This window comes from Silene latifolia, chromosome X (genome assembly GCF_048544455.1).
Source record: "Silene latifolia isolate original U9 population chromosome X, ASM4854445v1, whole genome shotgun sequence".
NCBI classification, from domain to species: Eukaryota; Viridiplantae; Streptophyta; class Magnoliopsida; order Caryophyllales; family Caryophyllaceae; genus Silene; species Silene latifolia.
In genome coordinates this window covers 336,214,783-336,265,769 of record NC_133537.1, presented here as the reverse complement: position 1 = coordinate 336,265,769, position 50,987 = coordinate 336,214,783, and the positions used below count along the sequence as shown (strand labels likewise).

The 50,987-nt window shown below is 37.2% G+C and overlaps 3 protein-coding genes and 4 long non-coding RNA genes across 8 annotated transcripts in view; 4 read left to right on the top strand and 3 right to left on the bottom strand.

Moving 5' to 3' along the window:
• The window catches only part of LOC141619037 (L-gulonolactone oxidase 5-like), a 7,460-nt gene extending 4,619 nt beyond the window's left edge, over positions 1-2,841 (bottom strand). Inside the window, exon 1 of the mRNA XM_074436073.1 lies at positions 2,474-2,841. Coding sequence (XP_074292174.1) covers positions 2,474-2,773 — 300 coding nt within the window. The 5' untranslated portion in view covers positions 2,774-2,841. The remainder of the gene's footprint in view (positions 1-2,473) is intronic.
• Positions 2,842-5,663: 2,822 nt separating this feature from the next.
• On the bottom strand, positions 5,664-11,414 carry LOC141619035 (PTI1-like tyrosine-protein kinase 3). Of its 2 annotated transcripts, none has more exons than XM_074436072.1 (8): positions 11,198-11,414; positions 10,033-10,174; positions 8,078-8,328; positions 7,848-7,974; positions 7,487-7,760; positions 6,887-7,019; positions 6,714-6,797; positions 5,664-6,165 (listed from the first exon to the last, which is right to left on the bottom strand). In XM_074436072.1, exons 2-8 carry the CDS (start codon positions 10,121-10,123, stop codon positions 6,046-6,048), a joined length of 1,080 nt encoding a protein of 359 aa, XP_074292173.1. In that variant the 5' UTR covers positions 10,124-10,174; positions 11,198-11,414; the 3' UTR covers positions 5,664-6,045. The 2 variants fall into 2 exon arrangements, with proteins under 2 accessions (XP_074292173.1, XP_074292172.1); XM_074436071.1 differs by lacking the exon at positions 11,198-11,414 and adding an exon at positions 10,703-11,192.
• An 8,928-nt stretch (positions 11,415-20,342) lies between these two features.
• Positions 20,343-21,130, top strand: LOC141622485 (uncharacterized). Its single transcript, XR_012532982.1, has 3 exons — positions 20,343-20,422; positions 20,708-20,800; positions 20,893-21,130. It is a non-coding gene; the product is annotated as an uncharacterized LOC141622485 (long non-coding RNA).
• A 2,847-nt stretch (positions 21,131-23,977) lies between these two features.
• LOC141622484 (uncharacterized) lies at positions 23,978-24,923 on the top strand. Its single transcript, XR_012532981.1, has 3 exons — positions 23,978-24,106; positions 24,294-24,385; positions 24,477-24,923. It is a non-coding gene; the product is annotated as an uncharacterized LOC141622484 (long non-coding RNA).
• A 2,824-nt stretch (positions 24,924-27,747) lies between these two features.
• On the top strand, positions 27,748-28,749 carry LOC141622483 (uncharacterized). Its single transcript, XR_012532980.1, has 3 exons — positions 27,748-27,832; positions 28,014-28,084; positions 28,176-28,749. It is a non-coding gene; the product is annotated as an uncharacterized LOC141622483 (long non-coding RNA).
• Positions 28,750-32,831: 4,082 nt separating this feature from the next.
• Positions 32,832-33,592, top strand: LOC141622482 (uncharacterized). Its single transcript, XR_012532979.1, has 3 exons — positions 32,832-32,893; positions 33,078-33,148; positions 33,236-33,592. It is a non-coding gene; the product is annotated as an uncharacterized LOC141622482 (long non-coding RNA).
• A 10,546-nt stretch (positions 33,593-44,138) lies between these two features.
• Positions 44,139-47,284, bottom strand: LOC141622480 (putative L-gulonolactone oxidase 4). The gene is made up of 5 exons (XM_074438521.1): positions 47,014-47,284; positions 46,112-46,534; positions 45,771-46,026; positions 45,387-45,488; positions 44,139-45,005 (listed from the first exon to the last, which is right to left on the bottom strand). Exons 1-5 carry the CDS (start codon positions 47,260-47,262, stop codon positions 44,287-44,289), a joined length of 1,749 nt encoding a protein of 582 aa, XP_074294622.1. The 5' UTR covers positions 47,263-47,284; the 3' UTR covers positions 44,139-44,286.
• Between the last annotated feature and the right edge of the window lie 3,703 nt (positions 47,285-50,987).

Sequence of the window (50,987 nt, the reverse complement as noted above, 5' to 3'; positions counted from 1 at the left end):
TTAGTGGCCCACATAGTTTCTTTGTCACTTACTTTAATCCCATTTCTTTCTTTTCTAGCAAGTCAAAGAAATATGCTCCGTTAAAATCAATTTCATACGTTCGATTATTTTACGTATAAACAAAGATATCCAACAATGCAATAATACTTCAATTATTTGCCCCCAATAAATATTTTCGTGACATAATATGGAGCTCCTTAATGTTTATGTCAAATAAACTTTTGTAGGGCACAATAAATTAAGCAAGGAGCCATCATCAATAAATTGGAGCAGGATAAGCAAAGTTAGTACCCACCCGTCTCAATCAATAATTATCTATTTATTTTGGCATAAAGATCAATAAAAAAAAAGAGATTTTGTACCACATAAAGTTATACTGTAATATATCTTTATTTAGGAGATGACATACAATAAATTACTCAAAATAAAAATAGATAACTACTCCCTCTATTTTTTTATATATGATTTTCTCACATTTCAAGACACTCCATTCTCTCTTCAATATCTCTTAAAATATAAGACTAAATATTATGATATGTATACTCATATGAAAGAGTTTTTCGTAAGGAATTTAATGGTACCATTTTTATATTTTTTTAATAAATATATTTTTATAAATATTAAAGTCAAAGGCTTACCTCATAAATCCAAAACGTCATATATAAAAAAGTGGAGAGAATATTAATTAATATACCCTAGAAAAAAAAAAATATTGACCGAGTTTTAAGGAGTACACACTATTTTTAACATGGAAAAGGAGAGTAAATAATTCACTACATTCCTGATTCCTCATTGAATGTTACCTAAATCAGGACGAAGGAGTTATCATATACCACACTGACAACCCAATAATAATAGAAGTAAATCAATGCCTTATGCGTGTTGATAATAGCAAATACTTTTTGGACGGAAGTATTCGTTTTACTGAAATTTGGGAGAGACGGTCTTTCACTAAGTTATTGAGAGATCACTTTTTTTTTTTATCCCATTACACGTGTTTCGTATCCCCTTTATTATTGATTGTGATCCAATGTAACACTTTAATTTTGTACATACCAATTTTATTCTTAATCATGATTTGTACCTATTTTTTTGCCTAGAGTACCATTTTTTTCTTTGAATTCTAAACTCATTGAGAAACCGTTTCTCAAAAGACTTATTCCGTTCATTTTATTGTTAAAAAAATCTAGTAAACTCATTGAGAGTCTCATGCTAGCAAAAGAATAATATACTACGGAGTAATATTTAGGGAATAACCAAAGTTTGCTTATCTATTTAAATGGTGTAATACATGACTTGTTTTAGGTATAAAACGAATATCTCAGTTTTGAAAAAGAGTACATAAAAATTTCAGAGAGTCGATCTCTCAATAGCGTTACTGAGAGACCTCTCACCACTGCATTTCTTTTTTCCCTATTATGTCTCCCACTAAATTAGTGAGAGACGGTCTCTCATGAGATCTACTGGATTACACAAATGGATAAATAATACTCTCTCCATTTCTTTAGAATTGTACCAATTTCCTTATTTTACGTATTTATATATCGCAACATTTGGACTTTTGTCATGTTTTGAGTAAGCCAAACTACCTCTTAAAATCCTTAATAGTCATTCTAGAAACTAAATATTGTAATTTCAAAGAAGTAGAGGGAGTAATTATTTTTTAAAATAAAAAATTAACAGAAAGTTGACAATTTTAATTTTGAGACTACAATCTTAAGAAGACACGCATAAAGTTTAGGGTTATTTCGAATTATACAAACTTGAGATTATTTTAAAGCAAATTCTTTTTAAAGAACAAAATTAAAATAGCCAACACAAATAAACTCTCCTATTACATTTCACCGTTTATTCTTTATAAGACTAACTAAATTTAATCTAACTAAACTGAATTAAGAATTTGTGAAGAGATAAGCAAAATTAAACTGAATTAAATAAAACTAAACTAAAACTAAACTGAAAAACAGAGCTAAAATTAAGTTTAAAAAATAAGGCTAATGTATATGTCCAAGGAAACTCATGTAAGTTTGAGGCCAAGTCTTGGGATTGTGTGCATTTACTATTACAAAGTTTTAAGTTGGTTCTTAAAAATATAAGACTCAACTTAAAGACTTATGACTTAAGAATAGTACAATGTTAGCGGTAGTCACTTAATAGATCCTACAACCAGTTGTATCCAGTTGTATGCTCTAGAACTCGAGCTATATAATAAAGTTTTCGAGTTTTGTTTTAAAGAAGTCGAGTTATACCATAAAATATCTGAACTCACTCACAAATATAAAAAAAATTAACTTTAAGGAAAGCTCAAAAAAATTACACATAAGCTCGATAAGATATAACTTGGTTGTATGATGCTATTGTACCACTGGAGGTATAATGTTATTTGTGGGAACGGTGTCCCGTATATGATAAATATTTTTCATTTGAATTGAGTTTTAAAAATAAATTACATATTCGTAAATGAAAAACAAACCTTGATTTTTCTCTGAATCTTGGTAGCATCTCTAACGTAAGAAATGAGTTGATCTTCATTTTCAGGGTACACGATATCGGCCGCCCGACAGGAACTACTCCGGTCGGGGAACGAGCCAACGGCATTGGTGACGGTACAATTGGAGTTTCCATTAAAACATTTAACAGGCTCTTCTGGCGCGACACAAAAAACGACTTGACATCGCAATAGTATGAAGTATGTAGTTACGACAGTTAACCAAAAAAGAGATGACATTTTGTGACAGTTTCTGTGAATCCAACAAATATTTTCTGACGACATATTTTTTTTATTTTTTGGTTTAAGCACAAGTGTAAGGTGGAGACGTTATATAGAGAACGACCGTATTTGTAAATTGTGAGTTCCGTTTTTTGTTTTTGTAATTTAGATGAAAGGGGTAGTTGCTGGTGTAGTGGTGCATGAACCCATGATTTACATCATGGTATTTATGGGGTCGTATTTTTATTTTAAAATATTAATTTCGAAAAATTCATTTAAATAAACACAAATTCTCATTTAAAACTGCGATTTTTGTAAATTGTGTTATAAGAGCACACACTATTAATAGCTTAAATTTTTAAAGATTGACAAAATATTATCTTTAATTATGGTCAAAATGCGTTTATACGGAGTACTTAATTATCTTATGAAAATACCTTGTAAATTTTTTCATTAACACACGCGTTAGAAAAGTCGTTATTAACTTACAACATGAGTATAAACCTAGTAATCGTTTATTTGCTTGAGTCTCATAAAAATGTGATCATAGTAACAATCAGAAAAATTCATTAATCGAAACTTGTATTATTTGTGATTGATTAGGAATTTCATCCGAGTCCTTGACCAGTAAATGTACACGAACAACAACAAAAAAATATAATTTCGTGTTTATTTTGTTGCATTGGAAAAGTGACAATGATCGGGCATTGTCGGGTGGTACATACTAAAAAAACAAAAAAAATCACAGTCATAAATCAGTAATTAGTTTTTTTTTTATGCAAAATAATTATTTGGTCGTTGACAACTCTATTATAAGATGGGCCGGGGAATCGTCAAGTAATCAACTAGGGTAAATCAATTACGAAATGTACGATGTTTATCGCCTCCTACGTCGTAGTACATGAAAATTAATTTGCGATATCCATGATAATACTATAACTTGAATGTCTTCATCAAGTTCACATTTTCTAAGTCAAATAAACCAGTTTTAGAAATACTCGTCGCCTCGTCGGTAGTATTTTAGTGTTTATTTGGGAAACAAGTTACTCTCAAGTGACGGAAAACAAGGAACAAAACAAATTAAGCTTCAGAATTATAACTACGAGACGCAATTGAATTCTAGTGACTAAACCTATTTTATACGAAGTACTCTCGTAGTCGTATACTCATCTGTCACATACTTGATTTTATAATGAAAATAGATAAAAGGGTTACGTAAAATGGTGTCTTGTAATTTAGAAAGATCGTGAGCCGTGACTCACAATTATGTGTTTTTACAAAAGAGAGAGACGGTCTCACAATAATATTCCGGTTATTTATTAAGTTAAGGATACAACAACAATAACAACAACATCATCGAAGCCTTAATCCCAAAATGATTTGGGGTGGTGACATGAATCATCCTTTCGAACCGTCCATGGGTAAAGCGCACGCCTCAAAATGCGAATAAAAAGGAAGATAAAAAACAAAAGGGAGAACGAAAATGTAATGGAAAGTTAAGGTGAGCTTAGGGGTTTTAAAAATCGAATTCCGTCTTTCTTTTATAAAAACTTAAAATTTAAATCGAGAGAAAAGGTTAAAACGATTTTTAAAAACCGAAATAGAGTTAAGGATCCGGAATAAATCCGGTAAAATCTATAAGAAAGTGGTTGTTGAAAAAGTGTGTAATAAAGGAGAGAAAAATAAATAAATTAATTTCTTTAAATTAAATAAATAAAAAACACTAAATGGCCAAAAAACATCAAAAGGTTAAGGATAAATTAGTAGTTTTTATTATGAAAATAAATATAAAATTCAAGAGTCACTTTTGGTCACGACAACAAAAAGGCTATAGAAACGGAAAAAAAAAAAAGATTATATATCGGATGTATTACATCAAACCCCATATGGAGTATAATTGAGTTTTTCTGTATTTTTTTTAGTTTTATAAAGTTTATAAGTTAAATGTTAGTTTTTTGACGTCAAAACTCAATCAAATTTTTCCGATCTTATAAGTAAATGTTTTTTAGTTATATTGTAATTTTTTTTACCTTAATGTTTAAATGAATGAACTCAAAAACTTTATACATAAAACTCATAATTTTTACAAAAAAATTCAAAAATTTTATCTTCTTGCTCAAAAACTACACCATATATACACACAAGATGTATAGTCCCCTCTTACTTTATAGAAACACATACGAAACTAGAAATGATCTTTTAATAACTTTGTAAAAGACCGCCACCTATAAGTTATACTCGAAGAATTACAAGTCTTTGCCGCGTACGGCATATACCAGTAGAACGGGTAAAACTAAGAATAGAAAAAAATGTTAGGTAAAATCTTGATTAACGACATGGACAGAAATACAGAATGGCAATGTGTTTTCTTTTGAAACAACCGTTAACTTGTTTGCATTTCCGCATTTGCATGTACGTAAATGGTATAGCCAACAGGATTGACACTTGACACTAGTATTTGTATTTTCATACCATTATTCTCTCTGTTCTATCTCTTTGACGGAGTATTTAATGTATAAATCTTATCAGACATTCTAAACATCATTGTGCACGCAATTTGAGAACAAGAGTTAGTTCAACTGCTAAGATATCTCTCATATCAACCGTATATCTTATCAGACATTCTCACAATCGTTTGAACTAGAGTTAGTTCAAACGATTTTTTACGACGACTGTTGTAAGTTTATTATAAGAAATCTTACTTGTGATGGTTACAACTTTATGACGTCTTAGGGCTCCCTTTACCATTTCGATTAATGGGGTCATTTAGTTGGAATCAAAAACAAAATACGTCTGGCTGATTTACGCTGCTCCCTTCAACCCTTAACCATGAGATTGCAGATTTACAGGTTCAATTGTTGACAAATTATTTTTTGTGATCGTTATTTGAGGCAAGTTCGATGTTATTGATTTGTATACGATCAATTCAAATATCGTTCATAGATGCCTCATATGATCGACCTACTTCGAATGAAATTAATCTTTTCCTCGAAAATAAATCACATACACGATACACCCGCTCTTTTGTGGCTTTACAGAGTGACTAAGAATTTAATGTGTGAAACCAAATATCCGGATTCTGCCCGGGCTAAAACACGCCAAGACAAAGCGGAGGAGGTGCTGCCACCAACAAAATAATGAGTCGACATTATCAAACATACGTTCCTGATACAAATAATAGTCGAAAGCATTCCAAAACCCAACTCGTTCACATCCAATCCAACCCACAATTTTGCGAGGACCAATATGCGGATTGGAAGATATATGGCAGTAACAGAAGCCTATCATATGGACATGGGGCACTCCATCCAAGAAATTAGACAAGTCTCACTTCATCAACTCTCGGGTGTCGGAGCTGGTGGCCTTAACAATGGCTGTAGCGCTTTGACGACAATACTCATATTCGGCCTAAACTCTGACTCATACTGTACACAAAGTGCTGCAACTGCTGCCAACTGCACCACACAGTAAGTTCCACATTATGTTACCAAGCAACAATAACAACATCAGAGCCTTAATCACAAAATGATTTGGGGTCGGCTGACATGAATCATCCTTTAAAACCGTTCATGGGTGAACGCACACCTTAAAATGCGAAAAAAAATAGAAAAGGCAAAAATGAAAAACAAAAGGGAGAGCGAAACATTATGTTACCAAGCAATTCGATTAAAGCAGTAGTAAAAACTGGGTTAAGTTTTCTACTTGTGACTTCAAAAGAATTCCCGCTGCACGTTTGGATTTCACATCGTCTTACCATTGTTTAGTGTAGGACGGTTTTACCTTACCCAGAAATATCGATGAAATTGGGAAAAGAAGAGCGAGCAAGTTTTGAGTTAGACAGTCCCAGATAATTTACAGTAAAAAGTGGTGAAATTTAAAGGTTTTGGCGCGAGTTTTAACTTGAAAGTGTCAATGTGGACATCATACAGCGACCAAAGACGAATTTACCCAAGACTTGGTCGAAGGATAATCGTCTTGTGAAAGGTAGGAGTTAGAAAGAAACCTTAGCGACTCCTTTTGCAGGGTAGTCCTTCAATCTGGGGTCAACACACTGCTTGACTTTGTCCTCACTCAGTCGTGGAGTTGCCTAATAGCATAAACAAAGTTTGCATTAGGTTAAAGCAGGAGCGTACTAGGGGAATTTGATGGGGAGACGAAACTACCGAAGCTACTCACCCAAGTCACGAGACTTTGTTGCCCACGAGGCATAGTGTGATCCACGGGTTTGCGACCGGTGAGAAGCTCTAGAAGAACGACACCAAAGCTGTACACGTCACTCTTTTGCATCAACTGTCCAGTCATGGCATACCTGGCATGATCATACACAATTTGGTAGATGTTTAGGATATCATTCATAAAATTATGCATTCGAGTAAGAAGCTGTTCGTCTTAAATATAGGTGTCTAAAATCACTAAAGCACCACAAGTCCACAACACACATTCAAGATTAAAACACTCTGCATTCATTTGGACTCGGTGATTTACTACATTTTCAAATAACGCAAACTCTAAGAAAGAGGGCACGTGGCAGGGGGTATACATGTCAAGTGAATGACACCATGTAAGTGGATGGGAAATTGGATAACGGAGAACACAAACTTTGAAAGGGTACTTTGGTCTTGTTACTGTCACTTTTTACCTAAAAGCGAACTGGTTTTAGAGGCCAAAAGAGAGAACGTAGAGAATCCAAATCAATACTTTAGTCTTCTGCACATTGAGTTTATTGGATTTAGGTTAAGCTAAAAACATTGAAGATAGTAGTGTAAAAGAAATTACTCAGGTGCATGATAGCCAAAGGTGCCCAACACCCTGGTAGAATGAAGACGAGCAGCCATATCAGGAGCCTGATTTGAAAGGTTGAAATCAGCAATCTTGGCCCTGAAGTCTTCGAATAAGAGCACATTACTCGATCGAATGTCTCTGTGGATTATAGGAGGTTGAACCTTCTCATGAAGGTATTCCAATCCCCTTGCAGCATCAACTGCAATCTTCACCCGCTGCATCCAATCAAGTACTGGACCGGGCTGTGCACCTTGCACACCTTTCCTACCTGCAACCATGATTTCAAAGCAGTTAAGAAAACAAGAAAAAACTCATGTCATCCTTATAATGTCTCGCATCAAGAAAATGAGCATACCGTGCAAAATGTCATGCAAGGATCCCATGGTAGCAAATTCGTAAGCTAATACTCGCATATTTCCCTCCACACAATAACCATGCAGCTCAACAAAATTTTCGTGCTTCAAAGTTGAGACTCTAGAAACCTGTATTGAGCAATCAGAGCAAGAAAATATATTAGACAAACAACCATATAGTGAATGCGGTAAAATATTATTACAAACATAATTGGTTATAGCTAATGTCTACCTGTGTCAAAAATTCAACATTGGACTCTGGCTCCTGAGAAATATCAAGCTTTTTTACAGCCACTGCCTTGCCACATTCCAAAGTAGCATAATACACTCTTCCATAGGAACCTTCCCCAATTAACGCCTTGGAACCGAAGTTATCAGTCTTTTCCTTGAGCTCTTCCAAAGATAAAGCAGGTACTTCAATCGCTGGTGCTGTCTTTTGTACTTCTTCCTTGACAGGAGCTGCTACTTTCGCATTTGGGTGCCCTAAATTTCGATACCAAAAGCAAACAGATTGAAACACATCATTTGTAGGGATTTTTGGTATGAGCCACTCACACAATAATAAAGATAATAAGAATCGGAAAAATAACAAGGACACAATATTTAAGAGGTTCACCAACTTGGCTACGTCCTCACTATAGTCGCACTAGGAATTTTATTGATCACTCAATATGAGGATACAAATTACATAGCATTTCACTTCTTTTATAGCTAATCACAAGCTATAACTTCACACCTAATAAGTACATGAAACTCTCTTATTAATTTCATGCGATCAATGAAAATAAGTTAGTTTAAGTTGAAACTTCATTCTCATATGTTTCTCATGAAACATATTGTGAAGAAAACCACCCATATATTCTCACATGTGAGTGTCCCACATTGATAAAAGAGGAGAGGAGTTACCACTTTATAAGGCAAGGGGCTACTCCCTCTATTGCCAATTGGTTTTAGAGTGGAACCTCCTTGACCTTATGAAGCGGACTCTTTCTCCCCCATTTGGGTGCGGCCCAGGCCCGTTGCATGATTTAACACATATCACTCCATAATGGAGGGAATTAATCCTAACATCATTTATATCAGGCAAGCTTCTCAATAAACAATAAGGTTTATGGTCTAAAAGGCTTGCACATACGGCAAGGTAAGGCAATCATCTTCTTGTATTCTTACCATTAGTTTATGGAGTAAAAGAGAAGCGTTTTAAATGAAACGCGATGAAAATTGTGTCTAGAAATGTATCGACCGACTACTACTTAACACTCGACAAATTAGTCTGCTATTTTTTTTTTTCATAATATTTCATTTTTAAAAAATAGGGTGTCCTTGGCTCAATGGAAATGGAAAAGATAACAGGTTGTTCTGCTACAAGAACAGAAAATGGTTTCAAGGGTTGAGCCTATGCGTCCTCAGCAAATCGTCAGTCCATTACCTAGCCCTTATTTGTAAAAAAAAAAAAAAAAAAAAAAAAACATCTAACATGGTTTGCAAAAGATTAAGACACGGTCTCAGAGAATATTCAAGAGGATGTCTATGAGCATCAATGTTCCACAGAGATGCAAAATGTCGTGCTGAGATCAACAATGCTAATTCAAGTTGAAGTGCCAAGATTATAAAGACAAGAGTCCAAGGGATCAAGCATCATATGAAGGTGCGTTTTCAGAAGCCAAAGAAAATACCAACAACCGTCTCGAGGAATTGTCACACTCAACAATATACAAGGCATTACCCAACTGCTCACTAGTAATGCTCGCTAGTACCTATCAGACTGTAGCTGGTAAGCAAAGACAAAATATGATAGCCGGCAACTAAAGCAGTGAAATTCAATCAGAACTCAGAAGCTGAAGTTTGAAACGCCATAGACTCTATTTTCCTATTTCCACTGTGCTCATAAAAACCATGTCAAAATTAGATCATGCCCGGAAGCTACAATTTTGACTCGCACTGACAATGCAGTAATGCACATAGAAAACAAGAGCTGAGTTTTAAAACCCAATGGAAGTCAGCAACTAAACGGAATCATATATTCAACCTCCATACTTTGTCAATTACAAATGGCCGGTCACCTCAAAAATTCACACAGAGATAATTCACCACGGAAAAGTTAATTTATGAGAGATAGTAGACCTCAGTCGACAACATATCAGTAAAAGCAACCAACATGCTTTAAAAACGCGTAAAGAAACATACTTTCTGCATTGTTCTTCGGGCTTTTAAGAAGCTCCTCATTTGATGGATAGGACTCTTCGACATGGGAAGTGCAACATAGCCACTTCCTCATCCTTGAAGTCGGCTTTTTCGAATGCAGATCGTCTTCAGATTCTCCGTTTAGCTGTCGTCATCAAGCAAAAATCAAATCAAATTACTGGCAAGTGTAGTTTATTGGACATGATAACCACCACAATGCCATAACTAACGAAAATGACCAAGAGTGCCAAGAATTTTATCCAACAAAGGTTACATCTTTTCTAAGGTCACTACAGAATTACCACACCAGACCGGAATGTCACAAACATCAGAACATACCTCAATCGACGACAATGAAAAAACCAAACGAAAATCGATCAAAATACAACTACTCCCTAGTCATAAACTTCCACAAGCCTCTCCAGTGACTAATCTATCAAGAAAGCTACAGATGCAATGATCAATTAACATATGATCTCATCCTTTACCCTAAATACTAAAATGTACACCCTTAGTCTCGTTCATTTGTTTACCTCTTTTGTTCCTTGTGAGACGTATTTTAATCACAGATAAACAAATGATTCCGACGGAGGGAGTACCCAACTAATTCCTATGCAATACCAACACAAATTCAATCAAATTCACAAACCCATAAATTAAATACAATCCTCACCATATAATCATGGGCATGATACTTCTCATCCATCAAAAACACAATTGAGGGATTATCAATTACAACAACAAAAAGATTAAAAATTGAGAAAATTCAAAAAGCCAACAATAATTATAACAACTCAAAGAAAATGGGCAATTTCTGGAATGATTTTTTTGCCTAAAAACCTTAAAATTGATTGAAATTAATCGAAAAGATACAAACTTTGGAACAACCCCACAAAAATAATGAATACCCAGTAACAAACAATTGATTAAAAACCAAAAAAACAGTCCTACCCTCAAAAAAAAAAAAAAACAGTCCTAATCAAGAAAACGGCTGAAATTACAGGCAATATGAGCTGTATGATTGCATTAATGATATATTGATAACAACAACAATAATACAATATAAAAGGGGTGATTTTATTTCGTTAAAATATGGTATAATTAAGGAATTTTATGAATTCAATGGAAATTAAAGCATTAAATTAAATGATTAATGATTAATTAGTACCTGGAATGCCAAACAGAGAGAGAAGGAAAGACAGCGAGTTCGGAATTGGAATTGGAATTTGAAATGTTTTGTAAATGTAATGATTATTTTAACAATAATGTGTGTTGGATTTTAGTCATGTCTTGGTGGATAATTGAGAGGGAGACAGATGGGCAAGAAATAAGAAGGTTTTTATTACTCCGTATTAGAGATTTTTATTGGCAAAAATAGTGGAGACAAATTACTAAAATAGAAAGTTTGTGTTGTTTTTCTTCTCAAGTTTTACATTTTTAGGAATTACTCTATCGGTTTCGGTTGTTTATTATCCTATTCTGTTTCACTTAATTGTTGTCTTTTTTATTTTAAAAATAAATTTAACGAGCAATTTGATCATTCAACCATCAATTTATTTCACTTGTCATTTAGTAATTGACTCCCTCCTCTTTTCTTAGTCTTTATGCAAAAATCAAAGGACAACAATTGAACGGCATGGAGGAGGTATATACTTTGTCAGTAGGTGGATTATACATCTGATGTATTACCCCCAATTCATTAGTTTCTGAGCATTATAACAAAAATTTTGAGTTTTGTTTTAAAAATTCTGAGTTTTACTATAAAGTTTCTGAGTTTATTCATTTAAACATTAAGCTCTAAAAAATTACAATAAATTAAAAACATTACATATAAATTTAGTAAAATTTGAGTTTTGACGAAAATAAAATAAAATCTAACTTACAAATTTTAATAAACTCAAAAAAAATATACATATGCTCAAAAACAAATAAAGTTTAAGGTAATAAGCTCAAAAAATATACATATATGCTTAAAAATAAAAATGTTGGAGGTAGTACATCCGATGTATGTCCCTTTTCTCATACTTTGTTGGGGTTTGTTAAGTTTGTTTTTGTTTTATACGGAGAAATGGTTGATTGTAAAATGGCTCGATATAATTGCGGTTCTTTCATTTGTGAAGTATCAGTCATTCGATATAGTTTTCGAGCAATTTTATCTTAAAACATTCGAAAACAGTCACTTTGTGTTGCTAGCATAAGGATAAGACGGTGTATATACAACCCTCTTACCCACAATTTGCGAGAGTCATTAAAATACTGGGATAACGTTATTGTTGTTGTTGTAATGGTTGATTAAGGAACTAAAACAATAGTTCGGAAATTATAATTTCAAAGTGTCGTTTGACTCATACATTCAATCCCCTCATTGTTGCTGGAGCCATTGAAGTATTGAGGCAATGTTTTAATGTCTCGTATTATTAAAGTATCGTGTTAAAGACCGTAAAAGTCAAGTAAAAAGATCATAGAGAAATGGAAAGATTATTATTAGTGGTTCGAATCAACTCATGGATCTCTTAAGTGATACTCATCATCAATTCAACTAGACCATAGTTGGTGACTTTTTTTCCCTATGGTTTGGTTCCATTGATGATTTGGGAGTAAATCCCAAATCATCAACATTGAGTGTAATCATAACAACTTGTAGCTAAATCATAATTATAAAAGTTGTTAGTAGAAAAATGGGGACTATTTACATTATCATAATCACCGAGTCGGCTTCATTCACCCACTGCCGCTGTTGAGGAACCATCTGACGTCATGACCTTCGCTGTCCGCGGTGGGTCTGCCTCTTCTTCAACTCCGTATGTTGACTATGTTCTAATTTCCCTCTCAAAGTTAATTTACAATTCTTATTTCGTATAGTCGATTATAATCTTGTATTTGGTTGTATAATCATATATCATCATATCATCATATATCATATATTATATTAAAGCAACAACAGGCTACCTCTTTAATCACCATGTGTCACACCTCAATTTCTTGCCACATGTCATCCAAATATTTGGAAGCCCAATACAGTTTACAAAACATTCACGGTCCAATCATGGAAACAATTTTGACGTGATTTTAGGAAATATATTTATGGAGCCATTTTATATTTTAGGAGAAATTTAGTTTACAAAACATTAACGGCCCAATCATGGAAACAATTTTGATTTTGACATAATTTTAGGAGATATTTATAGAATCAATTTATATTTTATGAGAAATTTATGGAATGAATTTATATTTTTAGTTAGTTTGAAAACAACAATCATATTTTAGAAGATATATTTATGCGTAAAATTAAGATATGAAAACATCAATCATCTCTCACATACTCCATATTTTAGTCCGTTTGAAAGATATTAATGCAACTAAATACAGAAGTAAATCATACGGTATAATAATGGGCCACAACCCACAACCATGCAAAATGTCTATTTAGGAGCCAAAAAAGGAAACATTTGATTGACTTTTTATATTCTCATGCGTGACTTTAGCAATTGATGATTTTCAGTAAATTTTTTAAAATTTCTTAATCTTTGTACCTACCTAACACAAAAGTACAATGGCCGAATTTATTTGATACAATAACAAAAACAAAAATATTTCAAAATTGATTATAATTATAAAACAGAAATTGTATCAATATAATTATAATTGATTAGAGTTGCTTGATTTTAGGACTATATTATATTACCTTGAAATCCGGGTTTTATTTCATAAAAAAAACTATAAAAACAATTGAAATTTTACTTTCTTGAATAATCTAATACGAAGTATATAGTATTCTAATCAGAATAATCCATAAAAATCGTCTATTTTAGTTAGTAGCGAATATCGTCATATGATCTTGATTGAAGGAAATGATACTCCGTATATGATATGATATGATATTTAGACATTATAAGTCAAACTCAAAATAATATTATGATCTTCATTCACTTTAATACCTTACAATTAACATTTTGTAAAGTATCATCTTTATCCGCTTCAGTGGCATTAATATGGACTCTCGATAGATCAATATTTTTAATTTTTAATTATTTATCAATCAATGCATAAAAAGGCAACAACTCATTAATTTTGCGCCAAATAAGGAAGCCTTTTAGGAAAATATATGAAATGATACCACTTTGTCAATACCATATGTATCTCAATATTATTCTGCGTAAAATCACGCATCAGTTATATACACTTATAGGAGATTCGGGGGACTACTTACTTCAGCCTAAAATTTCGGTCAAATCATCTAATTTACCATATTAGAATAAGTCTCACCCTTATTCTCCACCATAAACCCTCATCAACAATGTTGTCAGGATCGGGATTCTACTTTGAATCGATAGGGAGGGTAGGATCGAATCGGTAGAATCGGATCGTAGAATCGTAAGATTCTACAAACTCACCAATTATAGAGTTTTATTTGGTAAAAACATATCATTGAAGATCAAAATACTTCTTTATTAATATTTATTCATAAAATATTGATAATTAAGATTTTAATATTATTATTATATGAACATGTTTCTACAACTTACCCGAAATTTGAGTTTTACGATGTCATTATATAAATATATATATTAATTTTTTACTATGAAATCGGATCGTAGGATCGTAAGATCGTAGGATCGTATTATGATTCTAACTTTAGAAATTTTCAAATGATTAGGATCGTAAGATTCTACAACCATGATAGAATCGTAAGATCTAGGATCGGTCAAGCATTTTTAGATCGTAAAATCGTAGAATCGTAGGATCGAATCGGGATTCTGACAACAATGCTCATCAATAAATTTCACAGACTTCCAACGAAGAAAGAAAAAAAAATCATCAACTTAAGTATTGTAAAGCATAAATGTGGCATACATGAAAAACGAGTAAGGAATGATCGAAGGTAAAGTGAAGAGGAAACAATTCTCTCTTACCGTATGTTTTGCAATGCCTATGTTTAAGAGTTAGCGGCACTCTATTACATGTTGGGTTATAAACCCGTACTTGGCCATGAACAACTATACTTGGCTATGTCAAGGATAACAAGCAAAAAAAGGGGCTCAAAATCCTTATTTGTCACAAAGAGGTGACTTCAATGCTACTACTAATGTAGTGTATTATAACGAATTCTTTCGGAACTTATAACTGCAAATAATTTACATCTTCTTAAAACTCTACTAAGTTTATTATTCCATTTGTAATTCTCTTATTTAATTTCATACGCAAACAATTGGAACACAACAATTCTTCATATGTTTTCATTTAAGGTACCTATTGGCTGTTGCGGTGTGAATGCATAGAATACTTGATTAAGGAACCTTACTTTCAACTATTAATTGAGAATTTCAATTTTTCTATAAAAAGTTGCAACTTGCTATTACTATTGAACTATTAAGTTTTCTTTATGTAAAGTTTCAAAATTCCATAATATGTATGAGATCATACACAATCAATGACATAGAATTATCAAAAATATTAATTTAGATACTTCGTATTATATAAGCTGAAGTGACTTTAAAACTTATCAAACAACTAAATAACATTATGACTTTCAAAAAATAATGTGTAAAGAGTTAATATGACTTAATAAAAAAAATTAGTATTTGGCGATTTAAAAGGCGAATGAACGGGCGGTGTTAAGGGTGGGAGGTCGTGATAGGGAGGGGTCGCAAATGAATGGGTAATGATGAGGTGAGAATTTATGGGTTAGGGGTCACACATAGGGTGGGCCGGAATGGTGGTTATGTTAGAAGTATGGGTCGTAGGGGACGGTGGAGGCAACAAGGGGTCGCATGGTAGTTGGAGGACGTAGGAAATGAATGGTTGTGGGGGTTGCTGAGAAGGTTAAGATGGACGTCGTGTTCCGATGTGTTAGGTGCGGTTGAGTAATAAAGTATGATTAAAAAATGTACGTTATGAGTAAAATTAAATGTATATTTTGTAATAATTAGGTTATGAAATCTACAATAATTTTATATCCACTTTTCAGATTTACCCCTCATAAGTTAGTCGTAATACATGTATCAAAAAGTGTACGGGTAGACATAATAAAATTTATTTATTTACTAAATTTAAAAAATATGTAAGTTTTACTTCATTTGATTTTTGACGTCATAAAACTAAAATACAATTTATACTCTATAAAACTCAAAAAAAATACACAGAGATTCAAAAACTCATTAAGTGCGAGGTAGTACATCTGATTTACAATCTTTTTTCACATATAATAGGGAGTATTTTGAATAATAATTGAACTTATGGTAAATGAATTTAAAATATAAAAAGTATGAGCGTATTTCTTCCAACATAATTCCTGTTACTGTATTACATGAAATAAAATTCGACAAATGAAGTATATAAAGGTAAACTAATTAGTTCGCTTGTTCATTTTATCCAAAAAAAAAAAAGTTCGCTTGTTCATGTCTTACGTAGCCATGCTCAGCTCCAGACCAGTTCATCCTCGCGTTCACGCTCACGTTCACGTTCATGATCCAAGGAAGGCTTGACGAGCATGTAAGAAGATATGATGGTAAGGGCAAAGAGACACAAGAAAGCAGCGTATGAGAATCCGACTGAAATTCCGACGTTTATGCAAAACTTTTCGACGTTATTGCAAATCTTGGTCCAAAACGTTTGTTGTTGTCCATACATCCCCACATATCCAATCGACGTTGCTCCTCCACATGCCAATATCATCCCCGTCATCACAATCTACATAGGTCGATATAATGTATTTATAAATTAGTAACACATAAAAAAAACACGGAATTTTGAAAAAATAATGGTCGTAAAATTTACAAAATAAAATAAGTATTGAATTTTAGGCTTACCAAGTCATGCAAGAACAAGTAGTACCAATAACTACGGCTATTTCGAGTTAGTCAAAACGCTCTCTCTCTCTCTCAAAAACCCTCTCTAAAAACCTAGCCTCCATTATTTTTCGGGGGCTTCCATCGATCATCCATCGATGGTAAGCCCCACAAAGCTTTCTTAAACAACTAATATTATGCAGATCTATCTTATTTTCAATAATAGTCTCCCTTTTGGTGAGATCTGTTGTTCCGTCCCTTCTTTCGGGGTTTTTCCATTTTTTCGTGGGATCGTTATCAATATAATAAGTTTTAATCGACGGGGAGATTATCAGATTTGTTTCGTGGATGAATACATCAAGACGGCTACACTGTTTCCCTCCATCAAGAAGGATGCAAAGACATCGATTATTCATAGATTCAAGAAATTTATGATTTTGGAGCGGCAGCGCCATTACCAGTATTTAGATAGTTATTTTGAATGTATTTTTTACGTTAGCAATCTTGATTTTTCTTTGTCTATTTGTTATCTTCATTGTAACCTACGCCTAGTTGATTATTAATGAGATGACAATTTCAAAAAAAAAAATAACTACGGCTATTTCGTTTCTTGTAGATGACATATAGAGCAGCAAGTAGTGACAATAAAACTAGAGCGCATACGGCCACGTCTACACCCAGTAAAAACCTACAAATTTTATACATAATATTATGAAGGTAATTAACAAAATATTAATATTAGCTAATTAAATTAAAGGAAAATTTCAACTTTGGCGTCCTGAGGTTTAGGTTAATTCCACTTTGGTGCTCTAATGTTTGCATAATTCAAATTTAGTGTCCTGAGGTAGGACCTCAGTACCTCTCACTTTGATGACCTAAGTTTTAAATAAAATTTTATTTTGGTAATCTAAAACATGTAAATAGTCAACTATTTTATTTTAATTAATTATATTTTTAGTAAATTAAAGTGCAAATTAGATATTATATTACATATAAAATAGAATAATCAACATAATATTGCGAAAAAAAACTTGATTAATTATATTCAAAATAGTATTTTTATCATATAATATTAAGAATGTTATGTATAGATCATCAAAGTGGGAAGTAATGCAAACCTCAGGGCTCAGGTCACCAAAATAAAATTATGCAAACCTCAAGACACCAAAATGAAATTAGACGAAACCTCAGAATATCAAAGTGGAAATAATCCTAAATTAAATACAAGGAATAAGAAATAATACTTGAACGCAGCAGAATAGTAATAACGAGCCTTCATCCTCATTAACCCGTAAAGCAAGACTGAAGTATCGCTAGTAACCATCACTACCATTGAAACAACGGTGCATAAAATGGCTAGGACTCGAAGCACGATTTGGGTAACCATGAACCAACGAGGAAGTGGTTTTGGTTCGATTGCATGTAGGAGAACACCTACGGCCCTCATCTCAATCGATTATCTTGCGACGTTCTTATTATTATTAAGATGAAAGTAATTTTGTATAGATTAATTTGCGTTATGTTTGTGGTTTTATGACTATATATAGAGGTTGCATGCAATGTAATATTCCTATTCCTAATCCTTATAGAAGTTTCCTAGAAGTTCATAATTCTACTTTGAACATGAGTTAGTTTGTAAAACCATGCCAAATTTGTAGGAGGTTTAACAGATTTTTTGTCGATTTATCCCTAAATAAGCTTCTTAATTTGAATTTTTATGGTTAAAGTTTAAGAATTTGACCATAAAATTTGTAACACGATACTCTGTAATAAAATGTGTATATTCATCATAAATATGTGTTTTAAAAAAAAGTTGAAAAAAGGAATATATATAAAATGAACAACAATTCTTATATAAAACCGTTTTACATAAGCATTATTGTAAAATCAAGTGATTATTTACTAAAAAATCCACTAAATTTTTTTTTCATCAATCACCACTTTTCATAATAAGGGCATTAAAATCTTTTATTATATATTGAAATACGTTATAATTATTATTAATTTCATTATTTAGTGATTCACTTAAATTACTAATAGTTTCCTTACTTAAAAATATGTTTTTTTGGAGAGAAAATTTTGGGAGTTGTAAAACGGTGGCATTATAAACAAAGCGGCCATAAATACACGGGAGAAACTTAGGACACTGGAATTACGTGCAACCTGACGTTTTTGCCCTTTAATTCCCCAACACTCATTTACGTGTAGCGCATCCATGTACTTGCAGCCTTGCAGGACCCCACACTTCCAACATTTCATTTTCCCTTTTCCAATTTTCCCGTTTTCTATTTATTAAGTCTGTTTATCAGTCACAAGCTTATAACGGGATAAATATCACTCATATATAAAGATGGTAACGGGCCATGTCATGTCGCCCGGGTCCCGGCCTGTCGTGCCTAGCCACAATTTTGGCACGTTCCATCGTGCTTTCAAGCTGTGCCGTGCTGACCCGCTTTTCCTACCCCCACTGTGGCCCGCCGCTTGACTTGTCTCTACCTACACATGACTGACATAAGTTTTATTTGACTTGTCACAAGTTTGTGATGGATATTGTCCGTCACAAATGAGAATTTGTGTTTTTAATTTTACGAATTCTAGAAAAAGACGGTTTCACACTGTAAGACGGTCTTATTTAGTAAAAAATCATGCATTTATTGATATCAATAAACGAGTGACTTTTATAAAAATATAAATCGTTGTAAAACCGTCTCGCACAATAACTATTGTCCTGTTTTCACTCTTTCAGTTAGAATGAGTGGGTTTAGATGACTCATAATATACTAAAAATTTATTTACCAAGCGGATCTATATTAAAATATTTTTGTGTAAAATCGTCTTATACAAAAATAAATATATCTACAAAGTATTGTACAAAGTACTATTTATTCTTTCATTTTTTTCCCTTTTTAGTGAAAATTTAATCCCACATCCTCACTATTTTGTATGCAATTCACTTAGAAAATTTTAGCTCTTATCGTGTTTATTAATTAACGCGACTTAGGGTAATTAGTTCACTTATAAAATAGCTATAGTGCACTATTTAATCCAACAATGAGTCAATTAAAATACGGCAAAACCACTCAGTTAATAATTAGGGTGTGAGACGGTTTTACGGTGTAAGACGATCTATTTATATAATAGTCACTTTTTTTATTGATATCAACAAACACAAATTCTCATTGAAGACAAGACATATCCGTCACAAGCTGAAGACGGATACCATTTTACCTCACAATGTACCCACTTTTTCTCTCTCTGCAACACTATTCATGTGGTCCCCTTTCTCCACTAACCCATTTTGTTACCATTTTATCTCACAAAATATCCGTCACAAATGGTAACCCGTCACAAGGGAGACCAATTGATCAACAAAATACAAATGACTGATTTAAAAAAAAAAAGTAGATGGATGTGCTACAGCTACACGTAGTATCACTGGTATGCGACTAATGCGAGTGTTGGGAAATTAAAGGGCAAAAACGTCAAGTTGCGTATAAATTCCCAGTGAGTTTCTCCCGTGTATTTATTTATGCCTGCCCTATAAATAACCCGTGTTGGCTCGTAATCTGGCATACCACACATCTGCTCAAACCCTAAATTATCGGGTAACATCTCTCTCTCTCTCTCCTTCCGCCGTCTCTTTTATCTTATTATTTGGGTTAAATTAATTTGATTGTTTCTACTTATATTGATTGATTAATTAATTACTTAATTAATTTTACTCTTTTGTTTCCGAATTAATTAATTTCATCCCTATAAGATGTGGGTTTGTATGTTGTGGGCTGTGTGATGATTTTGTGGTTAATTAGTTTAATTCATCCCTTATTTTTCTAGTTATATTATTGATTAATAATTCCGGCTTGTATTCCGTGATGTTGTTGGCTTTTCAGGATGGCTGACACATATTTTGGCCCAAGGTTTTATCCTCGCTTCAGGTTTTTTTGTATCAGTTTCGCCATTTGTTATACTATTGGAGCATTTGGGTGAGTATCTTTCCCCCCTATAATAATAATAATAATAATAATAATAATAATAATAATAATAATAATGTACTCCGCTATATTTTTCATTGCAGTCGATGGAAAGAGTGGTCAGATCATGGCGCCCGTAATGTGAGGATCAGGCCAACTCCCAAGTCTCCAACTAACTAACTAACTAACCCATAGTCTCGACTCGATCTAGTACTTCTGTTTGTCCTTGTATTAAGTTTGCTCGACTACTACTCATTGAGTATCGATCTTAATCTTTTTAAGACATGTTTCATGGAAAAATCTTAGTTTTTATCAATTGATAAATGAATGATGATTATTGAATTTCTTCTCGTAATTATATCTATTGGAAGTCTACTGCTGCTGCCATTGGAAATTTGAACTCAAATACGTGTTATAGTAGCTACATTGATGGTGCGTATGGTTTGGTTCAGTCGTCGCCTGATGGTGGTGCGCTGTAGAGGCAGATGTCTTAGTTAGGTGATTTGATTAATGGGTTTTTGCTAAAATTTGAGGCTATGGTGTTTTTGGTTGGGTTTCAATTAGTATGGAATTGCAGTAATCGAATTAGGGGAAAATTAATATAGTGTTGTTGAATTTTGATTAATATATTGTGGCTTGGGTTTTGATTAAGATGTTTTCAAGGCTGTGCAACGTCTTCAAAATTTATGGGTTTTATTTTTTTGGGGAATTATAGATTTTGGGTGAAGAAAAAAGAATGGGCCCCACAATTTTATGACCAGTTGTTTAGGTAACCCTTCCATTAGTTTACTGTAAGTTAAATGACGTTAAAGATCAGATTATTCTCAGTTAAATGCAAGAATAGATTAATATGAGAAGAGGGGACATATGATAGATTATTCATATGAAATAACCCAAAGTTTTAAGTTGATTTCATTTGAAGGTTGGTTAAGACTTACCAAAAGTCTTCTACGTTTAGTTTTGGAATTACTAAGACAGTGGTAGATTATTGATAGTTTTAAGAAAATCTTGTCTTTAAACTTACCAAAATCTTGTGTAAAGACTACTACTCCCTCCGATTCACTATGATCTTCCACGTTATCTTTTGGGAAGTTTTTAAGAAGGAGATTTGTGGTGGAAAATGGAAGAAAATGAAAATAAGAGAGAGAATGTGGGGTCACAAGTCATAAAAATCACAAATAATAGACTAATAAGAAAAGTGGAAGAATTTAGTTAATTTGCCATTTTCTGAATTGTGGAACATCTTAGTGAATAGGAGGGAGTAATAATCTTATACTTAGATTCGGCAATAATTACTACCTTTTAGATACCACATTTCTAAAAAAAAACTTTCTTTTATACTCCCTCTTATTCACTATATTTTTCCCTATTTACTTATTCGGATTATTCGAATTTTCTTCCCTATTTCCTTTTTTGGGTTGATTTGTGTGGTCTAAATTAAATTGCATATGGGGAAGTGTGTTTTGTGTGGTCCAAATTCACTTTCTTATTTCTTATGCAAAAAGGAAAGGGGAAGAATATAGTGAATAAGAGAGAGTAATTTTTTTATTAAATTAAGGTTAAATTTTGCACCTATTTGCATTTTTAGGTGAAAAATCTTACAGAAAATTCACGTGGTACCCTCGAACTTTGCCATTTTGTAAGTGGTACCCAACTTTTTAAGTTTTTGTACATAATAGCTTCCATGTTTAATTTTCATGCACAACATACTCTTTTTGTCGCTATAAAAAACTTAATTGCGCATAACTTCTATACCGGAATTCAGAATAGGTCAATTTTTTTTTTCTAAAATAACTATCTCATCATATCTACGATTTGAGGAAAAAAAAATTGTCGGTTGACATTTTATAGGTTTTTTTAACGAAAATCTCAAATCAACCATATCTTCGATCTTAAATTTCTAAATGACAATTTTCGTTTTATCAATTTATAGATCTCGAAAAGGTAATCAATCTGGAAAAAAAAATAGTCAATTTCGATTTTTGGTTTATGATTTATGCTCTTTTAAAAATTTTAAAAACGATAAAAAAAGGCACGTTGTGCTTGAAAATCAAATCTCAAGGATATTATGTGAACAAACTTTAAAAGTTGGATACCATATGCAAAATGGCAAAGTTCAAGTGTACCACGTGAATTTTCCGAAAATCTTATTTTCTGATGATTTTGCACTTATTCGCATTTTCAGGTGAAAAATCTTATTTTCTGATGAAATTACCCCAGGTGTATTCTTTTTTTCTTCTTTGGTCCTTTTGTTCTGTCATCCTCTATTCATCGGACCACCATTACCGTCTCCTACATCATCCTCATCTCAACATCACCTCCCTCAACACACCAACATCACGACCATTTACTCTCCCCTACAACACCACCCTTGACATCAACAACTACCATCACCATGGCTGCCATTCACTTAATCAACTCCGATTCGATGCCAACATTCTGTCCTCTACCACTCAATCATTCTTCTTCATCATCTTCTTCTACTCTTACACTACATCATCTTACAACAATCTTGTTCACATAACTCTATTCTTCCTCTCCTTAAATCCACTCATTTATTACTCTTTCTCCCTTTTAAAATCCACCAAATCTCACAAGTTTGTGACGGATACCGTTTTCTCTCACAAAATACACATTGAGAGGTGAGTGGGAAACACATGAGGGGTGCCCCACCTTGTCCCCTCTCCCTTTTTAAAAGAGGTCACAAGCTTGTGATGAGATTAGTTCGTCACAAGCAAGACTAGCTGCTTAAAATCCCCATTTTTCGTAACTTCCTATTTCAAAACTTAATATGAATTCGTATTGCGAAAATAAACTCCGTATTGTTTTATATAGCATGTCTTTTAGCTACGAATTATCCTAGAAAGAACGAATTTTTTAAAGGCAAATCCTAAATATGAAATTACATCAAAATAGGAAAGTAAATAAAAGATTATATCAAAATAGGAATAAGAGAAGTGTTTTACGCGGAAAACTTTAAATTTTTTCTATTCATTTAGTATATAGGAGCGGTTTTTCTAACCTATGCCCCACTAGGCATAGGATAAGAAAACAAAAAGGAAAGAAATAAATGTATTTATTGTAAAGAAAAGTAAAATTAATAAAATATTTCAATTTCCCATAAAAACACCAATTAATTCTTTCTTTTTTTTAATTTTCTTATCCTATGCCTAGTGGGCATAGGTTAGAAAAACCCATATAGGAGATGTGGTGGACCGGTGGCATTATAAATAACCCCTGTGGGGATCGTAATCTGGCACACACAACGCACATCGTTTGCCGTTTTTCTACGCATCTGCTCAAACCCTAAATCATCCGGTAACATCTCTCTCTCCCCTTCGGCCGTCTCTTTATAATATTTGGGTTAAATTAATTTGATTGTTTGTACTTATATTGATTGATTAATTAATTATTTAATTAATTTTACTTTTGTTTTCGATTAATTTCCTTGGTTACAATTTCCTTGTATTTATTTGAATCAAGTTGTATGCATGCATGCATGCAGGACCAACCTACGTCGGTCGTTATGACTGCACTCGGGTTCGCAGAGACAATTCCACTTTTTTTGGCCGCAGTTCTTACTACAGAATTTGTTTTGTAAGTATTTCTCCCTGTATTTGCCGTTGGATTAATACTCTAATTATGGTGAGGCTCTTGAACTCATTAGCAGCTTTTCATTAATTTGCAGAAATCGTTTTCATCCACACCCGAATGTTGCTTATCAGAAGTATGTCGCGGATCATTATGAGGAGAATCTGGAGTGGTTCAGAAGAACTCATTTTCCAGAAGAAGCAAAAAAGGATACCAATGAGGCGAACCCTAATACAACTAAATAACTCGTTGTATCCCTCACTCTAGTACTCGTCTTTGTCCTCGTTTCAAGCATACTTGACTACTTATATCGTGCTTAGTTATTATTACAACTTGTCTGGTTTGTTTAATTTTAACTTTGGTTTCTCGTTGTCGACTCACCGCTCAGTTACTTATTGTGCTTAGTTATTACAACTTGTCTGGTTTGTTTAATTTTAACTCTGGTTTGTCCTCGTTTCAAGCATACTTGACCACAGGTGTGTAAGACGACTAATTGTATTACAATTATTGTTTGTCGCACTTTGAAATTTATCCTCCGAAAGCTTGCCTGGTTAGATGATGCTATGTATAGACATAATACTTTGTTTTCTACTTGGGCTAATGTTGCTAATAAGTTGCAAATATTGGGAAAGTGTTTTGATTCTTTCTTATTTTGTGCTGGAGTTGCATCTTTTTCTTTTCACTGATGCCAACCTTTTTTTTTAAACATTTGTAGCATTTGGTCCGCCATGCTTATGATGTCGAAACACAATGTAGGACGCCCTTATTTTACTTATCACACTCCTGAAAACACTTTGTTTGTAAGCTCATGAAATTTCTTATAGAGCTCATGAAATTTCTTATGATTTTTTCGTAAAATGGATTTCAAAAATCATAATTCATAGTCAAACCACGAAGTCATGCTCATGTTAACTTAATTTATTAATAATTCATAACATTGCTCTTCGATACATACGAAACTCGAAAACTTTGTTTGTAAGCTCATGAAATTTCTTATAGAGCTCGTAAAGTTTCTTACACAGCTCAAAAAAATTACTCGCAAGCTCGGAATATATCTTCAAAAGCTCGAAACCAACTCAGAAAGAATTATACAACTCGAGATCTTAGAAAATGCCCAAAAAATACATGTCAATATAAAAAATACATGTCAATATACGAATTAATGTCGAAATTTACCTAAAAATACTGTTAGAAACTTTTTTTCTTCTTGATGTTATTATCAATTGCTTATATTTTTCCATGATAAATAGAAGAGTAATGAATAATTTTTCCATGATAAATAGAAGAGTAATGAATATTTTTTTAAGAAAAGCGTGAGAAGTTTAACGTTTGATGTTGGTTGGTTTAGGATTTTTTTTTTCAAATATTGACTTGGTTTGACCAGTTGTATAATACTAGTATACAATTGGTTGTAGGATAGTATTTGTATATAAGCGTAGTATAAAATAACGACAGTTCCAAGACTATACAACTGGATGTATAATGCTATTGTACATCCAATGATCCAAAAAAAAGAGGAGTAAAGTAATCCAATTTTCAATCCAATCCCCTTTGTCTCTGTGACTACTATTTTTCTAACTCCTCTCCATATTCCTCCATCATCCAATTAATTAATCATATTCTCTCTTTAATTATTATAATTAATTAACTATGCAGAACAAATCATATGACATGACTCGTGAGGAAGGAAATTTTTTTATCCAAAATTTCTAATGCATGAAAATAGTTGAAGCTCGTATTATTTTTACATTAGCTCGTCTTCTTGTCTTAGTAGCTCGTATTCTTATGTGCTCGTATTTTAAATCTCGTGATTCTTTTAAGCTCGTATTCTTTTTACAAGCTCGTATTCTTTTTACATTAGCTCGTATTCTTATCTTAATAGCTCGTATTCTTATGTGCTCGTATTTTTAATCCCGTGATCCTTTTATAAGCTCGTATTCTTTTTACATTAGCTCGTATTTTAATCTTAATAACTCATATTCTTACGTGCTCGTATTTTTAAGTTCGTGATTATTTTCAGCTCATATTCTATGTACATTAACTCGTATTTTTATCTTAATATCTCGTATTCGTATGTGCTCGTATTTTTTAACTCATATTCTACTAATAATAATTCGTATGATTTGTGTAGAAATTTACCTCAAAATATTGTTAGATCCATTTTTTCTTCTCGATGATGATGTAAATTGCTTCTCGTTCACCAAAATATTGTTAGATGCGTTTTTCCTCTTTGATTATGATGTCAATTGCTTCTTTTTCACCATATTAGAATTAGAATTACGGAGAAGGATCCTATTTGTGAAATAATAATATGAAAAAAAGAGATAAACCGACTTATTATATAATGTGGTGGCATTATAAAAGACAATTAGAATCCTCTCCATTTCTTTCTCTCCATTTCCTCTCACAAACCTATTTAATAATATTTCCCATTTACACCCTATTAAACCTTTATTTCTTTACATAAATCTTGAACCGTTCAATATTAGCAGAATGTAATCCGATCCGTTGATAGGAAATGACCTCTCTATTTCTTTTGGTAGTGCTCATTCATGTACGTGTTTTACTCAATCATGGACGTACATGACCATAATACCCCTTATATTTTAAGGAATTCATATTAATACCCTTACACACTCTCTCTTCCTCATTCATTTTTATCGTAACTAAGAGCATCCAACCACCACCCGTTTGCCACCATCCACCACCCTCACTGCCGCCTCGCGCCACTGGCCATTAGTCGAACTCACAGATCCGGTATCTATCATTTTTGTAGGAAATTTCTCATACTCATCCGACTCTGAGTCCTGAAATACAAATAACGAAATAATAAAAATTAATAAAATAAATACAAAATATTTATTAAAAAAATAAAAAATAAAAAATTGTACGTGAAACATTCATAGAACCAACATGTGCTAACTATGAGTAACATGGGATTTCAGAGTAAATTGCGATTTGGTGGTGTGATGTTCATGCACAACAATTGTGAACGAAGTTGATTTCGCGGTTGTACTGACGAGTTTAATTACTTGATCGATACAAACCCTAATTTAATTAGTCCTAATTTAATTAGTGTAAACAAATCCTAATATAATTAATAAAAATAAGAATTAAAATTATTACCTGATCGATACGAGAATTAACATCCATAATTGTGTAATTTAACGAATTAATTTTGTTGATTTGATTAATTTTGTGAGGGAGAGAATTAGGGAGAATTAGAGAGAGAAGTGAAGAGAATTAGGTAAAGGGCATACTATGGAAAAATAATGAAAAAAAGTCCATAAAAAAGTAAAACTCGTAGATAAATAAGCAACTACGTTTCTTTTTAGGAAATAGAAAGGATTTCGACTCTTATAAATAACCCCGATGTGGCCCGTAATCTGGCATACACACAACACACATAGTTTGCCGTTTTTCTACGCATCTGCTCAAACCCTAAATCATCCGGTAACATCTCTCTCCCCTTCCGCCGTCTCTTTGTATTATTTGGGTTAAATTAATTTGATTGTTTGTACTTATATTGATTGATTAATTAATTACTTAATTAATTTTACTTTTGTTTTCGATTAATTTCCTTGGTTACAATTTCCTTGTATTTATTTGAATCAAGTTGTATGCATGCATGCAGATGACTGCACTCGGGTTCGCAGAGACAATTCCACTATTTTTGGCCGCAATTGTTTCTTCAAGATTTGTTTTGTGAGTATTTCTCCCTGTTTTTACCGTTGGATAAAAACTGTAATTATGGTGAGGCTCTTGAACTCATTAGCAGCTTTTCATTAATTTGCAGAAATCGTTTTCATCCAGACCAAAATGTTGCTTATGAGAAGTATGTCGCGGATCATTATGAGGAGAATCTGGAGAGGTTCAGAAGAAGACATTTTCCAGAATATAAGAATGAGGCGAACCCTAATACAACTAACTAACTAACTTGTTGTATCCATCACTCTAGTACTCGTCTTTGTCCTCGTTTCAAGCATACTTGACTACTTATATCGTGCTTAGTTATTATTACAACTTGTCTGGTTTGTTTAATTTTAACTTTGGTTTCTCGTTGTCGACTCACCGCTCAGTTACTTATTGTGCTTAGTTATTATGTAGTTGTAAGCTAAGTCATCTTTCAGCAGCTTGGTCGTTTGATGCTGCTCTTCTGTTTTAGGGTCGAAATGGTCATTATATAGTCAACTTTATGACGAATAATATTTTTAAATCTCAAATTGTGGACCTCTCATTGATTTGGCATTTTGGCTATCTTCTAAAAAATCTATTATGTGTCTTTGATTTGGCATTTTGGCTATCTTCTAAGTTAATCAAAATCAATTATGCGTTTCGTCCGAATGAAGTAGTAATGTGTTTCTGGAAGTTCGAGTGAACCAACTTTTAAGTTTTAACCTTTCAAATTTACCCTTCTGATTTTCTGACGCCGGCGTTTGTTTTTATGGGTTTTATCTTGTCAACTGTAAGACAAATACTTCACATTTCAACTGGTTAATGATGGTGCTGAGACCAAAATTGATAATGCGCATCATCGGTTGGGGTGGCACCGTGGCACAGTCCTAATGCAATATGAGTGAATTTTGGGTAGTTTCGGGTAGAGAACAACTTTTAACCTTGCTAATTTACCCTTTCTATAACGCTCAATGGAAGGCCTGCAGGTAACCATTATTTCCTTTTAATTTTTGATCATCAAACTTTTGCGTGACCTTGAATAACGACGTGTTTTTTTATGGGTTTTTATCACGTCAACTGTGTGGAAGACAAATACTCCATGGGTGTGTAAGACGACCTATTGTATTACACTATTACGATTATTGTTTGTCGCACTTTGAAATTTATCCTCCGAAAGCTTGTCTGGTTAGATGCTCTATATAGACACAGGAATAGAGGCTGGCAAAAGGAGACGTAGCCGGTTACTATCCGTATACTTTGTTTTCTACTTGTTAACCATAACTTGAGCTATTGTTGCTAAGTTGCAAATATTGAGAAAGTGTTATGATTCTTTCTTATTTTCTGCTGGAGTTGCATCTTATTTGTGTTCTTTTCACTGATGCCAACTTTTTTTTTTTAAACATTTGTAGCATTATTCATAGAGGTATGATGAGGTTCTAAATCTATTCTTTCATAAACTTGTTTAGTTCATCCTAGAACTGTAGAAGGTAGCAATGGAGTTTGATATCGGGGGAGCTGGGTATATATATGATTTAAAGGAGGAGTTCGAATGGAGTTGAGATCCATTGAGTATCTAACCACATTCTAAAATACTTTAACCAAACATTGGAATGGAGTGCATTCCAAAAGATACTTTAGTTTATGATGTACTACTACTCCCTCCGTTCAATTCCACTTCGCAAGTATGCTTTTTGCACGGATATTAAGGGGCGGATTAAAAAAACTATAAAAAGTACATAGGAAAAGAGAATGGTGGGGTTAAAAATGTTAAAAAAATATAAAGGTGGGGTTTTATGGTGGATTAGTGTGGGGTATGGATGACATTTTTTTTAAATATGAAGTGTGAATAAGGATAACATGGTCATTTTCTTGGCCTAAAAAGGAAACATATAAAGTGGAGTTGAATGGACGAAAAAGGAATACATGTAAAGTGGAGTTGAATGGAGGGAGTACTATTTATAAACTTAAAATTGACACATTATTAATTTTTTATATTTTAATAATGATAAGAAAATTAAAATGAAAAACTAATCAAGAAAATTAAGTAAAGTCATAAAATGTGTGTCTTAATGAAATTTTTAAGGATCTGCCAAAGCTTGTGCAACACACCTCGTACAAGATTATTACTAAGATAATTGTGAATAGACTCAAACCTTTTATGCATTCCATCATCTTGCCCTATCAAGACAGCTCCATCCCTGGAAGAGGCACCGACACTAATTTTATCATTACCTCCGAGATCCTCCACTCCATGATACTGTCGAAATCAGGTCCGGATGGTTTGCTATCAAGTTGGACCTTGAAAAGGCTTTTGACTGGATTGAGTGGAGCTTTATCCATAAGTGCCTCATAAAGAGCCGTATTGATAACGACACTATTGATCTCATCATGAACTATGTCACTTCCACATCTGCCCAAGTTCTCATCAACGGCTCCCTATCTCATTCTTTCTCACTCTCAAGTAGAGCTGGCAAACAATGAGACGACACGAAAACACGACACGAACCCGACACGAATTTAACGGGTTTGGGTTGAGGCTTAATGACCCATTTATGTAAGTGGGTCGACACGAACACGACACGATATTTAATTGGGTTGGGTTTGGGTTGAGCTCTCTAAACACGAACCCGACACGAAAGATCTGTTTACTAAATTAATCCTAATTTTTCTTGATCTTTCATCACATAAATATACTTAAACTTTCCAAATATGGACAAGACACAAAAACACGACCCGAACCCGACACGAAATTAATGGGTTAGGGTTGAGGCTTGATGACCCATTTATGTAAGTGGGTCGACACGAACACGACACGAAATTTAATTGGGTCGGGTTTGGGTTGGAGGGTCTGTGACCCGTTTACATGTGACACGAACCCGAACCCGACACGATCCGATCTGTTTGCCAGGTCTACTCTCAAGATGCATTCGCCAAGGCGATCCCCTCTCCCCTTACCTGTTCATAATCTGCATATGGATGCCCTTTCATCTCTTATCCACCAATCTTGCCTTGATCTTGAGTGGACCCCCTTTCCTTTCGGGAGAGGTGGTGCCCCTTTCTCGCACCTCCTTTTTGCTGACGACATCTTGCTCTTCGGTAGTGCCACTGAAAGGAATCTGTGTGCACTCCAAAATACTCTCTTTGACTTTTATTTATCATCTGGGTAGAAGATCAACTTCAACAAAAGCAAGCTTCACTTTTCTCCTTCCACCCCTGATGATTCCCGTCTTCTGTTTGAAACCACCCTGGACATGAAACATTCCGCTTCTCTAGGTACTTATCTTGGTTTCCTTCTTACTACTAGAAAACCCTCTAGAGCCGACGTCCAACCTACCCTTGATAAAATCCAAGCCAAACTTGCTAGTTGGAAAAGCATGTTCCTCTCTTGAGCAGGTAGGATTGGCCTCATTCAGTATAATTTCAATGCAATCCCTGCCCATCTTATGCAATGCATTGCTCTCCCTTCACACTCTCTTCGGAGTATTGATAAAATTGTTAGAGGATTCTTTTGGTCGGGGGATGCGTCTGTTAAAAACCTTCACCTTGTCAGCTAGAAGGTTTTGTTAATTAGAAGGTTCCAACATCAACCTATGGTTTGATTCCTCGTGCCCGCTTGGCCTTCTAAGATCTCAAGTCCAAAGTCCAAGGTCCTCTCTCTGAGTCCGTCCCTTTGGCCTATCTAAGCAACTAAATTTCTGATGGGTGTTGGGACGTACGTCAAGTTGACTACCCCCCCCGAAATAGTTACATCTATCCTCTTTACCCCTCTCCCCTCCTTGCCTAGACCTAATCTAGCAACCTCTACCTTTACCAACAATAATTCCTTTTCCCTCCATCTTGCTTATAACCCATTTTTGGTGATAACCCCCTGACATTCATCCCCCTTCCCCTTCTTTCGACTTGAGTTGGATTTGGAAGATCCCCTCTCAACCTAAGATTAGATTTTTTCTGTGGTTGGCTTGGTGGGATAAGCTTCCCTACCGATATACTCTCTTTTGTCGATCGATTATTCATTCTCCTTTGTGTGATACTTGCCCTCTTGAGACTGAAAATTCTCTTCACATTCTTCGCGATTACTCCTTTTCGCGTGTAATCTGGAACTCTTTGTCAACTCCCCCTGACTTTTTCGTTTCCAACCTCCGTGATTGGCTTAGCACCAACCTTAAACCCCCTTGCGTCTTTTGGCCCACCCTTTTCTCCTTCATTTTGTGGAACATTTGGACCAGGTGCAATGCGCGCCTCTTTGGTGACCATTCCCCTTACCCCATAATCTATGGCTTGACCGTGTGTTGCACCAAGCCCATCCCAAATTTGCCCCTCCTGGTTTGCTTTCCCCTGACCCCAATTATAGCCTTACTTTAGGCCCCTGACTCCCTCCCCCTTTCCCGGTCACAAGATTAATATTGATGCTTTTTTCAGCCCTACCTCCTTTTCGTGTGGGATTGGGTGTTGTTTGGGATTGGAATGGCAGGTGGGTTATAGGATTAATAAAAATAAGAATTAGAATTATTACCTGATCGATACGAGAATTAACATCCATAATTGTGTAATTTAACGAATTAATTTTGTTGATTTGATTAATTTTGTGAGGGAGAGAATTAGGGAGAATTAGAGAGAGAAGTGAAGAGAATTAGGTAAAGGGCATACTATGGAAAAATAATGAAAAAAGTCCAGAAAAAAGTAAAACTCGTACATAAATGAGCAACTACGTTTCTTTTTAGGAAATAGAAAGGATTTCGACTCTTATAAATAACCCCGGTGTGGCCCGTAATCTGGCATACACACAACACACATAGTTTGCCGTTTTTCTACGCATCTGCTCAAACCCTAAATCATCCGGTAACATCTCTCTCCCCTTCCGCCGTCTCTTTATAGTATTATTTGGGTTAAATTAATTTGATTGTTTGTACTTATATTGATTGATTAATTAATTACATAATTAATTTTACTTTTGTTTTCGATTAATTTCCTTGGTTACAATTTCCTTGTATTTATTTGAATCAAGTTGTATGCATGCATGCAGATGACTGCACTCGCGTTCTCAGAGACAATTCCACTTATGTTGGCCGCAATTCTTGCTTCAAGATTTGTTTTGTAAGTATTTCTCCCTGTATTTACCGTTGGATTAATACTCTAATTATGGTGAGGCTCTTGAACTCATTAGCAGCTTTTCATTTGCAGAAGTTGTGTTTATCCAGACCCGATTGTTGCTCATCGTAAGTATCTCTCGGAACATTTTGATGAGAATGTGGAGATGATCACAAGAACTCATTTTTCAGAAGAAGCAAAAAAGGCTACCAAATATAAGAATGAGGCGAACCCTAATACAACTAACTTACTCTGTTGTATCCATCACTCTAGTACTCATCTTTGTCCTCGTTTGAACCCTAAAGAATGAGGGGAACCCTAAAGCAATTATTGTTTGTCGCACTTTGAAATTTATCCTCCGAAAGCTTGCCTGGTTAGATGCTCTGTATAGACATAGGAATAGAGGCTGGAAATTCTTATTTTGTGCTGGATCCGGAGTTGCATCTTATTCTTTTCACTAATGCCAACTTTTTAAAAAAAAAAAAAACATTTGTAGCATTATTCTAGAGGTATGGATTCTAAATCTATTCTCTCATAAATTTGTTTAGTTCATCCTAGAACTTAGAATTAGCAATGGAGTTTGATATTGGGGAGCTGGGTATATATATATATATACTCTCTCCTATTCTAAATAACCCTCCATATTCAGGGGGCACAAGAATTAAGGAAGAGAGTATTATATGGTAAAATATTTGTGTGGAGGTAGGATATTGGAGAGAGGGAAGGAATTATGTGATTAAAATAAATATTGTTGTGGGTTAAGTTGATTAAAATATGGTAAAGTATGAGTATTGTGGGGTATTGTTGTTGGGTGGGGTGATTAAAATAAGCATAAAAGTTTGCCAAATAAGGGAATAGGGGGGAGTATTGTTGTTCCGGGTGTAATTCCAGAGCAGTGATTAGTTACCACCCGTGGCTTGTAGAATAATGTCTTGAGCTGAATCCTTCTTGCTCCTATCGTCCCACTCGGCCTCTCCTGCAACAATGAACGAGGCGAGGGCTTGGCCGTGTGTGTGCAGCGTACTCACTCCGACGCTCAAGTCGCAAACTTAAAGGATTAAGTTTGTGTTACTTGGCTAGATGCGTATTGTAGAGAGATAAGGGAGATATTACCAGATGAATAGTGTATTTAGGTTATAATTGTGAGGTCCTTTCCTCAATGAAGGTTGAGGAGTATTTATAGACTTTCACCTTTTGTCACGTAGTGGCCAAGTGGCCAAGTGGCTAGCAGGTGGAAAGACTGATCTACCCCTCGGCCGAGGGACCTATGGCAGGCCGGCGGACAAAGTTGACTCGCCGCCGAGGGGTCTTGGATATGAGTACGCGGATGTGTGTCCTTGGCGGGTTGTCACGCCGAGACCCGTGTGGCAGCCGATGGGATGCATCGGCTAGGCTATCTAAGTCGTTGACTTCTTTGTGGATATCTTTGACCTTGCTCGGTGTGTTGACTTGGTCGGCGGTGCGAGAATATGCCCCATCAATTTGCCCCGCCGTAGTCTATGCCGTGGTATGGGCTCCGATGTACGTTGAGCATGTATTCTGCACAAGTAATTTTTAGAAATTTTCTCGCATCGGCCGTCTTGTGCATCGTGGCTCTTGCTAGGCCGTGCCGTATACCATATCCTAGGCCGTGCCGTATACCATATCCCCCCTCCACATGGATGCGTAAAGGGCACTCGATGTGGAAAAGAATATGACGCTGGCCGTGACCAAGGCTGAGAGTGCCGGTTGATTTTGATTGCCCCCGGCCGGTGCTTCCTAGCTTGGTTGATCGGTTGGCGGCGGAGACCGGATACCTAGGAATTTGTTGAGGAAAATGAATAGTTGAAGGGATGTGAACGGGCGTGTCGAAGACGCTTGGTCACTGTTGCATTGATTGACGTTTAAGCGTTGCGACGATTGACATTCCGTTGTTGCATGCTCGACACGTGTTTGCTCGTTGATTGGCTGTTGCTTCATGGGCTGTGCTCTGATTGGCCCTTCATTGTGGGCTTTTTTCCTATAAATAGGGCAGTTTTTCCGTGATTTTGGTCACTAATTTCATTTTCTCAAATTTTCTTCAAAATTTTCGTCTTGCTAAATCGAAGGGTTTCTTTTTTTCTTCCAATCTTCAGAGTTTTTGATCCGGCTAGCACTTTTTCCTTTGAAGGTAAACAAACGAATTTTTCTTTTCTTTGCTAGTAATTTGTTGTGAACATGTCTTCTGCCGATGCTGGACCTAGTGGGCCTGTGTCGGAGGGTCCTAGGTCTCCTTCTCCAGAGGTTGATCCTCAGATTCTGGAGGAATGGGAGGATGAAGATTCTTGTGGTGATTTTGGTGATGATTTTGGTGAGGAGGAGGAAAGGCCTCGTCCTAATGAGAGGCAGTACGTCATGGATCACGGTGATGCCTGTAAGGTTCGCCTTGACCGTGTTTGGTCCCATAAGCTTGCCGTTGTTCGGTGAGAAACTTTTCGAGGGCCATTTTTTCTTCGGTAGTGGATACGAAATTGTCATCCCTGGGGAGGGTCAGTCCGTCTGTTGTCCTCCGCCAGGCCACACCGGTGTGTACATGCGGCATTTGGAGTATGGTCTCCGGTTTCCCCTGAATGGGTATGTTATGGCCATAATTAAGGCCATGAACGTTGCCGTTGCCCAACTGCACCCGTTGGCCATGAGAACCATAATCGGTTTCGTCTGGCTTTGTCTCTTCAAGGGAGAGGCTCCGACGGTGAATTTATTCCGTCGACTTCATTATCTGAAACCATCAATCTCTGGCCGTGTCGGATGGTACAGCGTGCAAACGGAGCAAGGTTACGTCTCTGTTGACAAGCTCTCTTCTTGCAAGGACTGGCAGGGTCGGTGGGTGTACGTTAAGGTACCGGACGACTATCCGCTGCCCCGCTCCTTCCAAAGACCAGGTTAATTTGCGGTGTGAGACTAGGGGAGCATGACGGATGGGTCACCGGAAACATCCGAAAATGGATGCCAGGTCCATCGAAGGAGGATGAGAGGTTGGCGATGAGGCTCTTCGAGGTGGACAAGAGTGGGGTGCCGAAAAGATGGATTCCCCGACGCAGATCATTCTCCAGGATGAGCCACTTTGCTACGTCGGCCTCATACCGGCCCTGGCGCAGGGTGAGTGGGGTCGGTGTGAGGCCCGTCACCGCTCTCAATGCTCCTGTTTTCTCGGACTTCGATTTATTTCCTCTTCTTGATTCTTTGTTTCTTTTGCAGACCACTTCGGACCGGACCTATCTGAGGTTCTTCTTCGGAGAATGGGGCTGCATAAGGACAAAACCGTTGCTAACTTGCATCCCAAGGCTCTGGCCCATGATCGCAGGACGTCGCCGAATGACCTCATGGAACAGCGGCTGAAGGGCTTGAGCAAGGAGGAGGCGCAGGCCCGGGTGATTAGCGGCGTAGTGCGTCGGACGCGGAAGACGGCGTCGAAACCGGTTTCAACTCCCGTCCTCTCCCCTAAGAAGGTGGAGATTGTTGATATTCCTGATGAGGGGGACTCTGATGCAGAGGGATCTCCCCTTATCTGTAGGAGGAAAAGGACGGCTTCTGCTGCTGGCAAGGAAGTGCCTTCTCCGGCCAAGAAGGCCAGACATGGTATCCGTCTATCCTGTGGCTTAAACTTAGCCGTGCCATTAGGTGTTCCGATAAGTCGTTGATACCGATGCTTTAATTGAATTTTCGCAGATCGCGCATGATCGGCCATCGCTCACGTTGGGCGGCAGGCGGTGGGCTTCTCTGCGCAGGCTCGCGATCAGGGCGCCACCGTCACTTCTTCATCCCAGAAGGTTTCCTTCTCCCAGCCGCAGGCTGGTGGCCAAAGTACCACTGCCGTTCCTCCCCCCCAGAAGGCTTCCGTCTCCCAGCTTATAGAGGAAGGCACAAAGCTGATTAGGGAGCTGGCGAGGTGGAACGTGGCTACCGGGGCTCGCCTCAAGGAGGGGAGAGGGTCATTGCTCGAGTAAGTTTCCGAGTGTAATGCCACTAAGCGGTGGCTGCGTCGGCGGCCGAGTCTCCATAATGAGCGAAGCTCAGGGGAGATGCCGAGAAGGCGCTCATGGCCGAGCGAAAGCTCCGGGAGGACGCGAAAAGGAGGTCCTTCCGAGAGAGCTAAGGCCGAGGCCGCGGCAACCGGCCGCGAAGCCGCCGGAGGAATGTAGCCTTGCTCGTAAGCGTCCGACCTCTCGTCTCCAGCAGAAGGATCAATACGGGGGCATGTTTAAGGCCCAGCCGAGCGATTCGTGGCAAAGAGGCCATCATTGCTGAAGGAGGCGGACGTCGATATGCTCCAAACCGTCATGCTCCCCAAACTGTGCGCCGAGTTCCGGACTTGGCCGAAGATGCTTTGTCGGGAAGTTATCGGGGAGCTTTTCCTCTTGATGGCTCCTTCCGTGGGACAGTTCGACGTCTTCGCTTGATGACGAGTCGCGGCTAAGGAGAAAGCCGCGGTGGAGGCGGCCAAAGAGGCGGCGAAAGCGAAGATGGAGGGGGAGGCGGCCGCGAAGAAAGCGGCTCTTCGAGAGGGCTAGAGTGGCTAAGGAAGAGGCCGAAAGGATGAGGGCGGTGAGGATGCCGAGGCCAAGGCCGAGGCCGCTAGAGAAGTATTTGGGTTGCCTCATGGGGAAGATGCGGCCGCCGATGGCGATGGCAAAGAAGAGAGCCTAGGAGAGCAAGTTCTGACAGATCTGTTTGACTCCTCACTAACATGTCTTTTTGATGAGAACAAGTTTACAATTTGGGTCGATTTCGATTGTCCGTGGGCCAATTACTCAGCTCTTCCTTCCCGCTATTTCTTGGTATAACTGTAGCTTTTGCTTTTTGTACAACTTTTAGTAGGTTGTGTCTCGGATTATCCCGCGGGGGACTACCGTCGCCCGTATTCTTCTCACTTGTAAATCTTGTAACTTATCTTCTAATAATAATTCGTTTCTTTCGCTTGCGGCCTGGCCGTGGTCTTTATCTCATCTCTGTCAGAGTTGTCTTCCTGTATTCTTAATTGAGCGCCCTTTTTTGTTTTCGCCTCGGCTTGGCCGGGACCGTTTTTGAGGGCGTATCTCAACTGTGTTTCAACGCTTCCAAGACACTGTGAATGTTTTTGCGAGTGTAATGTGCGATGGCTCTTGTTGGATTGACCGGGGAAGCCGGCGTTGGTTCTTAATAGCGTGTTACGTGGCGTCTACCACTTGGAGTGACTGCGACGGCGTCTACCTCTTGGGGTGACTGCCGTGGCGTCTACTACTTGGGGTGACTGCGACGGCGCTGTAGTTCTTCATAACGACTGCCGCTTTTGTCGGTATGACGAGTGTGAGCCGGCGTCATTTCTTGATAGCGTGTTACGTGGCGTCTACCACTTGGAGGAGCTGACGGAGTCTACCTCTTGGGGTGACGGCCGTGGCGTCTACTACCAGGGTGACTGCGACGGCGCTCAGTATTTCTTCGCAACTTGTTGCCGCTCTTGTCGGTATGACGGTGAGCGGCGTCGGTTTCTTGATAGCGTGTTACGTGGCGTCTACCACTTGGGGTGACTGCGACAGCGTCTACCTCTTGGGGTGACTGCTAGTGGCGTCTACTACTTGGGGTGACTGCGGCGCATTGTAGTTCTTCATAACGATTGCCGCTCTTGTCGGTATGGCAGTGTGAGCAGCGTACATTTCTTGATAGCGTGTTACGTGGCGTCTACCACTTGGAGTGACTGACGGAGTCTACCTCTTGGGGTGGACTAGTGGCGTCTACTACTTGGGGTGGCTGCGGCATGTTGTATTTCTTCAACGACTGCCGCTCTTGTCGGTATGGCAGTGTGAGCGGCGTCGGTTTCTTGATAGCGTGTTACGTGGCGTCTACCACTTGGGGTGACTGCGACGGCGTCTACCTCTTGGGGTGGCTGCAGTAGCGTCTACTAGGGTGACTGCGGCACGCGGCCCCATATTTCTTCAACAGCCGCCGCTCTTGTCGGTATGACGGTGTGAGCGGCGTCGGTTTCTTGATAGCGTGTTACGTGGCGTCTACCACTTGGAGTGACTGCGACGGCGTCTACCTCTTGGGGTGACTGCCGTGGCGTCTACTACTTGGGGTGGCTGCGACAGCGTTGTAGTTCTTCATAACGATGCCGCTCTTGTCGGTATGACGAGTGTGTGGCGTCGGTTTCTTGATAGCGTGTTACGTGGCGTCTACCACTTGGAGTGACTGCGACGGAGTCTACCTCTTGGGGTGACTGCCGTGGCGTCTACTACTAGGGTGTGCTGCGACGGCGCTAATGTCTTCGCAACGAACGCATGCCGCTCTTGTCGGTATGATGTGTGGCGCGTCGGTATCTTGATAGATAAGCGATGGGAGAATTTCGCTTTGATCGAAGGCTTGATGGTTTCTCATTAGGTGAAAACATGCGTTGGGGTGTCCACAGATATTTTGGACACCTCATGCTACATAAATTCTTACGAGATTACCGATGCCCTACCGGCTCATTACAGCGCACTTCCTCGTCGGCCCCTAGTTGTATCCATTTGGTCGTCCTCCCGCCGCAAGGACGGACTCTTCCCTTTTCGGACTTTCTCGCCTCTTTGAGGGACCGCATGTTGCATCCTCGGGCAGCTATCCGGACGTTGATCACCTCATCCTTTCGTCTTTGGAGACGAGCTTATGCGCTTCCCCGGTCCGAGACGTACATCGGTGTTAGGGCCGGATGGACATCACCGCGTCGGCCTCGCTTAGGGTGACCCGGCCTATGAGGACGTTGTATGCGGACGAGCCGTCGATGACCACAAACTCGGCTAGGGACGTTCTTGGTCGACGTCTTTTCGCCGAATCTCACCGGGAGCCTAATTGACCCCAGTGGTACGTGCCGGCCCCGGAAAAGTCAGTATAGCGGGTTGGTGCGAGGGCTTAAGTCTTTGATCTTCGAGCCGAGGCCGAGGAAGCATTCTCTAAACATGATGTTCGTGTATGCGCTTTGTGTCAATCGGCACCTCTTGACCAGGTGGTTGGATATGTCTAAATTGACTACGAGCGGGTCATTTGTGAGGGGCGATGACCCCTTCGTAGTCCTTTCTTCCAATAGTCATGTCGGGGATGCTTGCAGAGGGGATCCCTGAGTTGGGCACAAAGTTGATGGCCTGATATAGCTCGTTTAGGTGTCGTTTGTGCCCATGAGCGGACCCCCCGTTCTCGTTGCCCCCGATGACAACGTGAATCACTCCTATCCGTTCGAAAACGGACTTTTTATCCGAACCGCCGGCGTCGGTCTTTTGGCCTTTGCGACGTACTTGCCGAGGCTTCCTTCCGGATCGGTTCTTCTATGGCATTCTTCGGATGGCGGCGATCGTTGGTTAAATGGCGGTGTGGCCGTGGTACTCACGATCATGGCTCGTGTCACCGTCACTTTTTGGCTTCGGGGGTCTCTCCCACGGCCCTCGTTTTTGCTCGGGCGAAGACCTCGGCGATACGACGAGGGGGTTTTTTCACTATACCGCCTCCGGTGGTACGTTCCCGAATTCCACCCGCGCCCACCGAGTCTTGCCTCCGATCGGATCGTCCGACCGTGATCGTTATTCTCACGGCGTTTTCCATCGGACCGCGAACCGTTGTTGTCGCGGCGTTCTTCGTCTGGTCGTCCCGCCAGGTGACTCCTCTTTTCGAGTGCTCGGCCGCTGGGATCTACCAGGTCTTGTGATAGTCTTCTACCTTGATGGCACGGTCGGCCGCCCCGGCGGCGTCCCGGCCTAGGCCTCCGCTCTTGATGAGCTCGTTTTTAAGGCTCCCCTCGGGAGGCCCTTCATCGCCGCGAAGGCCGCGGCTCGGGATTAATTTCTCGAATCTGCTGGACCTTTCCATCAAACCTCTTCACGTAGCTCCGGAGAGACTCGCCCCCTCTGTCGATAGTTAGGAGGTCGGAGGTCTCTACGGCCCTTCTCTTATGCGAGAGTTGGGTTAGGAAAGCGCCCTTCAGGTCGGCGTAGTAGTACACCGAGCCATCGGGAAGCCCTTTGTACCGCTCTCCGAGCCATCCCATGCAGGGTTGTTGGGAAAATTCGGCACTGACCTCGTCGGGGCCGCTCCCATACCGACATGTAAGACTCGAAAGCCTCGGCGTGGTCGGCTGGATCGCTATCTCCCTTGTATGATAGGGGTGGCGCGGTTTTAGCTTGTTTGGCACCGGGACTTCTAGGACGTAGGCGTTGAGGGGTTGCCTGACCACGTGTTGAATGACACGTGGCGATCGGCTCCTCGCATCCCTATCCCCGGCTTCTCCCCTCGTAGCGGGAGGGGCTCCTTCTTCGACTATGACTCCTTCTCCAACTCGCCGAGTCGGACTCCTCGGCTCCTTTGGGGTATGCCACGTTCGTGTGGCGGGGACGCTGTCCTTCCGCGAGTGCGGGAAGGACTTAGGTCTACCGCGCCCACTTTGGGCTCCCCCGGCGTCTTGACCGGGTCAACTTCTCCTAGTGCTCCGTTCGCGATTTCTCGGAGTCACGTTTTGGGGCCCCGGGGTCTCTGGGTGGTTTCCGCCGCTCTTGTCGGTGTGACGGTGTGTGAGCAGACGCATTGCTAATTAGGTCCAGGACCATTTTCAGTTTTGCTATGTCAACCACATGTCCCATGATGGTGACTGGTTGGTTGGTTTGGCAGCGGCGCGATCTGGTATTATCGGCATCCCGAACTCCGGTTGGATTACTCACGGTGGAGGGTCGCTCGACTCAGAATTGTTGAAGGTATCATCTGGGTGGAGGGGCTCGTCGGTTACGAACACCTCTTGCCGTTTCGACATTTTCTTAGCTTTTTGGGTGGGTTTGTGTTTTTTTTTTTTTTTTTGGGAATGAATGTGACTAGCTTCTAGTGTCTTTCCCCACAGACGGCGCCAATTGTTCCGGGTGTAATTCCGAGGATGTGATTAGTTACCACCCGTGGCTTGTAGAATAATGTCTTGAGCTGAATCCTTCTTGCTCCTATCGTCCCACTCGGCCTCTCCTGCAACAATGAACGAACTGAGGGCTTGGCTGTGTGCCAAGCGTACTCACTCCGACGCTCAAGTCAGTAAACTTAAAGGATTAAGCTGTGTTACTTGGCTAGATGCGTATTGTAGAGAGATAAGGGAGATATTACCAGATGAATAGTGTATTTAGGTTATAATTGTGAGGTCCTTTCCTCAATGAAGGTTGAGGAGTATTTATAGACTTTCACCTTTTGTCACGTAGTGGCCAAGTGGCCAAGTGGCTAGCAGGTGGAAAGACTGATCTACCCCTCGGCCGAGGGACCTATGGCAGGCCGGCGGACAAAGTTGACTCGCCGCCGAGGGGTCTTGGATATGAGTACGCGGATGTGTGTCCCTATTGGCGGTTGTCACGCCGAGACCCAGTGGTGAGCCGATGGGATGCATCGGCTAGGCTATCTAAGTCGTTGACTTGCTGTGGATATCTTTGACCTTGCTCAGTGTGTTGACTTGGTCAGCGGTGCAGAATATGCCCCATCAATTGTGAATAGACGAAAAAGAAAATAGGGAGAGTTATTTAGAATAGAAGGGAGTAAATGATTCCAAGGAGGAGTTTGAATGGACTTAGGATCCATTGAGTATCTAACCACATTCTAAAATACTTTAACTACACATTGGAATGGAATGCATTCCAAAAGTTACTTTAGTTTATATGATGTACTACTATTATTTATAAATTTAAAATTGACACATTATTAATTTTTTATATTTTAATAAGGATAACAAAATTAAAATGAAAAACTAATCAAGAAAATTGAGTAAAGTCATAAAATGTATGTGTGTTTTAATGAAATTCTTAAGGATAAGAAAATTAAAATGAAAAACTAATCAAAAGGATAATATTAGTTCATAATTTTTTTATATGAATTAAATACGTGATAAGTTTTTTTATCCGAAACTAATAATATCAATTTATAGGTTTTTCATATACGAATTTTTAGATTTATACCCGTTTTATTTTATTTTAATTAAAAGATTAGATTATAAGGGAAAATTATTTGAGAATTTTTATTCTCTCGGTAGTAAGGGGATGATAATTCAAAATTGAACAACTACATTTTCTATATACTCGTACTCCCTCCTATTCAGCCTAATATTCTCCTTTTTCTAATATAGGCTAAATCACAGGCCTTATTAGTTTTATTTTCGATTTCATCACCTGGTCACCCTCCCCGCTCTATTTACTAAATGAATAAGTGAAACTCCAACTTTTCCCGCCTAAAACATATTTCCTACAATAGTACTTGGTATTATTAGCATATACTATAGGTATAGATATGATAACTTATAAATGAAGATAATCTTTTGTATTTAAATATCTATAACATTTAATATTTCACATTCTGCACAAATTTATCTCCAATCTTTTTAGGATAAAGAAATAATGTTTTTAAAAAACTTATTGATAAAAATTTATTGACTTTTTATGATAAGAAGTTGCCGCTAAAAAATATGGTATTAGTAAAAAATTTTAAAAATTCATTGACCTTTTATGATAAAATTTTGCAGCTAAAAAATATGTTATAAGTAAATATTTGTAAATTAACATCATTAATTTCTTGATAAAAACAAAACAAGAATTCAAAAAAAATACTCATTTTATTTCTTCTTACGATTTAAATTTTTATTTATTTCTCTAATCAAAATACATTAAGAAGAAACAAGAAAAATAAGTGAATTGTCACTTTAAATTCTATAAATAATACACTAAAAAAAGTATAACTCTATAAATACCATGTATATATTGCACGGATTCATTACGCGGGATTTAAACTAGTGTTATTAATAATAAAATACGTTAGTCATTAATTAACGTAAGTTTTCGTGTGAGTTGTTCAAAATTGATCTCTCAATCTCGTTAACGTACGTACTCATCAAGAAGTAAAACATTGCACATTCGAGGCTCAACTTTCTTAAGCCAAGTACATAAGCTCACAATCAAACTTAATTCAATTCATAGCTCCATAAAAGTTTGATACGAGAAGTGTAAATAAAATGCTTGTTAAAAAAAACTACACCATAATACTCATGCTAACACAGTCCAAACATTTGGAAACAAAAGCAAATTTTATTTATTTTACAAAAACAAGCATAAACTAAAACAGTTAAACCCGAGTTCAATCTCACGCAACAACCTTTTATCATTATTCCAATGATAAACTTATTCAGCCATAACCTCATTCGAAATCATCTTTCTACAAACCTTAGCCATGGTGTAGACACGACCAGATTGACAACTATAACCGGATCCACAATCATTATCATCGGAGCATACACATAACCCTTCACGACCACATCCGACTTCTTTAGTCGCTACTCCCGATTTTAAACCCAATATTTGATCGGTCCATTCACTCGAAAATAACCCTAATGGATCATACCTCTTCTTTACGTCCAAAAATTTATTACCATCTTTATATTTATTAATCACACCTTCAAAAGCTACATTTCTATTCTTACCCCAATGTGGCAAAGCATTGTACTTAAAAATCGCCATTTGCTCGATCTCGTCAAGTATATCCGAATCAATGCTTGGTCCCAAATACTCTCTAGATCGATAGTACGAGATGTCGAACTCTATCCCATCCTCGTCGTTCCCGAGATGTGCCGATGATGCTGTGACATACCTCATTAAGATGCCATTGTACATCTCTAAACCACAAAAGGACGTTGGTTTTGCATTAACTAGTTTTTGTATGTCGACAATGAAGCTCTTCACCTTACTCATGGGTAAAGTAAACCCATTACTATATGAGAATTCTCCGTTTATTCTTGGATCCCAACTGCAATAACCTAGTTGATCGTCGTTTAGACACCCCGCCGATGCTTGTATTTTGTTTTGATATCCTATTACAGGATAACCCGGTGTGGAGGTATAACCTGCGCGCATGTAAGTACGTTAAATAAGGAATTGTGGGGTCAAAACATTAAGAAAAGTAATAAAATATGGGTAAAAGAGTTGTGGGTAGGGTTTGGTGATAGAAGATGGTGATAGGAGAGAGGGATAAATAAAATAAAAATAAAAGTTTCCAAAATAAGAAAGGAAAGAAAACCCGAATAATCCGTTTTAGGAGTTAGGGAAGAAATAGTGAATAAGAGGGAGTAATTAGTAGCGAAGTAAGGGTTTACATTTTTTGAAACTTTCTTACTTTAATTATCTGGAGCAAGCATCACTGCTAGCCCCTGACTCCACCACTATCCACTGATAGTAAAATTATTAGTAGACAAAAAAGATGAGTAGGGAGAGTTGAATATTATTACCGTTTTCAGTGAGTCCAAACGCAACGGTTTGTGAAGCTGTGGAGACTGTCTTAGCATTGATGCATCTTAACCTCGCCAACCCGAGTGACTCTTCTAAAACCTCTGAATTATTACGGCGAAATGAATCACAATATAGTTTAAATTGTGCATTATAAATAGAGTCAATTAAAAATTACTGTAGCTTGAGCTTATTTCATTTGTGGCTTAAGCAATTTAGTTCATAAATATAGTTTATGAGCTTATTTCATTTGTGGCTTAAACAATTTATACTTTAAAACGTATACCAATGGAGAATTAGTTCAAAAACAAACTGAATAAGTCACCTTAAGTGCAGTTTTGAAGCAATTTTATAGTTTAATTTATAGAGAAGAAAAGAGATGGAACCTGTAGCTCTAATTGTTTCTATTACGGGTTTAAGAGTAGAGCGAAATCCGATGAAGTCATAGACACCATCGCCGGGGATTGTCGTAGGAACTCTGTCATCGATCCTATATATAACCTTCCTTTGAGTTGGATACCAAACCATGTCACCAAATTCATGCTCATGCCCAAAAGTCAACGCCTTATCGACTAAGTCAATGTCGCTTCTTGCTGTGAATGCGAGGCTTCTCTTGAATAAGGGTTGTAATTTGAAAGTCACCTACGAAGTATTTATTTACAGGATAATGATAAGGCGCTACACGTACATTAAAAAAATGAACGAAAATTTTTAAAAATGTGTGTACCTCAGAAATGACCCCAAGAACACCAAGGGAGACCTTAGCGGCCTTAAGATCTTCATCTCCAGCATCAAGCTTCCTGACCTTAACATAGTTATCGTCTCGGCCACCAGGACTGACAATGGTAAGGCCAATGACATAGTCATGCACGGCACTACCAAGGCCGTGTAAAGAGCTTCCATGGGAAGCGGTTGAGATCATGCCACCAACAGTAACACCGGCCCAATAAGGAGAATGAGGTAGGGCTAGGCCCACTTTTGCCGCCACGTCTATAAATTGGTCAAGTATCATCCCACTTTGTACCGTCATTGTTTTTTGGGCTACGTCAATGTTGACCACTTTGTTGAGGTTATTTGTGCTTATGACTAGCCCATCTTCTCCATCTGGACATACTAACTTGGTAAAGCTGTGACCGTATTTAGTCACCACCTACAGAATGTTTGATTTTAATTAGTTAGTCTCTTGTAAAACTGTTTTAGTTACAACGTACCTTAACATATAACGGGAGAACATAAATTACTATACCAACTACAAATACAGTAAATAGACTATACAAAAATATTGAACTTAAAAAATTATAATGAAATTCAAAAATAATATATAGGAGCTCAATTAAATTGTAATTTATGACATCACAAAAATTAAAATATAAATAAAAAATTATAAGAGCTCAAAAAAATACACATAAACTCAGCAAAATTGATTATAGTTGTACAATGCTCTCATACAACCAGCTGTATAATAGTATTTGTGCTCCAAATATATGTTACTCTGTATATTGTTATATTTAATGTTAGTTAAAGTGTACAATTTGCGAGAAATAGTTTCAAATGAACTCTAAGTCGATAATCAGTTTATTAAATAGCATAAAACGAAATAAAATCAATAAAAGAGGGTTTTTAACAAACCTTGATGTTCCTGTGAGCCATGACGGCATCTCTAACGTGAGAAATGAGTTGATCTTCATTATCAGGGTACACGATGTCGGCCACCCGACATAAACTCCGGTCAGCGAAAGAGCCGACGGCATTGGTGACGGTGCAGTTGGAATTACCATTAGAACATTTAACAGGCTCTTGAGGAAGAAAACAATGAACTAATTGGAACCAAAAGATTAAGTATATTGTAATAACATTAAACCGTAAAACAGAAGACATTATTGATTTAAGGTGCTTAAGGATATTGTGATTCCTATTTGTTTCCCTTAGCAAGCTGATTTATATAGCATTACAAAGGTTACATAATCATTAATGAGAACCCTAACTCTGTATTAAAAAAATGTACAGTAACTTGCAAATAATGGAGGGTATAATAATAATAATAATATATTTAATAAATTAAACATGTTATACGTGAAAGGGTAGTACTGTAGTTTTGTATTATCTGATGATGCAGTGTCATTTTTTATTACGACAAGTGGATGATATTTATGTAGTGAAAAAACGTAACTCGCAAATAATGGAGCGTATAATAATAATAATAATAATATATTTAATAAATTAAACATGTTATACGTGGGGTAGTATCGTAGTTCTGTATTATCAGATGATGCAGTGTCATTTTTTATTACGACAAGTGGTCAGTGGATGATATTTCTGTATTGAAAAAACCTAACTCGCAAATAATAGAGCAAATAATAATAATAATAATATGTTTAATACTCCCTCCAATCCACACCAAACTCCCCATTCACTTTTTGGAGGTCAAACTTCGAAAAGTTTGACCATTAATTCACTCAAACCTATAAATCATTGAAAAATAAAAATTACATATTTAGTTTTGTTATAAAAATATCTTTCACAAAATTATATTTTTTGTGAAAAATTTTTAGGTTTAAATGACGAAAATTACGGTCAAAGTGTTGCCTCAAAGACCACCCAAAAGTAAATGGGGAGTTTGGTGTGGATTGGAGGGAGTATTAAACTTATACGTGAAAGAGTAGTACCGTAACACGATGGAGTGTCATCTTTTATTAAGAGACAAGTGGGAAGGCTCCAACAGAATACAATGACATTTTTGTATTAAAAAACGTAATAACTCTCAAATAATGGAGCTCATCATAATATAATGACGTGTGATAATCTTCAATTGGAATGAAATCACAAACTAGTAACTCTCACTCAAATAATAATACAAAGCGTCTTTGCTGATTTTGTGACGCTAATCTCGTCATTAAACAAGACCACTCACAAAAAGGAGAGTGACAGGTGGGACACCTCTACATATCTTCTTCCCACTCACCTCTCAATGGGTATTTTGTGAGAGAAAACGGTATCCGTCACAAGCTTCTGACGGATATCATCCGTCTTCAATGAGATTTTGTGATAATAATAATAATATTATGAAGTGTGATAATCCGAACCAGAACCTAACCTGACACGTTATGAACCCCACTTGATATTAACCCATAAGATTAACGAGTCGACAATTATTAAGCAATCTAAATTATTGCTTTAGCGTTTAACTTAAGACAATGAAACATGTTAAAGTTTCGTAATTGGGCCTGCTCCGCACTACGTATGGAGGAGAGCGAGTTCATTTTATAAGTCCTAAGAAAATTCAATCCGAAATCAATTGGCAATGGATGAATAGCTCATTGGTTAATAAATTAGAAATCTCTCCTATTATTTCAATACAAATACTCATTTGTGACGGACACATCCGATGCAAACTTGTGATAGGGTAGATAAGATAAAAGCAGAGTGCCTACGAAGTAGCATTCTGTTTTGTCTTATCTACCTACATGAGTAGTATTTGACCCGTCACAAGCTTGTAACGAATATGCTCATCACAAACGAGACTTTTTGTTATTTTAATATATGGGATCTCACATGTGAAATTTATCATGGTAAATAGGGGTGAGCAAAACCAGATATCTGATACGGTTTTCCGTGTATACGGAAACCGTATATCCGGTTTTTCCGTATATCCGGTATCCGGTTTTCAACCTCACTTATGTAATTTAATATATTTTTTTTCTTTTCTATGTGTGGTTGCTGGTTTTTTCGTAACTTAAAAAGTGTTTTAAAAACTTGTAAGAGTCAATAACTTAAAGTTTAATACTAATAAGGTTTAATCACCCAACATATTTGATATTTTGTGATTTGTGTATATATTTTAATATTTTATTCTACAAAAAGGCAACCGTATCGGATAATGTATATCCGGTTTCATATTTTGCCGATCCTTATCCGATACGGTTTTTAAAGAACCGTATCGGATATCGGAAAATTCGTATCGGATATCCGGAAATTCATATAACGTATCAGATACGTATAATAAAATCGTATCGTATAATTTTGCTCAGCCATATTGATAAGGTCTTTCATCTCTTTTCACATAATCAAACAAAATCAAATAGTGGTCAAAAACTACAAGTAACCGCGTAAAAAAAAAGGAAGTAACACATTAATTAACCCGAAATAATTTAACCAGATAACAAACCTACCCGAATCCAACCGACCCAAAAGGCTACCCAAACCCCACACCATCGACCATCGTAGATTCGTAACACGTAAGGGTCATACTCCTTATTCAGTCAACGGTTGGAACTTTCTGCACGTGGAAACTGAAAAGATATGTTTTGGCACAAAATCTTATTGAAGACGGCACCTATTTGTCACTTTGGAGTGACGGATATCATTTTCTCTCACAAATGACCCAAATAGAGGAGAGAGGATAGCACATGGGGTGCCCCACCTTGTCCCCCCTATCCGTTTTGTGAGTGACATTATCCGTCACTTGTTCCGACCCATCTTCAGCCAGACTAACTGATGTTTTGGATCAACATATTGTCACACAACGTTTTTACTGGGTCACGTCATAGACCTGGCAAAACGGGTCAACGGGTCGGGTTCGGGTCGGGTCAATTCGGGTCGGGCCAGTTCGGGTTTCTCATTGATTTCGGATTAACTCGGGTAGGGACGGGTCGTTTCGGGTCTGTTTCGGGTTTGTTGTCGGGTCAGTTCCGGGCCAAGCGGGTCGGGTAGTTTCGGGTCGGGTAGTTTTCGGGTCAATGAATAATAGAGAAATTGTCATTTCAAGTCTTTTCGGTTCAATTAGAGTTATATTTTGTCGGGTCATTTTCGGGTTTGGTGGTTTCGGATCGGGTCATTTTCGGGCCAGGCCAGTTCGGGTCAAGAAAGCTCGGGTCATGTACGGGTCCGGTCGGCTCAATTCGGGTTTTCGGGTCACATTCGGGTGATGTAGTTCGGGTCACTTCGGGTCGGGTTGCTTTTGCCAGGTCTAGTCACGTACTTCGAATCATCAATTCTATTTTTGTGTCTTATCTTCTGTCATTACCTTAATATTATGTCACCTCATCCCCTTAAAACTAAAAGAATAAGAAAACTAAAACTTTTTCCCGCCTAAATGCTCATACCTATAAGTGGGCCTTTTTTTACATATTACTATGTTGGGCTTAGTGTACGCTGTCAAATAATCTACTAACATATACAAGTCCAGTAAAATCTATAACATTAGTACACGCCAACTATGCTACTAAAAATACACGCCAACTATGCTACTAAAAATATAAAAATTTTACATATCTTTGTAATAAAGGTTAATTAATGGTTTACATATCCTGGGGATAATTGTTAATTAAGATATGCGCCAAAATTGTGGATATACCCCAAAATTATTACGATTTATATATCCTTCTAATAAAGGTTAATTAACATACGCACCAAAATTAGGGATATACATATCATTATAATATACTAATATCATAAAAAGATCTTATTTCAAATCATTGATGTACTAACGCACCAAAATTAGGGATATACATATCATTATAATATACTGATATCATAAAAAGATCTTATTTCAAATCATTTATGTACTATTACACCTTCCATAAAATAGGTTGGGGTAATGTTAT

What these genes read in the sequence shown, in the direction of transcription:
- LOC141619035 (XM_074436071.1), bottom strand. Translation starts at nt 10,735, where the DNA reads ATGGATGAGAAGTATCATGCCCATGATTATATG. An exon ending in ATCATGCCCATGATTATATG is followed by an intron (nt 10,175 to 10,702) that starts GTGAGGATTGTA and finishes TGATGACGACAG; the next exon opens with CTAAACGGAGAATCTGAAGA. An exon ending in ATGTTGAATTTTTGACACAG is followed by an intron (nt 7,975 to 8,077) that starts GTAGACATTAGC and finishes TGCTCAATACAG; the next exon opens with GTTTCTAGAGTCTCAACTTT.
- LOC141622480 (XM_074438521.1), bottom strand. Translation starts at nt 47,262, where the DNA reads ATGTCTTCTGTTTTACGGTTTAATGTTATTACAATATACTTAATCTTT. An exon ending in TGGCTCACAGGAACATCAAG is followed by an intron (nt 46,535 to 47,013) that starts GTTTGTTAAAAA and finishes AACATTCTGTAG; the next exon opens with GTGGTGACTAAATACGGTCA. An exon ending in TTCTTGGGGTCATTTCTGAG is followed by an intron (nt 46,027 to 46,111) that starts GTACACACATTT and finishes AATACTTCGTAG; the next exon opens with GTGACTTTCAAATTACAACC.